The sequence below is a fragment of the Erythranthe guttata genome, chromosome 4, assembly GCF_056151865.1.
Source record: "Erythranthe guttata isolate IM_541 chromosome 4, IM_541, whole genome shotgun sequence".
Taxonomy (NCBI): Eukaryota; Viridiplantae; Streptophyta; class Magnoliopsida; order Lamiales; family Phrymaceae; genus Erythranthe; species Erythranthe guttata.
Genome location: NC_142536.1, coordinates 9,998,530 through 10,070,618, shown reverse-complemented (window position 1 = coordinate 10,070,618; position 72,089 = coordinate 9,998,530). Strand labels below are relative to the sequence as shown.

Sequence of the window (72,089 nt, the reverse complement as noted above, 5' to 3'; positions counted from 1 at the left end):
TATTGATGTTAATATTGATAATGGTACTGATACTGATACTAATACTGATAATGATACATATACTAATAATGATATTGATACTGATACAAAACTGATACCGATACTGATAGCAATAGTGATACTTATACTCATATAGATACCGATGTCGATACCGATACCGCTACCGGTACCGATACCGATATTGATACTGATACTCTGACTGGTATTGATACCAATACGGATACCCATACTCATACCGATATCGATATCGATACCGACACCAATACCGAACCGATACCAATACTAATACAATACTAATACCAATACCAATATTAGTACCAATACCATTAATAGTACCAATACCAATACCAATACTAACACTAATAATTATATTTATACTGATACTATTAATATTGATATTGATACTGATACGAATACTAATACGAATACGAATACGAATACTGATAGTGATACTAATACTACTACTAATACTAATATTAATACTAATACTAACACTAATAGTAACACTAATACTAACACTAATACTAACACTAATACTAATATTAATAATACTGATATGCTAAATCCCACACTAATTTTACCAAATCATACACACAACACAATTGAAATTTTTTTTCTCTCTAAAATCTCATCTTCTCCTTCTCCACCCTTCTTCTTTTTCCCTATTTTTTTTAATAAAATCACACACTAAAAACGTCCATATCATTCCAAGTTCGAATTTGAGAAAAATCTTCATGTGTTCAAACTAAAATAAAGTTCGAATTTGAGAAAGAAATTCGAATTGATATGAATATAAATAATTAAAAAGGCATAATGAAATTGAAAAATATTAAATAAGCCTAAACCCACTTTTTATGATTATTCACGTGAAAGATTAACGAATTTTGAGTGACTTGGAAAAAATCATCATAGAAAAAAATTAGAGAGAATATAAGTAGAGAGAGATTTTTTTTTAATTTATGTGTGAGATTTAGTAAATTTTAGTGTGGGATTTAGAGCCCGTTTGGCTAAGCTTATTTAAAACATCTTATAAGCTCCTACATCTGATAAGATGTTTTAGGAGCTGATAAGCTGTTAGATCTTATTTTAAAAATTATTTTTTAAGGTGTTTGGATATGCATCTTATAAGTTACTTTTAGTTTTTATAAGTTGTTCATGTGTTTGGAAATAAAAGGTCTGTTTATTGCTATAATGACAAAAAAGTACATGAAGCCATTATAACTGTTATCTTATATAACTCAAATAGTTTTGTTCCTAAAATATTATTATAATATTTACAAATTAATTTTTCAAATAAAAATAACAATATAGAATTATATAATAAAAAACCTAAATGATTTTTTTTATGTATGTTGATATGATATTTAACTATTTTTTAAAATATAATGAAGTGTAATAAAATAATTTAATGAAACATGTTTGTGAAAGTTTTAATTTTTTGTCGCATTAATATATTAATATAAAATAAAGGTTGTAAAAGAAATATAATTGTTTTTATAGATAAAGGAAATATAATTTAGTATCGAGATAATAAGAATATTCGGGTATTTTTATATACATATAAAATATAAATAGAGAATATATTTTTTACAATTATTACGATAATTATGATAATTATATTTTAACTTATTAATCTTGATTACAAGAATACGTTATTTTGATAAAATAGTATAAATGTTATTATTATTCATGTAATATTATAAAGTATTTGAGGGTAATTTTGTATTTTGAGTGTTTTAGTAAATAAGCAAATAAGATCTTAAAGAAAAAAGGTGGGGTGGAGGTACTTTTTAAAAAACATCTTATAAGCTCCCTAACAGCTTATTTTTGGAAAAAATAAGATCTTTTGTAATTTTTTTACCAAACACTTTTTAACAGCTTATAAGCTCTTAAACATCTTATAAGATGTTTTTAGGAGCTTATAAGCTTAGCCAAACAGGCTCTTAGCATGCCCCTTAATAATAATACTAACATTAATATAAATGATTAATACAAATACGAATACTAATGCTGATACTGATATTGATAATAATATTGATATTGATACTGATAATGATACTTTTATTGTTACTGATACTAAACTGATACCGATACCGATACCGATATCAATACCGGTACCGATGCCGATACCGATACCAATACCGATACCAGTACAGATACCAATACCGATAATTAAAAAAATGTGAATAATCCATCATATTGCAGTGATTAAAATTTTAGATAAAAAAAATGTAAATAATTCACAAAATGATATTATTTAGTATTCAAAGTGAATATTTAGTATTATTGTTAATCGGATTGCACTATGCAAATAGAATGAATCTACAAAATTTTGATATAACATTAACATACATTTCTTAGATAATTCATTTTCCTAAATAAATAATAACAATAAAATTAATGTTTTTGTTGTGATTAAAAACATGGATTAAATAAAGCTATAAATATTAGAACAATAATGTTTTTTTATATATATCAATAAAGTTATAAATATTACCGTAATATTGTTAAAAAAACTATAAGGAATAAAAGTAGCAACATATATTTTTATTTGTTCTAAACTCTATTAGAACTCATTTGAATTATATAACATATAAATAGAAAGAGAATGATATTTTTTCCTAAAATTTATTTATTTGTTCCAAACCTTATGGAACGATAATGGTGATCTCTTATTAAAATATCACATATATTATTTAGTATTTTATATTTTTATATGGTTAAGAAAAGGTCTTGTGCATATATACCAAAATAATGAATTGAAGTTTAATAATATATTACAGCTTAGTAAAAAGAACAAAAGGTAAAAATGAATAAATAATAATAATAATAATAATAATAATAATAATAATAATAATAATAATAATAATAATAATAATAATAATAATAATAATAATAATAATAATAATAATAATAATAATAATAATAATAATAATAATAATAATAATAATAATAATAATAATAATAATAATAATAATAATAATAATAATAATAATAATAATAATAATAATAATAATAATAATAATAATAATAATAATAATAATAATAATAATAATAATAATAATAATAACAATAACAATAACAATAACAATAACAAAAATAATTGCGAATGTAGAATGATGAACCTGTTGCATGTTCTATATGTTACCTAGAAGTATGGATAATTCAATTTATTCAAAAGAGTAATTGCTAGAAAAACAATATTAATGGACGAACAAATTAATATCGTTACAAAAATCTATAAATATAAAATAAAATTTATTCAAATATATGCAATGGAACATATATGAATCTCTATTACAAATCAAGAAATGTACGAATTATTTTGTTTCTATTGTATGCCCAATTTCATTAACCTCAACTTCTTCTTCATTGAAACCAAACTTACAATCATATCAAGTATAACCAAAATATGGAATAGTAGAAGTAAAAATTTGTGAAAATCAATCCATACAATAATTTTGAATCATATCGTGCATGCTACACAATATCGCATGACTTTTCACTTGCGGGTGTCGCCACATATGACACAGACGATGTTATTCATTAATCTAAAAAAACAAAAACAAAAATATAAGTTAGATTCTTATATAAATAAACAATAAACAACAAATAACATGCTTAGAAAAAAATATACAATTACAAAACATAAAGACAAAAAACCAAAATATTAGGGTGAGAACTGTGATTTTGTGTGATTATAACAAAATGTATGGAAAAAGAATGAGATGAATGAGTTGGGGTTGAAGGTATTTATACTTAACTTTTACATTGTAAATAAGTAAATAATTTTTTTTAAGGAAAACATATATTTTATGTATTAATGAGCTAAACCAAATCATGGAATTAAGGTATTGATGTTATTTACTCCTAATATCATTGACCGATTATTTAGTCCTAAATTCCTTAATAAAGTCAAACAAATCAACATTTATTAAAAATGAAATCATGAAATTTAAATTTAATCGATTTTGTAACTTATATATATAATATATTAATATATATATATATATATATGTATATATATATATATATATATATATATATATATATATATATATATATATATATATATATATATATATATATATATATATATATATATATATATACATATATATATATATATATATTAGTTTATATATATATTAAATTTATATATTCAAATGAAAAATTATGAAATATATTTTAATTTATTAATATATTCATTTTATACAGATATCCCAATTTTTTTTTATTGAATGGATATTCGAATATTCCAAAATATTGAAAATTAAAAAAAAAATAAACCGTATTCCTTTATTTTAATATTTTAATATTAAAAAAAATGTTTTTTCTGAAAGTTATTTAAATATTCGTAAAAAAATTGAGTATCATAATTTTTTTCAGTAAATATATTTTGAAATACTGAAAATGTAAATAAGATTTTTTTTTATTTCGAATTTATAAAATATTAACTTTGGAAATAATATATATATGTTGTTGGAAAATTTTTAGATATCAAGATTTAAAACGAAGATAATAAATACAATTTCAAATTTTCTCTCCCATGAGAGGCGTCTTCTCTCCTATGTGAGAGGCATTTGTTCGAGTTTATGCAATAGAGAGATTCAATCAACTTCTTCTTCTATCTTTTGAGAGTTGTTTGTTTTTTTCTTTTCTGTAGATTTATCTTGCAGATCCGATCGTAGTGCGTTATTTTTGTGGGTTATAGTTGTCAAGGTTATTAGGGTTAGGGTTAGGTTTTGCCTTACACTTAGTGCCGTCCTGCTATTATTTGTTTCATGCCCTTCCGTTTCTATTGTTTTCTCTCCTTTCGTCTATTATTATTATTTGTTCTCTTTGTACCTTCTTTGTTTTCTTTCTTCCAGATTTTTGCCTCGTCGCCGTCGAAACCCTGCTCAGTGTGCTTTTTCACCAGTCAACCTCGTCTGTGAAAGGATGGATGGTATTGTGGAGAATCTGGCTCAGAAGTTCTCTCTTACGCTTGAGGAGGAAGATGGAATTGTAGTAACTCAGACTCTCACGGACCCTAGAGCTGCGGGTCAAGGTATGTCACTGGTGGGCAGAATTGTTACAACAAAAGAAATCTCCTTCCATACAATAAAATCGAATGTTACGAGGTTGCTACAACCGGTGAAAGGCTGCTCATTCTCTCCTATCGGACCCAATCGGTTCGTTATCTACTTCGAACATCCTCTAGATCTTAAGCACGCAAAGAGTGGGTGCCCATGGATACTGGAAAAGAATGCGCTGCTCCTTCAAGAATTAGATCAGAATTCTGACCCAACAACGACTGATATTATATGGATGCCGATTGTTGTGCGACTACATCATATTCCCATTGGCCAAAGGTCAGTTCTTGTGGCAACCCTAATGGGAAATAAAATTGGCAGCACGGTGGAAGTTCTTAATGCAAATCAATTGAGGACGGCTCAATTTATAAGAGTGAAGGTTACAATCGACGTCATGAAAAGTTTGAAAAGGGGGATGTATCTCCATACAGTAGACGGATCGAAGACATGGATTTCGTTTACCTACGAACGACTTCCAAATTTTTGTTTCTTGTGTGGAGTACTAGGCCATGGAGAAAACCGGTGCCCGACACGATATGAAGAGAATTTTGTTGACCCAGGAACGGATCTACCGTATGGCACATGGTTACGGGCCTCAACACTGAGGGATGGAGAGCACACTAGGTTACCTTTACAACCTCTGCCCACCAATCGAATGGAAAGCCCAATGGGGAACAATGAAGTCTTGAGAGGAGGAAATATATTTAGTTTCTCAGGCTGCAAAGTGAATTCCAACGTGCAACCTTCGCAAAGTGATGGGAGTGAAAATATCAGGCCCGCAATTATAGATGGCTCAATGCTGGTGGATAATGTTATAGAGATCAATGCGATGCCATACGGGGCTGCGTTGCCTCGTAAACAGATAACGGTCCAGAAAAATAACCGAAAAAAGAAAGCGGATGGTCCAATGGATTCCGAGAAAGACAGATTGAACAAGAAGATGCAATTATCCCTACGTGATGAAGATGTAAACTCAACGGCGGAGACTGCGGTGCAGTCCCGCCGATCTCAATGAGTTCCCTATTTTGGAATTGTCAAGGGTTGGGGGTTCCCTTGACAATTCATACTCTCGGACACTTGCTCCGGCTACATAACCCCCAACTGGTGTTTCTCTCAGAAACGAGAGCTTCACCACAGGTGATTGAACGGTTAAAGCGAAAATGGAATTTATTTGGGATTGCAGTGGATAAAGTCGGAAAATCGGGTGGGCTAGCTCTGTTATGGGACAAACATTTATTAGTTGATCTTATTTCTTTCTCTCAGAACCATATTGATGTGGTGGTAACGGATCAGCGCTTGAATTTGAAGTGGAGATTTACAGGCATTTATGGTTTTCCTGAAAGCTCTCATCGATATTTAACGTGGCAGCTTATACGAGATATTAGAGATGCTGGAACCCTGCCATGGGTGATCGGGGGAGATTTCAATGAGATACTCTCGAATGCCGAGAAAATTGGTGGCAATACGCGAACCCCAGGTCATATTGGAGCATTTCGAGAGGTCTTAGAATGTTGCGGGCTCACAGACTTGGGCTTCGAAGGATTTCCGTACACATGGTCGAATAATCAAAAGGTGCCGAATACAGTCCGATGTAGACTTGATCGGGTTTGTGCTGATGGTCAATGGAGGGAATTCTTCCCCCACGCCAGGGTTTTGCATCTCAAATTCCAAGGGTCTGACCATTGTCCGATCATACTCAAACTGGCCCACACGCCCTCTCAACCCCAATGGAACTCAAACCGCCCCTTTCGATTTGAGGCGATGTGGATTCGAAGAGAAGAGTGTGAAGACATTATCCGAAAAGCTTGGGAAAATTCAACGGGGATCGACCCTATTCACGATGTCCTAGAGAAACGAGAGGGTTGTCGCCTAGCTTTGATGTCATGGAAGAAGACTGTGTGGAATCAGCCTAAAAAAGCTATAGAAGAGATTCAAAAAAGGTTACATGCTCTTCATACAGAGGCCCGTACTGCTGAGATCAGTGAAGAGATTCGAACTCTCCAAGAGGAATTGGAAAGGCTGTACATTGATAATGATACATATTGGCGGCAGCGTAGCAAGATTCAGTGGATTAAAGATGGGGATAAAAACACGAAATATTTCCATACTCGTGCTACAGACAGGAATCGGATTAATAAAGTCCATAAGATTCGGAATAAAGAAGGTATTTGGAAAGATAAGAAAGAAGATATTCAAGAGATTATCAGCTCATATTTTGGTCAGTTGTTCACTTCCATAAATCCGGAAACAGATGAGATAGACGAGGTTATGCAGCACATTGAGGCTAGGGTTTCGGAGGAAGCGAGACGTGATCTTTCTAAGCCTTTCACTGAAGTCGAGGTAACTCATGCTTTGTCTCAAATGGCCCCACTTAAATCTCTTGGCCCCGATGGCCTTCCAGTTATTTTCTTCACTAGATATTGGCATATCATAGGTTCTGATGTTATCTCGTGTGTTCTTGATTTTTTAAACCATAAAAAACTCCCACGTGATCTTAATTCAACTTTTATTGTTCTTATCCCTAAAATTCCCAAACCGGAAAAGATGACAGATTACCGCCCCATTAGTCTTTGTAATGTCATTTATAAACTCGGCTCTAAAACTCTAGCTAATCGGCTTAAACCTTTTTTGGATGAGATTATTTGCCCAACCCAGTCTGCTTTTGTCCCTAGGCGGCTCATAACAGATAATGTCTTAGTTGCTTATGAGTTGAATCACTTTATTAAAGCGAACTCTAATCGTAAAACTAATTACATGGCAATTAAACTTGACATCAGTAAAGCATACGATCGGATTGAATGGATGTTCTTAAGAAAAGTTCTTTGTCGATTAGGGCTTCCTCATTCTTTTGTTGAGCTAGTTATGATGTGTGTTTCTAGTGTTTCATATTCTTTTCTATTTAATGGTTCTCAATTTGGGTATTTGCAGCCAGCCCGGGGTCTTCGTCAAGGAGACCCCCTTTCTCCATATCTTTTCATTTGCTGTGCAGAAGTGTTGATCGCGATGATCCAGACCGCTAGTCGAAGTGGGGCGATTCAAGGCATTTAGGTTGCCCCATTAGCTCCAGTGGTGTCTAACCTCTGTTTTGCGGATGATACATTCGTATTTTGCCAGGCGACTGAATCCTCTGCGACCTCTTTGAAAAATATCCTGGCAAAATATGCGAGAACGTCGGGCCAGGAAATTAACCTCCAGAAATCCACGATGTACTTTTGCCCATCGACTTTACCAGACAAGAAAGAGGTACTTCATCATATTCTTGGATTTCAAGTTGTAGAACGACACGAGAAATACCTTGGGATGCCAGTGACAATGGGAAAAACGAGAAAAGAGATTTTCAGCTTCCTTAGAGATCGGATTTGGACAAAAATAAAAGGGTGGAGCGCCAAACAGCTATCCAAGGCAGGGAAAGAGGTGCTTATCAAAGCTATTCGGCAAGCTATCCCGTCCTACATTATGAGCTGCTTCATGCTACCAATTGGCCTGATTCGTGAGTTCGAGGCGGCGATTCGAAGATATTGGTGGGGGAAAGGTGACGACCGGGGAATGGCGTGGGTTAAATGGGATGTGATGTGCAGATCCAAAACTGATGGTGGGCTGGGATTTCGGGATTTGGTGTGCTTTAATAAGGCTTTAGTTGCAAAGCAAGCTTGGCGTATTTTCACTCAGCCAAACCTTTTGCTCTCGCAAATTTTTCGAGCAAGATATTTTTCGAATGGGAGTTTGTTTACGGCTGACCTTGGCAACCGACCGTCGGCAACATGGCGAAGTATTTGGATGGCTAGGGAAGCGCTGGCTTTGGGTATTCGGAAAAGAATCAGCGATGGGAAAACAACCTCCATTTGGGCAGACCCTTGGTTAGCTGAGGATGGGAGTCGTAAGATTCTCACACCTCGACCAAAGTTCTCCTCATTTCCGGATAGGGTTTCAGACCTTATTGACCAGGGTTCGAGAACGTGGGATTTGGAGTTACTCGACCAATGGTTCTGGCCTTTCGATAAAGAACGGATTTTGGCGCTTCCAATTGGTAACTTGGTAGTGGCAGACAGATGGATGTGGCATGGAACTAAAGATGGGAAGTTTTCAGTTAAATCTTGCTATCACATGCTTGTCACAAGGAAGCCGGCAATAATGGCTGGTGGCGGAGCTGCTAGTGGAACGACGAGCCAAAGGTGGAAACTTGTGTGGAATCTCCCGATACCCCCGAAAGCCAAAATTTTTCTTTGGCGATTCTGCTCAAATATATTGCCCACGAAAGTCGAACTTTTTCGTCGGAAAATTATGGCAGAACCTTTTTGTCCAGAGGGATGCGGTGTCGAGGAAACGAGCTTGCATGCCTTGATTTCTTGCTGCAGAATCAAGGCTATTTGGAGACGCCCACCTTTTGATATTATTGAAGACACTAATCCAACTACGAGCTGGCTATGGATAGAATTATTGCATAAAAAATTGGAGCCGACAGAGTTTAGCTTAGCGGTGATGGTGATGTGGAAGATTTGGGAATTACGGAATAAGAAACTTCATGGAGAGAAAGATATTTTGCTGGGTGATCTTGTGAATTGGTGCAGGACTTACCTCTCGATGTTCCAACAGATATGTACCAAGGACTTACATGGTATAATACCCTTCCACCCGGCTTCTTGGAAACCGCCTGAGTTCGGCTGTGTGAAAGTAAATTTCGACGTAGCTTTTCCACGGGGTGGAAATCACTATGTCATGGCAAATATTGCTAGAGATTACAATGGGAAATGTCTATGGTGGAGTACTAAGAAGATTCTAGGTCATCCACTACCTATCGAGGGCGAGGCACATGCTGCATTGTTTGCATTAGTGAAGGCCAAAAATATGAGTGTGGCAACGGTAGTGATCGAAGGAGATAATCTTCAAGTTATCAACACCCTGCAGGATATATCCCAATCGCATACCTCTTATGGAGCGTTTGTCGAAGAAGGCCATCGTATTGCTAGATATTTTAATTCTTGTTCATTTTCTTTTGTTAAGCGTTCGGGCAATATGCTTGCCCACGCTCTGGCAACAAACTATGACTCCAGCTGTAATGAGGGCCCTGTTTTGCCTTCGGATTTGGCTAGTATAGCCTAATAAAATCGCGTTTTTTCCTCAAAAAAAAAAAAGAAATAATATATATACACGTGGTAATTGTTTAAATGAGTGTATATATGTTAAATAGAAAATAACTTAAATACATACCAAAATAAAATTGACAACTCACCAATTGAAGAATCCACCTCATCAATTGAACTCCAACTAAGCAATTTCGATAAATGACATCATAATTTGCCACATGTCAATCATTGAAGGCATAGATCCTCTTTTTATATTATATATAGATTGTAAATTTATATGATGTATAGTAGATTAATTTATGTAATATGCACAATGTTGTATATAAAGTATTAGAGGAGTTTGATGAATAATATATTGCCTTTTTAATATCTGAAATTGAGGTTTGGAATTTTTTTATTCATCTGATGACTTGGAAATTTTTTTTTTGCATTCTAAGACTTAATTCAATCCCGGTATAATGAGAGAGAGGGGAACTTAAAGTACACACGTCACTTAGTGGTTGGAATCCGATTAACGCCAATAAACGGCTCATCCGTTTATGTTTTAATATACCGTATATATTGTCATTTGATGATTTCTGAAACAATAAAACTTGTTCAGTGAAAATGGTGTTGTGTTCTCAGTTAGTATAATTAAAATTTTCAATGTCAATTGACTCTATCACATGTTTATATAAACGAATGAGGTTATCCCTATTTATACAATTTCACATCCTCAATGGACGATGGTGATCATCTTGATCTATTCCTATGATTTTCTACCAATTATATATAAATGATGATTCTAGAAGATCTTCTATAATCCTCTAAGAATCTCTAAATTAAGATGAAGATTCTAGAAGATCTTCTACAATCAGTGGTGACGTCAGGATTATATCATTGTGGGGCCGAATATACATTAAAAGATAACGTAATTTTTTTTGATAATAGTAATGATTGTTTTAAGAGTGACGAGTCTATGATTTATTATAGGGTGAGTTTAAATTTCGGAGTGTTGGGAGACAGCGCCCCTGAAAGAAAATTTATGACTTTCATTTTTGGACAAAATAGAAGATAAGGAAAAAAAAATCTTCTAGAATTATTTTGAATTAATTTGGATTTTTATAAACTAAAAAATATATAAGTATAATATAGTAGATTATTTTTTAATTGTGAGTACCGGGTTCCAAGTCACAATTATTAACTTTCTTATCAACTTGTTAGACTCATTTCTTATTTTTCTTTGTTCTCTTTAATTAAAAATAATTGATTTTATTTTTTTATATAAAATTTATTTTCTAGAAAGTATAGGAGCACAATACACATACAAGAAAATATATATACATATAATCGAATATAGTAATAAAAAAAAAATTGAGGGGGGTCATGGCCACCCCTAGCCCTACACAGATTTTCCCACTGTCGACAATCCTCGAAGAATCTTTCAACTTGGGCTTAATTAGGTCATGTTCCATTGAGTTTGATGGATGGATCAACTTTAGGCCCTGGACTTCATTTAAAAATGGGTGACCCGTGACAATATGTTTCATTTACTATAAAAGTTATACGTAAATAATTATAAAATAGAAAATGAAATAAAACTCAGTTAAACCTCAATTGAACTGGTCTATTCATGACCCAATAACTTGTACGGATCGATATCCAGTCTGCAATTTTTTAATGGTATCAGCACAAAGTGAACAGTGTGAATTGTTTTAAGGGATTGAATTATAAACGGATGAGTCGTTTATTGGTGTTGATCGGATTCCAACCACTAAGTGACACGTGGACTTTTAGCCCCACTCTCTCATTGTACCGGGATTAAATTAAATCTTAGGATACAAAAAACATTCCAAGTCATAGGATGAATAAAAGAGACAAAAAACTTTTCGTTATTGTTCTGTTAACTGTTACAACAGTTTGTCAAAACAAAAATAAAAGAGACAAATTTTAACGTGGTTCAGATAAAATGTATCCTAATCTAGACACGGCCACGGGTTGGGTCCGGGTCCAACATTTTGGGGAATTGAAACCGACCCTTGGTGAGGCGGGTCCTGGTCCGGGCCGGTTTCGGGTCGGGTCCGGGTCAAAACCGCTTTTTAATTTTTTTTTTGTTAATAGTAAATTACAATAAAGAAAAAAAAAAAGTAAATTGAAGCTTAAAATCACTTGAGATTAACTTTAAATTCAAAATTACCAAAAAATAATATTAAATTTTATTATTATTTACGATTTGATTCAAAATTATCTATGAATTTTATTCTCACGATTTTTACAAATTGAATATTATTATTTTTGTATAATAAATTCAATTAAAAAGATATTACTTAACTTATAAATAGTTAATTTAATTAATACATCATTGTCAATAGTTGAGCTTAATCAATTTAAGTCCTTGAATAAAGCTTAGGTATTGAAAGAACTTGAGCTAAACCGATTCAAATCTTACGATTAAAAGATTTATTGTTACGATTTTTAGGAATTATATTTTACTATTTTTATGATAAAATATTCAATAATTTTAATAAGTTCGTGTTAATAATTGAGGTTAATCGATTTAAATTAATTGAAATGAGTTATAATCTATTTTTTTTTAAATAAAAATCTTATTTTCTTTTTCATTCTTATTTTTCACACTATTAATTTTTATAATATAAGCGAGTTTGTATTAAGTCTTGCATTTGTTTATATATTGAATTAATTCAATACTTTATATTTTTCAATAGTGGAGATTTATATTGAACATAGTAATTAATAATAGATGTTTGGAATTTGGAGGTATTGAATCACGATTGTTTATATTTTTTTAAAACTTATTATATTACATTTGTTAATAATTTTATTAAAATTATTTAATAATAATGCTTATGAAAATTAATAATTTATTTAATATTTATTTGGGTAAATAGCACTTTACCCCCTTGTGGTTTCAAATTGTTGCACTTTACCCCATCATATCAATATAGTTCTTCTACCTCCCCGTGGTTTGCACAATGTAGCGCCCGTCAGTATATCCGTTAAAGGTTAACGGAGAGTGCATCTCACTCGCTCGAAAATGATTTGGTTGAGTTTTTTTTTTACCATAAATTAATATTTTCACACCTTTCAACAACTTTCCATTCAGTATTTACCAGTCATTAATCTTCAATAAATACCCCACCATCTTTTCCAAATTAAACTCTAATTCCCATTTTTTTTTTGCTGCTGAACAACGCCCCCTTTTTTTTGTGATGTCTTCTTCTTCAAACAACTATGATCGATCTACGATACCACGGGAAGATATGTGTTAAGTATATATTTTTATACTTTATCGTACCTTTTTATTTGAGCTTTTGGTGTGATTTAATGATATTTGGTGCTTAAAAAGTTGATTTATTGTATTTTAGGTATAACTTGAAGAATTGGAAAAGTTTGGGGTCAAAACTGCAAATTTGGAGAAAATATGGGCCAAAAGTGAAATAATCAAAAATATGCTGAAATTGGCTGAAAACAGGCCCGCACGGCCGTGCCAAAATTAGCCTATTTTTGGCACGGCCGTGCCAAATGCTGAATTTGGGCAGAAGGTTCGGCGATTCTCGCACGGCCGTGCGAGAATTGCACTGATTTTCGCGCGGCCGTGCCAAATCACGCTGGAGACAATTTTGGACTTTTAAACACACAAAGAAATCAGAATCATCTACTAAGTTGGGACATCTATTTAAGCCCAAACCAAGCACGAATCAAAGCACTTTTGGACACAACCTTGGAGCGAGAGGAGCGAGAGAACGAAGAATCGAAGACGGAGAATTGACAACTCTTCATCATAATTCTTCTTTCACCTATCTTTTCTTAATCTATGACTTTTATTACTTTTATTATGTTTTTCGTTATGAGTAGCTAAGTTTTTAATCTAGGATTTTGTTGGAACCCTATGTGGGGATGGTGAACCCGTTTTCTTGAGATTATGCAATTATGATTTTATGATTATTTCTTCTACTTGATATGATTGTTAGTGCATGAACTTGATCAATTTATGTGCTTTATCTGTGATTATTGGGATTGACTCGACAGAGCTATTTTGATAATTAGACGGTAAGTAGAAGAACCTTCGAGTAGTTTTCACCGGATGAGTGTGTCAATTGCATGTGGTGTCGTAGACATACAGATATCACCTTAGGTAGCCATTTACGAGACTTGTTAGTTAATGCTTTATTCATAATTGGTTTGCATAGACATATAGTGAATCGTTTATGAATAATAGACTCATAATACACGCGACAACGGGTTATGAGTAAATTAGTGTCTCGGGTTAATAATCATGAATCATATATTTCATAATTGAGGGGTTTTGGGTGAGCAATTCTTGCATAGGGGGAAGATAAAATCCTAGGTCCGTTTTAATTGATATTTTCTCGTGATTCTTCGCTTTCTTAATTAGTTTAATTGTTTAATTGATTTAATTCGACAACCTTGCGTAGGCTGGATAAAAATCATAATTGTTAGAATTTGGTACTTAGGATTAGGTAATTTGCGTATTCCCTGTGGGATCGACATCCGACTCTCACGAGTCCACTTTATTACTTGTTTGCGATACGTGCACTTGCGTGTTGGTATTTAGCACCCAACAAGTTTTTGGCGCCGTTGCCGGGGAATACGACTAAATTATCTATTTATTCTAATATCAAATTTGAGCAATTTTTCTTACTTCAGCCATTTAATTTTTATTTTTTTTATTTTTTATTTTTAATTTTGATTTTTTGTTTTTTTTTACATGTCTGGTTACAATGTTGGGGCACCTCAAACGGGATATGAATGTCTTCCATCTGACGAATACCTCCAAAACACCTATGATATGCCTCCGTTTTGTTCAGCATGTGGTAGAAATCATTTTTCCGATCAATGTTGGGGATCACCAAAGGCGACAAATTTCGTCGAAATTACCAACGGGGGTTATTGGAACACTTACACCAACACATACGAGCAAAGCTTTCAAGACCAAGATTTGAACGAGTTTCAACATAGAGAGCCACAATTCGATGATTTTCAAAATTATTATCCAATGCAGCAGCAGACCAAGCAGCAGACCACTGATGAACAACTTGATTTGGTATCCGTTATTGCCGAATTCATGAAGTCCACTCAATCATCATTTCGAAACATGGAGATACAACTGGAAGAAATGACGCTCAAATTAAAATCTGAATCTCTTGAAAATATTCCAGACGAAATCGGCAATGGTTATATCAAAGAAAAATCGGGTGAAGCCTGCGGTGAGAAAAATCTTCTATATCCGGAAAATAGTGTCGATGTGATAGAAATAGAAATTACGAAGACACTTGAGCATGATGAATCTGAGAAGGCAATCGAGCTAAACCACGAAGATGCCTCAGAACAAGAGAAGAAGGAGATGGATGTAATGATTGAAGATATTCTAGTGGTGGACCCTGTCGTTGATCTAATTGTAGATTTGAAGGCATCAATAGAGGTTGACGAGAAGACGAAGGTGTTTGAAGTGGAGGTTATACGCGGACGTGAGGTTTTTGTGTACCGATTTGAGGGAGCGGGTGATGAAGATCCCATCTTAGCTTCGTACCGATTAATTACAACCAAGAAAGACTACAAGCTAAGGTGGACCCTGATATATTGCAATGCTATCCATGCATTGGTTGCAATTAAAGTGATAGAGCTCATGGATGGATGCGCAATCTACAAGGCTTTGGATTGGACATAACAATTTCAAGAAGCAAAGTCTGGCTGAAGACTTAAAATTTAGCGCTTCTCGGGAGGCAACCCGAGCTTTACTGTTTTTCCTATTTTTCTTTAATTTTATGTTTTATTTTTATTTTCATAGGCATGCATTCTAATTACTTTATTTGATTTCTTATTTTTAAGGTCGGAATTGCGATCCGGACGGTCATCCGAGAGACATAGAGGGCATCTTCGCAAGAGGAAAATCAGATTTCTTTCCACAAATTCTCACACCCCGAAGACAACGATTCCGACTAAATCAGGTGTTTTCTATCCTTAAACTTTGTGCTAATTTCGTTGAGGGCAACGAAAATTTTAAGTTTGGGGGTGAAAAAAACATGTTTTTTTTTTGTGCTTATTTGTTTTAGTTTGCATGCATTAGGTTTTATTTATTTTTATTGCTTTTATCGTTTTTTTTAGGGAAAAAAAAATTAAAAAAAAAATTAAAAAAATAAAAAATAATAATTGCTTGAGTCGAATGCTTCGATGAATCATGATGATGAAAGATGGTTGATGTTTAATGATGAAATTGCTTGCTTTATCTTGATTGTGATTGAATTTTGGCGAGCTTTTGATTCAAAGTGTCGTTGGAAGGAGTCATTGTTAGGAATCACGAATTATGCCTTGCTTTGGTTGAAAGTTTTGTGTTTTAAAACGTGGAATTAATTTATGCTATATCATATGCTATTCGGTTTTAGAACTTGCCTTAGGAATTTACAAAAGTGAAATATTAAATTGTTGAGCAATTTGGGAAGTGATTTGGGCCATCTTTGAACCGTTTGAGCCTTTCAAGCCTACCTTTAAATTTGTATCATTCGAACCTTGATTGAGCCTTGGAGAAACGGTGATCTTTCTTTTAGCCAATGTGTATAAGGTAGAATAAATGGAGATTCTTGAAAAATTACCCTTTGGAGTTCGGTTGGAAAATTTTATAAGGTCCTTCTTCTTCCTTTACAAAAAAAAAATAAAAAAATATATATATATATAATAAAAAAAAAAAAAAAAAAAAAAAAAAGAGAAAGAAAAAGAAGAAGAAGAGACTAGAAGGGGAAGTAAGGACTAGTTGTTGAGTTGTTTTGAAAGCTCGATCCATTGTCTTAAGAGCAAAAGTGGAGACTTTTGAACTCTTAAGAATCGAGTTAATTAAAGTCCTTAAAGGTGAATTCATTGTTTCAAACGCCTATCTTTCAAAATTTGGCGTAATCACCTCAATTCAAGAAGCATAGCCAACTATACCCATATCTCCTACCTCGAACCAAAAAGCCCAACATTTGAAAGCCAAAAAGTCCCAATGATCCCAATAGCTCAATTAGTTGATACTAGCCGAGTAAAGAAATTTGGTGAGTCTTTGGAGTTGAATATTATTATGTAAGTATAAATTTTCTCCATTTTTTAATGTACAAATATGGGATACTTGAAGCGATAGCATGGTTTGTGGTTTTTAGCAATGGTGAGTGAATACGTATCTTTGAATTACGAGCTTGTAAATTTTTGAGAATTGTCATGATAATTGCAAGTTCAGAAAAAATGAAAGTTGACCATTAATCTATGTGATGAGAGGCATTTGTTGAGAGTATTGCTGTGAAAGTTGCTAGTTTTTGCTTGAGGACAAACAAAAGATCAAGTTTGGGGGTGTGTTACGTATATATTTTTATACTTTATCGTACCTTTTTATTTGAGCTTTTGGTGTGATTTAATGATATTTGGTGCTTAAAAAGTTGATTTATTGTATTTTAGGTATAAATTGAAGAATTGGAAAAGTTTGGGGTCAAAACTGCAAATTTGGAGAAAATATGGGCCAAAAGTGAAATAATCAAAAATATGCTGAAATTGGCTGAAAACAGGCCCGCACGGCCGTGCCAAAATTAGCCTATTTTTGGCACGGCCGTGCCAAATGCTGAATTTGGGCAGAAGGTTCGGCGATTCTCGCACGGCCGTGCGAGAATTGCACTGATTTTCGCGTGGCCGTGCCAAATCACGCTGGAGACAATTTTGGACTTTTAAACACACAAAGAAACCTAGAATCATCTACTAAGTTGGGACATCTATTTAAGCCCAAACCAAGCACGAATCAAAGCACTTTTGGACACAACCTTGGAGCGAGAGGAGCGAGAGAACGAAGAATCGAAGACGGAGAATTGACAACTCTTCATCATAATTCTTCTTTCACCTATCTTTTCTTAATCTATGACTTTTATTACTTTTATTATGTTTTTCGTTATGAGTAGCTAAGTTTTTAATCTAGGATTTTGTTGGAACCCTATGTGGGGATGGTGAACCCGTTTTCTTGAGATTATGCAATTATGATTTTATGATTATTTCTTCTACTTGATATGATTGTTAGTGCATGAACTTGATCAATTTATGTGCTTTATCTGTGATTATTGGGATTGACTCGACAGAGCTATTTTGATAATTAGACGGTAAGTAGAAGAACCTTCGAGTAGTTTTCACCGGATGAGTGTGTCAATTGCATGTGGTGTCGTAGACATACAGATATCACCTTAGGTAGCCATTTACGAGACTTGTTAGTTAATGCTTTATTCATAATTGGTTTGCATAGACATATAGTGAATCGTTTATGAATAATAGACTCATAATACACGCGACAACGGGTTATGAGTAAATTAGTGTCTCGGGTTAATAATCATGAATCATATATTTCATAATTGAGGGGTTTTGGGTGAGCAATTCTTGCATAGGGGGAAGATAAAATCCTAGGTCCGTTTTAATTGATATTTTCTCGTGATTCTTCGCTTTCTTAATTAGTTTAATTGTTTAATTGATTTAATTCGACAACCTTGCGTAGGCTGGATAAAAATCATAATTGTTAGAATTTGGTACTTAGGATTAGGTAATTTGCGTATTCCCTGTGGGATCGACATCCGACTCTCACGAGTCCACTTTATTACTTGTTTGCGATACGTGCACTTGCATGTTGGTATTTAGCACCCAACAATATGTTCTTGTGGAAGACAAGCTGTCATAAAAATTGTTGAAACTAAGAAGCCATCAAAGGGTCGATTATATTTTGGGTGCTCCGATTCAAATTATGGCTTTCAAGGATGGTGCAATCCCTACTCAATCAAATTGCATATCAACAAGAACAACATCATCTAGAGCTGGAGAGGGAATTGAGCAAATGATTGTAGGCATAAAGACTAGGATTCAAGTTCTTGAAGCTAAACAAGAAATGGTGAAGCAAATGGTGGTTGGATGTCTTTTTTTTTTTTTTTTTTTTTTTTTCTGTATTTAATTTCAGTTGCAATCCTTGTTTGTAAGTTTTGAAATAAAAAACTATTACTAATGACTATTAATGCCTCAGTTTTCATAAACTGCATACATCAATTACAAAATACTTTGAACAAGTGAGCAAAATATAATCTGCAAAATTAACATTCACCAACAAAAAACATTTTCCAACTATTTCAACAAACAAACACATTGTTTTGCATAAGTGGCCAAAATAAATAACCAAACAAACAAGTTGTTCACTGTTCAACAGACAACAAAAGATCCACTGAGCCAACTAGCAAAAAATTGATCAGTTTGGATTAACTAACAAAAACATGGCTCTCCATGGAAAACATAAAAATAATAAAATTACTTCAACTTGGTGTGGAATCAAGGCATCCAAACTGGTTTTTTATTCCCTTTCACTTGCATTTTCACCTGCTTTTTACTACTAACTGGAGCTGTTTTTGATCTCTGGAACAATGCTCCATTAGGCCCATGCAATAATGTTGGTTGAGAAGAGGTAGTTTGGGAAAATAAATTATGAACCAAAAAACATAAAAGGTGGTTAAATATTTTCAAATCAGGTCTAATTGAAAAATGAAATAAATGTGAAATGCAAACTAACCTCAAAAGTGGACTGTGATAAAGGTGGCTGGGAGGAAAGACTTGAATGCAGTGTTGCAGGTACTTGAATTGCAGAACTTTGTGCAAATGAATTCTGCAGAAACAATAAAACTAGTTAGATATATAAATTAACAAATATTCAATGATAAAATATTGAGACAAAACAAATACTCAATGATAAAATATTGAAACAAAACAAATACCTCAAAGGGAACAGGTTGAGAAATGCCTTCACTATTTGTATGCAGGTCATTCAGTAGGAATTGTTGTCCTCTTAACTCTGGGAAGTTGGGGATTTTTTGCCTGCAATAAATGAATAGAAAAAAATAGTATTATCCAAATAATATGAAAATAAAAAGTACAAATTAAGTAAATAAATTACCATCAACAACTTAGAATTAGGATGCATTTGTCCCTTGCATCCTCTTTTATTATGTCCAGTTTGGAGGCACTTGGCACATGTCACTGCCAATTTGTTTCTTGAAACCTTAGAAGGATTTATGCTGCCTTGTTCATCAGCTGTTTTGTTTGTCTTCTTTTTAGGTCTTCCTGGTTGTTTCTTAACAATTGGAGGCAGAAGTGGTGGCAGTCCAATCCTGACATAATCATGTTCTCTTGGCACCGGACATATTTGGAAGTTATAAGTGGCCAAATAAGCTTCCCTAGTATAGCATGGATGCACATAGTCCTCTGGCTGATTCTTGTTAATATATATTGCACTGATTGCATGCTTACATGGCAGTCCACTCACATCACACGTCCTACAGGTGCAACTTCTTGTATCAAGATTGACAGAGGATTGTCTAACATGAGGCCCCTCATGGCACTCTACTTCATATATCATCCCCCCAGACCCAGTAGGAAAACAATTAGCACTGGTTTTTTTTAATTTTCTTCAGTTTCTTGAAGATATTAGGACCAAGCTCTCCCACATGCTTCAGCACATCATTTCCTTTTACTTGAACCCTTATCATTAGAGCTTTTCTAATCCATTCCAACATGGAAATGATGTGCATATCTCTGACATCTATGATGTAGTTATTCCAGCTTTCATTCATGTTGTTCACAAGTATATCACACTTAGCTCTTGGACTGAAATGTGACCTGGCCCAGTTTTGAGGAATAGCATTCATTAACCACTTAAATTCACAAGGACCTTCTTCTCCATTCTCACAAACAATTGGTGGATCAGCCTTTTTTTATCTCATTCATGTAGTACTGCCATTCATTCTTGTTTGTAGTAGATGTTGCTTTCCTGAATAGATCATTCAATTCTTTGCCTTTATACCTCAGATTGAAATTGGCATACATGTGTCTGATGCAGTATATGTGCTCCACACCTGGCATGAGTTCATTTATGGTCTCAACTAGACCTTTCTGTCTGTTAGAAATGAACACCCTCCCTCTTTCTTAACACTTCCCATATCATTGAGTAACTAGAGTAGAAACCATCACCAAGTCTGCTTGCACTCAGATTCTACAATAGGAATTGCAAGTGGGAAGAGATTGTCATTCCCATCTCTGCAAACAACACTCAAAAGCTGACCACCCACTGATCCTTTGAGGAAACATCCATCTAACCCCACTATAGGTCTACATGCTGCTAAATACCCACTTCTTTGTGCAGCGAACCTAACATATAGCCTTAAGAACCTAGGTTGAGTTGCTCTGTTATTTGCTTCTGCAATTTGAATCTTGAAACAACTCCCTGGATTGTGGTGTAGCACTGTTGCATAGTAGTCTCTCTCCAGTGCATATTGCATCTCTATGTCTCCCTCCACAAGCTTCTTTACTTTATGCTTGGCTCTATAGACTTGCCACCTACTGATATCAATATTAAGGTCTTTCCTTACCTTTCTCTTCATGGACTTTACTTTTATTTCATGGTTGTCTCTCAAATCATCTAGATATTCTTCAGCTAAGAATTTGGAATTCACATGTCCATTTTCATGTACTCTTCCACACTTGTGCTCTGATATGAAGAACTTGATCTGAAATGTTGATGTACTGCAAATATGTGATGGATGAATCCTCTAGCCACAGTCTTGCTTGCACTTGGCAGTTATTTTCTTGTTCTCATTCTTTATGTAGGTGATAGCATGACCTCTCAGTACATTCCATCAGACCATAGCTTTTCTAAACAGTTGTGGTGTGGAGAACTTCAACCCTACATACAAAACAAGATTCTTCATGCTAGTAGCCTCATTGAATTCCTCATATTTTTCACCTTTAGCATCACTGTTCAAGATGTCTTCAGCTTCCATAGGATCTTCATAATCAGACCACCGTTCTTCCACTTGCATATCAGGACCTTTACTTGCCTCTTTTCCAGTAGTTTCAGTAACAAATATTTCATCACGTGGGACCTCTAGGCCTTCCTCAAACCAGCTAGGATGACTACTCACTTCAGATGGTGGTCTATCTTCATCTTCTTCATAATCTTCATCATCACTATCATCACCTTCTTCCTCTTGCTGATTTTCTTTTTGCTGTTCTTCTTGATGGTTTGTTTCTTGCTGATTAGCTTCTGGAAACATCTCTGCAAACACTTCATTAATAGCTTCATCAATATGTTCATCTTCTGGATCAATATTTCTCCCATCTTCTTCTTCAACATTTTCCGCATACATGCAAATGACATCTAGGCCTTCATAAGCTGTAACCATCTGAATTACATCCTCATCCTCCTTCAATTTCTTCAAACCTCTATCTAAAGTTTCACCAGTCACTCTATAGTAGATCAAATATCCCTCATTGATTCGCACCTGAGAGTGATACAGCTATTCAAAGTACATATAAGACTGTGTGGCTCTATCTTTAATTTCTAACAACTCCATCATTCCTCCAACATACTCGATCATAGGTTTCCACATAAAATTTCCTCCATAATGTGATTCTATAGCCAGAGGGTTCCTATAATAAAAAAAAATTATATAATACATAAGATTCAGTACATAATTAGAGCTGAAAGAATATTATAAAAAAAAAGTTCCAGATAATGGTTAATTATGTATTGCAAGTGGATAAAATTGGTCCAAAATTGGGGACCATTCTTCCAAAGAATAAAAAAATCGAACAGGGACCACAATACACATTGAAAGCATACAAAACTGACATAAAAGGAACAATTCAAACAATATAATAAGGGCTAAATCTGAACCCAAAACATGAGACCAATAAAAAATTTCAGTATTTCACCCAGATAAATTAGGGATTCGAGCCATATCAGGAAAAAAATTTGTGGACAAAAAAATTGGGTATCTCAATTTAACGAAATAAAAACAAAAGTCAGCATAAATAATTGACGAAGAAGGAATTAAAATGAATAACTTACTTGGGAACTTCCATGACTCGTTTGCACTTCAATATATTGTCGCAAGCACCTTCTTTCACGAACCCCTAGTTCATCTATTGTCGTAATCACATTCTTTGAGCACTAACTCCCTAATCTTGCGAAGAACTGGTTGAATACGATAGAAGTTTGTGAAATCCAGAAGACTTAATTTGGGAATTTTGGGTGAGTTGTGTGAATTTGGGGGAAACGATTTACCACATGTATCAGGGTCGTGGTCTTGGCCTGTAAATTGTAAGAAATTAGAAGGGTATTTTAGACATTAACCACTCTCCGTTAACCTTTAACGGATATACTAAAGGGCGCTACATTGTGCAAACCACAGGGAGGTAAAAGACCTATATTGATATGACAGGAGGTAAAGTGCAACAAGTTGAAACCACAAGGGGGTAAAGTGCTATTTACCTTATTTATTTATACCTCAATTAAATCATTATATTATATACATTTATTGCTAGATAATTATTAAACATCTGACCCAGTGGTAAGTACTATTTAAATCCATGGAAGAGACCCGAGTTCGAGCTCCACTTGTCCGACTGGTTCAACCAACAGATGTGCAAGTTCTGATGTGCTGGTATATATTGAAAGAAAAGAGAGAATGTGTAAGTTCTCATATTTTGAGAATGGAAGGAAACCGCCGCGTGAAAGAAAAGAATGGAAGGGAATGTGACCAATTATGATTTTTTGCAACTAGAAATATTATTTATTAAATTATTGTTCTGACATATTTTAATTTATTACTCCCTCCGTTCCTAAATATGTGTCTCTTTTCACTTTTCACAAAGATTAAGAAACTCAATAAATATATCTTGATTTTAGAAAAATCATATAGAAATGACTAAAACAACCTTTAGTATTTAATGATTTATAAGAGAAAAATAATGATTAGAGTTTCATTAATAAGGTTAAAACAGGAAAAATGCATTTAATGCAGTATTGGAAATCTAAAGTGACAGATAATATGGAACAAAAATATTTTTAAAAAGAGACAGTTATTGTGGAACAGAGGGAGTATTTATGTTTAGAAAATCACTATTTTATACGGAAGTTTTTATTTTGTGAAAAATACATATTAAAAAATAATCACTCAAAATTATATATAAAAATTAGTTAAATATATAAATAAATAAGTAAAACACCCGGGTTGAATCCGGTCGAACCGATCCAACCGTAACCCGAATCCCTAGTCGGTTTTGTGTTCGGTCCGATTCTGACAACATTGATAATTCACTAATTTCAGTTTTACGAGTGTTATCCACTCTGCACGGTTAAACTTCATTCAACGCTGAAACACTTCAATCGGTGGGTTCACTTCCTCCCGAGATCTTCTAAGCCACTCTCCCGAAGAATTAATCTTCTTTTCTCACGTTTGGGGAGCAACAAAAATAAGAGTAGAAAAAAATATTTTTTCTCCCAAAGAAGGCGTAAAAAATTACAGCCGTGCTGCTCTCTTATGCATACAGTCCTAGGTTAATAAGAACCCAAAGTCGGTTAGGTCTAGGATATAGAAGATAAGTAGAAGGCATGTCTTTAAAACAATGGTCAATTTGATATACCCCTCATTGCCTAATAAACTAGAGATAAACCCAAGCGGAAATCATACTTATGGATACTCCCCTTCAAGAGGCGAAAATAATATACTGCCCTTGTAAGCAAGTTTCGCCCAAATTGCATTCAATATTTTCGGTCCTGCATTTAGTACTTTCGCTGATTTGTTTATTTATTTATTTTTTTCATAAAAAATGTTTGTATATTTTTGTTAATTTTTATATTTATATCTTTTTTATTAATTCTTTTTTTAAATTTTTTAAATTTTTTTTAATTTCAATTTCCATTTCAATTTTTTTTTCCTTTAAAAATTAATATGTTTACTGTATTGAAAATGACTACATGTAACTGTAGTAAACTATAGTCATTCGTAGTAATGTTCTTTCTTTTTACCCTAATTTTTTAGTCGACCAATTATGTACACACACGAATATAAACGCTTATACAAAAGAAATTCATAAACATCAATAACAAAAATTCACAATTTAAATATTTGTATTATAAATCAACTCATAACCAACAAATACAAGTCTAAATACAAAATTATATGCATAATTACTACATGTTACTATATTTTACTAATAATGTATAATAATGTCTAGTAATGCACACATACTGTAGAACACTGTAACTTGAAGCAGATGTCAAAATCATCAAATTTGTCTACAACTTAAAACAAAAATCTTGACATCTTCAAGGAGAGGACCAATGGATTTCATTAAGCTACAATTGCAAAACTAAAACACAAAAAAATATTTTAGTGCAAATTAACAAAAGTTGAAGAAACATCAAACACTAAAAAATCGACAAACACTTAGAGATCGAAAGATAGATAGAGATATCATAGCTGCGAAATGCTAAGAATTTTAGAACAAACTGCCAATGACTCCTCACCGCAAGTGCCTCCTACCAAAACACTAGCCATCGCTAACCACTCAAGGTTCCGCGCTTGCGATGAAAAAAATTACAGAAATGAATCTGACAATAAAAAATTGAACGAAATTGTCATCAAAATATTCATCAAAAGATAGATCTCGACGAGGGGAATCCAACGGTGGGTAGCCCGTCGAATTCTGACTGCCGGAACACAAATTACACCTTCGGCAAGACCTACCATCGTCGAAATACGCACCGACTGTAAAATGATTGCGTAATCAGATCTAGAGATCCAAAATATATGAACTCACCAATAAAAGAAAGAGTTCGACGAGATGAATCTAATAGTAGTTAAACCATCGAATTTCCACCACTGGAGAGAGAGTTATGACTCTGGGAACCAACATCGCTAGTTGGAGACCTATGGGGGTGGGATTTAGATCTGAGAGTTGAGAGAGAAAGAGACAGGTGGTTGTGTGTTGGCCGGTTGGAGACCTATGGGGGTGGGATTTAGATCTGTGAGTTGAGAGAGGAAGAGAGAGGCGGTTGTGAGTTTGGCTAGGGTTTAAAACTGATTTTAAAAGGACATTTTAAGTACTTCAAAGTGGCCAGAGGTATACCAGATTCATATCAAAATGGAGGGGGCCGGGTACGCACTACGATGTAATATCCTTGATGGTCAGTTCAAAATATTTTCCATATGAGGGGATCCATCAAATAATCGCTTAAACCCTTTTGTCTCTATTCACCGCCGACGCCGCCCAAACCCTTTTTTCTTATCTGTTTTTTGATGAAACGGAGCAGCACAAGGGGGCAAGAGAAACACGACGGCGCGCGACTGCCTCGTTGAAAATCGTGCTAGGTTTTTCGCGCGACAATACAGAAGAAGCACGACTGGATCGCAATTGGTCTGTATTCTCATTTGATATGTGCGATAAACTACAATTGATTTTGATAAAAATGTTATGGTTAGTAATTTTTTTCTTTTGAAATTTGAATTATTATGTTGTGTTATGAGAGTATTGCTTGAATTTATTTATTTTTCACATTTTGATTTCTGCCTCGTTCTCACAAGTTGAATTTAATTAACATGATACCTGTTACTAATTTAACGGCTCAGTTTTGATTTTGTAATGTTGGCAATGTTGTTTCATTTGACTGTTTTTTGGTTCAATTGTGGTCCTTGTAGTGATGATTACTCTATTCTAACTCTCTCTGTGCATTTGATATTTAGAACATTGATGCTTTAAGACTAGTGCCGAATGAAATTGTTTCAAAGGAGAAATGCTCAAAGGGAAAATTGAAATAAATTCATACTGAATAGTGAAGTCAGTCAGTCACTCACTCTCTTGTTTTTTGTAGTATCGTAATTCTTTTTGTTTTGGTGTACTCGTTTTATAGTGGATGAAGTTAATTTGGTAGTGATTTACATTAATTTTCTAGTGGTTTTCAATAATTATGTAGTGGATTTTGATGAAATTGTAGTGATTTTCAAATTCTTGCTTTTGAAAAGGAAATTTTTGAATAGTTGAACTGACACATCGTTACCTTATTTTTCTTAAGTTCATGTGAAGTGATGCCGGCGGATTGTGTGATGCCAGGGTAACTGGACATAAGAGTGAATTTAAGTTTCGAATAGTGGATCTACGTTCATTTTGTGTTTGTTATTTTTTGAGTGTTGTTAGTAGTAGATTATGTTCATTCGTAGTGGATTACGTATGTTTTTAGTGGATTTCGATAAGTTTGTTGTGGATTGCGATAATTTCACAGTGGGTTTTACGGCAATTTTACAGTAATTTTCGATAAATTTATAGTAGTTTATGATGATTATATAGTGGGTTTTAATTGTCATAACCCTGGCAGAAAAAAAAAATACTAATTAAAAAACAGAAATAAAAAAAATAATAAAAAAATTAGGGAATTAAACCCTTTTTTTTCAAAACTGGTGGGGAAAAAATAAAATATAATAATTTTTTTTTTTAAATCGAAATTACAAAAAAAAAGCCATAATATTATGAATAAATTCGAAAAAAAAAAAGAATGATAAAATAAAATAAAATTGAAACGCCGTGGAATTTATGGGGAGTCATTTTGGGGAGAGAGTATAATAGAGGCACTTTGAATAATTTGCGTCAAATGGGTTTATGTTGAATTAAAAATTGAATTTATCATAACATGGAACTTCATTCAGGGTGTTTTGTAAAATAGCCCCTAGTTTATAATAAAACTTATCTTGGCTAATTTAATGGGAACCAAAACAGACATAAATGACTGTTAAGATAAGGTAGCCCATTGATAAACATCTTGAATTAAAATTATTTAGTCATGAGTTCGAGACAGTAGGAGAGAAATTGGGGACCCAGTAACTATTCTCCATTCTCCTTTGAAAAAAAAAAGAGACAGGAGACCTAAATGAAAAGAAATTAGTTGCATCCCACTTCAACTGTTATCTTTTGGGTTATTATATGCAGATCTACGACACAATGACTTAATTCAACAAATGACATCCTATTTTTCTTTTACCAAATAAACACACCCTTAAACGTGTATTACTAATAAAAGCAGCCATAATATTTATGAAAAAAATTATCCTCAATCCGTTAAACAAACTCAATTGATGATTTTAAACCATATATTTTTAACCTCAATTTTCACCGCTTCACCAATTTTGTTATCTAACCCAAATTTGACCCCTATTAGGACCGGCATTGCCTTTTGTTTTTTATTTAAATTTTATTTTTTGGAAAAAAAACGATTGAATTTTTTTCCCAGGCGTTGACACCCAATTAATAGCGTCGAATTTTTATTTTATTTATGTTTTTCTGAATTTTTTTTCCGGCGTTGATTTGATTTTTTTTTCATTTTACCTTTTTTTCTCTTTTGACCGGTCGATACATAAATATTAATTTTTTTCCTTCAATTTTTTTAATTTATTTTTTATTGCTCATTACAGTAATATTATTTTGTAAAATAGTAATAATATAATATTATTGTATTTGACAATAATATTATTGTGCTTGATTGGTTAACTGTTGACTGTTGATCCCAGTTCTATCGGCCCGAAACGAACGGGCCAACGTGTATGATTTTTGTAACTTAAAAAATATTTGAACGGCCATGATAATATGTCTGTTACACATCAACCCTAAGATCCTTAATTTAAAAATTATTTAAAAAATAAATCTGGAACTATCGGGCGCTGCTTCCAAACTATGGTCGTATGACTCGTATCTATTCCAATTATCTCTTAAACGTTTGATCCTTATTATAGAAATTCTTAAAAGGTATTTTTGTGAGGAGATCCTTGACCAACGATTTTTATTATTTAGTTTTATTTAGGCGTTATATCTCTTTTGTAAATAAACTCATTTCTTTAATATATATTATAAATAAAGACAAACTTAATATATATGATAAAATTACTCTCAATCCTTTAAGTACAATGCCTAATTATAACCCCAATTTAACTTCAATTTCATAAATTTTTAATCAAAAAATTCAATTTTGACTTTTTCCTTTTTCAAACTTTTTTTTTTCTGCCGCCGGTTTCGGCGTTGACCTTTTTTTTCCGCCGTTTTCCAGTCAATGCCGGTCTCCAGTGTTAGACGTTATTTTTTTCTTCTTTTATCTTCCGCCCGCTGCTATCATTGACAGTAAAAGTACTGTAAAAATAATAAATTGTCAACCACATCAATATTATTATTTATTTTTAACTTTTTTATTTTGTTTGATTCGTTGACCAGTCAACGTAATAATATTACTGTCTACTATTGTAATATAATATTATTTTGGTTGACAGTAAAATTACTGTAAACACAATAATATTACAATTACTACTATTACTTTCAACCACAACAATATTTTTTTTTTTTGCTTTTTATTATGTTTGTCTTTGTTGACCTGTCAATATAATAATATTATTGTATTACAATAATTTATTATGTAACATAGTTATTTTGTTTTGTTAAAACAGGAGTAAACTGCAAAAAGTATCCTTGTGTTATCTTGAAATAGCAAAAACCCCCCTGTGATAAATAAACTAGCAAAAATCCTCCTGTAAAATTTTTTTAATAGCACACTCGATCCATTGTGATTTTAATAGTTGACCGAAGGTGAAAGGACATATATACCCTTCAATAAAAAAATATAAAACAGAGGCCAAATTGAATTCAAAAATAAAATAAAGGTAAAATTGCAATTTTATGCTAAATTTCTGAAAATTAAATTAGGGACTTGATTGCAATTTCCCCAAAAAACACGGCTCCACCACCAGCACACATCCTCCTCGGCCACCGCCTCATCCCTCTGCATCATCACAAACTCCCTTCTTTTTTTTGTTTTTTCTTTAAAAAAAAAAAAAAAAAGAAGTCATCTTCTTCCGTGTATCTCGTCCCCCACCTCAAACAACATTTCATCCACCATTTTCTCCAGCCCTCCACGCCTGCTATGCCACCTCTCCAGCCCTTCGCCTCTCCAGCCCTTCGCCTGCTTCTCCAGCCCTCGGTAGTTGCTCCGCCGCCACATTTACCAAATCAAAAAGTTTATGAGGAGAATTTGCAACCGGAGTGGAGTGAATATGATTTTCAGATTTTTGAGGTGAAGAAGAGGAGAGGAGAGGGGCTATTGGGGAGCAACACGGGGAGCAGCCCATGGTGGAGTGGGGTGGGGTGGTTGGAGGCCACTGGAATTGGGGCTGGAGAATTAGAGGGGCAATTATGTCATTTTAGGTCTCAAATCCATTTTCACTCGCATGCATCCGCGAGTGTGCCACACGCAAGTGTACTAGGGAGGTTTTTGCCCTTAACTAAATTTCATAGGGGGGTTTTTGCTAATTTATTTATCACTGGAGGTTTTCGCTATTTCAAGATAACACAGGGGTCCTTTTGCAGTTTACTCGTTAAAACAGTAATCTTTATATATAAAAGAAAATTTTTTGCCCCGAAACCTAATCCCATTTTTATCAAACATTTGTAACCCGAAGATTATTTTTCTCTGTTTATTTCAAAGTTTTTTTTTTTCCTTGACCACTACCTTCCCACCCATATTCTCTATAAACGTCTGATTACAACTTCCCACGTTTATGTTGTCAGTTTATTCATGTTCGTCATATTCATCTTAATTATTCTTCTTACAATCTTCTTTTTTTCTTCTTCTAGCTCAGAATTTATTCGCTTACATCGATATTCTTTTCAGGTTTATTCGATTCTTACTCTTCCAGCGTTCGTTGTAATCTGTGGAGAAAAAGGTATGTTTGTCAGTGCGTGTCTCTTTTCCCCGTCGAATACTATATAACTTCAAGTATAAATAAATGATTGATACTTTATTCAAATATAATTGCAGAATTGAGATTTTCTGAAATAATATAATGAAAACGGGGTGGAAGAAGAGATTGGAGGCCATAGGTTTTGATTCTTTTCACCATGCCATTAATACAATTCATTGTGGCAGTGCTCTATTTTTCTGGCGATTCCAGATTATTCACTACATTGTGTTCGCCTCTTTCCTGTAGAAGTAATTTCCTTCATAAATTCGATTGAAGAGAGAAAGAGCATATATGTTTTGAGAAAGATAGCAGCCGTGTTTAGAGAGAGTGTGGTCATAATTTGTTCATCTTGAGAAAATTGTTTGCCAATTTTTTTTCTATGCTAAGAAATATGCACAAAATACTGAAATTGTGCGATGCTTTTAAATATACCTAAATGGGCCCACTAATTATTTCACTATATCGCGTTAGAAGTTAAGGCCCAAAAGAACAAGCCCACTGGATTGAGGGCTCAAGCCATCATATTGACTAAATACCTAATTAGGGTTGTATTCTAACTAAACTAGAATTATACTCTAATTAGGATTCTACCACTAATGAATATAAATAAGACATCAGCCTTATTGTAAAAGATACGTTTTATTCTCTAGTCCTGATACCTAGAATTCTATTGTTCTACCTACCCATCTGCTTCCCTAAGCATCTATCTAACTTGAGCGTCGGAGGTGTTTACGTCAAATCAACCCCCGGCTTAGTTCACGTGTCTTAGTCTTGCAGGTTGGAGACTCAGGTGTTCATCTTTACGTGTCAGGGACTCCGACCCCAATCACCTACTCATGTGTAGTGACCTACCGTCGTGTTCCCGTCAAATCTATCAAGGTGATCTACACAAAATCATTATGGCGCCGTCTATGGGAATGCAACCTAGATTGCCAAGTAGACAAGGTGATCAGGAGAACTCCTACCTTCCGATGACGATCCCACCAAAGTGAGATCTAGATACGTTCCATCTATCAGAGTCCACCTACCTGAGTCTGACCACCAATATGAGATCTCCAATACCACAATAACATGGGTCACCCTCACCAAGACTTTTACGAGTTAGATGTGACCATTGGCTGGACATCCCATCTCAAAGGTTAGATCTCCCCTCATCTCTCCTCAAGGGTTGGACATCCCATCGCAAAGGCTAGACATCCCATTTCAAGTGTTGGACATCCCCTCATCTCTCTTCGAGGGATCGGCATCCCATCCCAAGGGCAGGACATTCCATCTCAAAGGCTGGACATCCATCACAAGGCTAGACTTCTCCTCACCTCTCCACCCCAGTCGTGGAAATAGTCAACACAACAGCTTACCGACTACAACACCCAGATGACCGCAAAGTTCAAAGGACATGGAACGTAGCCAATCTCAAACAATTCTATGCGTGAAGAATATGAAGGATCCACCAGGGACGACTTTGTTAGAGTAGGTGACCAACAAGCCAACTTGTGGCTGTGGTATTTCCATTTATTCTTGTAATAAATAATCCTTTTTCATATTAATGATAAAACACCTTGGCATTCTACATCTTTGTCCCTTGTTTCAAACATAGATATAGTCATTAGAGTTATCACAAGTACTAGTAATTGATCTTTTAGGATCGTGAGATATTTACTTAAGTATTAGAACTGTTAAACATGTTCCTAGTCGAAGGATTACACCACCAATGAGGATATCGGTCTTTCCCATTAAGAGACAAACACTTAGTGTATATGTACCGCATCTCATCAGTAAACAGTATGTGATATCGGCATGCATAAGTGGGTGCTCGTAAGTTGACGTGTTCACTGTACTCCCTCACCCTAGAAATCTCTAAGTGGTTCTCAATAATCAAGTACAGATATATGTGGTATAGTTGTACGCCATTAGTTCTTATGACCTAGACATCATCGTGACTTCACTAGAGGACCATCTGTATCGTGACCTGTCCCTGAGTTCCACCGATGACCGCCCCAAGAGCTAGTGTTCGTGCAGTCCGAAATCTAGTGGGAGGTATGTGCATTGTAGTCGGGGATTCGATCGCTAGAATAGTCTTGGATGTCATGTGTGTTCTCATAGGTTGTAATCTTTAAGTCTCTGGCCAGAGCGGACTAAGTGATGATTAGAGAATTCGATTCTCTAAGTCATGCACGTACCGATTACAACACTTAGAACGATCGCACAGTTATTGAACTACTAAGGAGGTCTCAATGAACCAATGCCTGTAGTTCAATCGGGACATATGAATCGAATGGACCGTACTGTACGTTAACTATATCAAAAGGTTCTTGCAAGCACTTCATTAGTATCTAGGGAATCATGACGCGTAGTTGCTAGACGCCAGTCTTGATTCGTTGGGTGATTGAGTTGAAACGAGCTTCATCTTAATCGTAACTCTAAAGGACGAGTTTAGACCACAAAGGGTTGTGGACCCACGGCTAGCTTACACTTGAACCATCGAGGGTCAAACTGCTCGTGCACTCGAGATCTTTGAATAAACGGTCAAAGATAAAAATGTTTGATCTTTACATGATTGGAAGTCAATGTGATTGAGTCCAACATTCGTAATTTGGAATTATGAATGAGAATAAGAAAAAGAAAAGAATAGGCGGACATCTTAGTGAACTTTCTAAATTGTGAAGTTTCCAAATTTAGAAGGTCCACTAAATTAGGGTTTCTACTTTTAGAAATTGGAAATCGAGAATTGGCACTCGTAATGACGAGGATGTTTCAATGATTCCGAAAATGTAATCTTTACAATTTTCCGATCATTGAGTTGTGAGAAACGAGCGAGTAAAGAACTAACGAACTTAAGTTGTTGGGCCCGGTCCAACTTAAGCCCGTTAGGGCTTTTATACAAGACACTATAAATACATGATTTATAGGTCTTGCATAACACACAAAACACTAGAGAAAACCCTAGCCGCTCTCTCACAACCCTCGGCCGATCTCCCCTTCTCCGTCACCGCCGTCGTCGTCGTCGCCGGAATGGGCCTCACGCGCCGATTATACTATTGGTAGTATCTTTCTTTTGCCTTTTACTTCCATTTGTTCTGAACTTTACGTGTCTAGTGCCACGTAGTTAGTAGATTTCAGTATACGAGGTGAAATCCGAGAGGAGGAAGACCAATGAGTCAAATCGTCGAGAAGCATCCGCCGAGCAGACGCCGCACGCGCCTTCAAGCGCCACTCGAAGACAGCGCGTGATCCACATGCGCCGCCGCTACCAGCGCGTCCATCGCAGCCGCTGCTCCCAACTACACGGATTGGTTTTCGTGGCAGTTTGCTTCGATCCGAGTGCTTGCCTCACACTTCAAGAGGTATTTTTCGGATCCGATATTAATTAGGTATTAATTTAATTAGATTAAATTATATGTTTATAGTCGCAGTATATTTTTCGTGAATTGCTATATGTAATCGTTTATATGAAATTCATGATTTACTGCGAGCATGCTATGTGATTTATTATCAAATTAATTATACGCATGTTGTTGTCTTTAATTTTGCTGGAAGCGCTAAGGTACGCAATTAATTGTTTAATATGAATCGAGCATGTGATTATGTGAATTAAATTGTTTATTTCATGTAAAAAATTTGTTTTCCGCTGCGTACACGTGCTCGATTCCCAACAGACTTTTCTCCAGCTAAGTTTAATTTTTATTTTTTACTTTCTATTTTTCATGTTCTGCAAGCAGCTACTTCACCACTTCGGCGCTAATAAAGCACTTTTCTATTTCCACATTAATAAAAGCATTTCGCTATTTCTACACGCATTCTCCACAAACATAGTCAAGATGCCAAAACCCATGGAGTTAGAATATGCTCGCTAAGCTTACAAAAGTCCAGCCAACTCAGCTTCAGCGAAGTAGAACACTCCATGGGTCAACGACATCTGACTATGGGTGCCTAGCCCCATAAATGAGTTAGATCACAAAAAGACTAAACTCCGAGTGCAGGTCCACCCTTACAAATAAAACCTCGAGACGCCGACTATGGGTGCCTAGCCTCATAAACGAGTTAGATCACAAAAAGACTAAACTCCGAATGCAGGTCCACCCTAACAAATCAAACCTCGATAGGCCGACTACGGGTGCCTAGACTTATAAACGAGTTAGATCACAAAAGGACTAAACTCCGAGTGCAGGTCCACCCTTACAAATCAAATCTCGAGAGGCCGACTACGGGTGCCTAGCCTCATAAACGAGTTAGATCACAAAAAGACTAAACTCCGAGTGCAGGTCCACCCAATCAAACCTCGAGAGGCCGACTACGGGTGCCTAGCCTCATAAACGAGTTAGATCACAAAAGGACTAAACTCCGAGTGCAGGTCCACCCTTACAAATCAAACCTCGAGAGGCCGACTATGGGTGCCTAGCCTCATAAACGAGTTAGATCACAAAAAGACTAAACTCCAACCTCAAACCACGAGGAGACTCGCTCGGTACTACAATCCCGCTGCGAGACAAATCCAACGAGGATACTCGCTCGGTGCTACAATCTCGGTGCGAGACAACTCCCACGAGAAGATTCGCTCGGCTTTCCGACTCCGCTGCAAGACAACTCCTTCGAGAAGATAACTCGCTCGGTGCTACCATCCCGTGGCGAGGCAATTCCCACGAGGAGACTACTCACCCCTTCCTTGCAGTAAATTACCAATTTTTGATGTGACCATGTACATAGCTACCTCGATTCGTGTTGTCGTAGGTGCGCAGCAACCCTTGCTCCGCCACTTGATCTACCTACTCTTTTCTAGTGCCACCTCATTGGTCGGGCCACCAAGAAGCATGGCGCCGCCATTCATCCTGTCACATGTATTGACTTACTAGGGTCAACCTATTAGTGTCATCTCCAAGACAACTTGCTAATCTATTAATTCAACACTTAGAAGTTTGCATCGCCAAATACGCAAATTTGGCAGCACAAGCACACTTCTAAATCAAGGCAACCCTAATCCACGCATTAATGGTGCCGCGAAACCCTTCAAATTGCGAGAGTCGCCAAATCTTGCTAACCACGCCTCATGAGTGCAACCAATCGACTAAAATGAATTTCAAGAGACCAACAATCAATTCAGTGAATCATCAACTCAGCTCAAGTTCGCCACCGAACTTAACAAATTTGCTACCCAGTCTAAGTTCGCCACCCAACTTAACAAATTTGCTACCCAATCTAAATTCGCCACCTAACTCAACAAATTTGCCAAATCAACTTAACAAATACGCCACCCAATCCGGTGCCTTTCAGTCACCCCCTGAAATCCGTCGCTAGCGCCAATCCTCAACTAGCCCCGCATCCACAAACACCATGTTTGCCAAAGGTAAATAGGTAAAAAAAATAATGAAAAAAACAAAAAGAGTTGGTCAGCTCCACTGAATGCCGCCACCAAACATGTACACCACATTTACTTTTTTATTCTTTATTTTTTGTTTTTTGTTTTCCCCCCCGCGAAAAAAAAAAGAAAAAAAAAAAACAGAAAAAGAAAATATTGCAAAGAAACAACGTCGCCAGCTCCGTTGTCCAAAATAAGCAGCTCCCCCGCTCCCGGTGGCTAACCCGATGCTACTGTTATTTGGGTGTGTGTATTTTGAAATGGGAACGAACAAAATTTGGACAGAAGTTTGACAAGAAAAATGTAGTCGAGGCAAGAACTAGGTTCTTTCTCCTTAAGACAAATTTGCCCCGTGCAGTGCTCTCGGTTTACGGCAATCGTCTCCCAAGATACAACGACTATTTCAGTTCCAACAAAGCAACACAACAATTATTGAAACACGGTGAACGAAACGACGTTTAGGACTTTATAAGACACGAAGAAATGGACTTGATAAATGCAACAATATGCAATGATATGCTATGATGAGAAGTGAATTCAATTAATGTACTGAATTCCATGTGAAAAATCAATTAATCAAATGGTGGATTTTGGAATCTATTTATAGATTTTCAAAAATTATGACCACAAGTCACAACTCTTAGAAAAATAATGTCTTGAAAAGGTATCACACGTTTTCCCATTAACCACACACCTATTCAATTTAATAGGTGCTTAAACACCTCCATCTTTTTCAATGGTGGCATTTCACTTTATTATTTTCCACACTTAAATATTTTAAAGAGTAAAAAGCAGTTTGCCCCCTAAACTAATGCCCGTTTTGCGCTTTGCCCCCCAAACAATTTTCTTTGCACATTTTTACCTAAACTCGTGCTTTTGTTGCACGTTGCCATTAAAACGGTATATTCCGGTGATTTCCGCCGGAATACTAGGCATGTGCGAATCACGTGAGTTTGGTAGGGGCAAACTTGTCCATTCACTTGCATTCCCTCTTTTTCTCCATCCTCTTTCTCTCTGTTTTTATTTTTTCACTTTCTTTTTTTTTTCTTTTTCTTTTTTTTTTCTTTTGTCATCTCCATAATCTCTCTTCTCAAATTCTCAAATACACAGAAGCAAATTCTCCATTTCTCCCCTTGATTAGTCTTCTTCTTCTTCCCCATCCTTTAATCACTTATAATGCAGAAGAAAATACATCCCTCAATTTCCTCCTTGCCACCTCCAATTTCCCCGTCCTTTTTGTACAAGAATTCTGGACATGAGAGGATTGTGAGATGGGCAGACCGAGGTTTTTGTCGAAAATGATTTCTCCGCTGCTTTTGCTTTTTTCCCCCTCATGAGAATGCTTCAGCATATCAATTTTCCATGCTCCTTGAAAAAACAATCACCAATTCAATAGTACAGCAACTAAGAGTAGAAAAAAAAACCACTTGCTTTTTAATCTTAATTAAATAAAAAAAAAAAAAAAAAAACTCCATTGTTGTTTAATGTTTTTGAAGGTTAATGTTTTTTAATGTTTGTGTGATGTTATTGTTTGGATTTTGGATTGGGGTACAATTTTTATATTCTCAGAATGTAAGAATTTCTTCGTCGGGAGTGGATTGAAATAAAATGGGAAAATTATTTTCTTCAGATTCGAGAATTGAGGATTCTTTTTGAATAATCAATTGGACTATGAAATTGAGTTTTTGCGATTCCCCCTTCATCCATCGAGTGTCATTTATCCAGAAATATTGCTGAAAAGTGGGATCTTGGAGGCAAAGTGAGATGGATTTCCAAGTTAAAAGTGAGAATTGTGTAGATCGAGAGTGGGAGAGTGCAGAAAATATCGAGAAAATTTCTCTAACAAAAATAACAATTCATCCTACTCCTTCAGTTGTGTGTGAGAAAGATGGAGTAAACTGCAAATACTACCCCTGTGTTATCTCGAAATAGCGAAAACCCCCCTGTGATAAATAAACTAGCAAAAACCCCCCTGTGAAATTTAGTCAAAGGCAGAATCCCCCCTAGCTAATTTTTTAGACTTGAAATGACAAAATTGTCCCTCAAAATGTATTTATATATATACATATTATATGTATATTTATTCTTTTTAATTTGTTTGTTTAGAAATTAAAAAAAATAGTAAACAACTAAATTGATTATTTTTTAAATAAAATAATTAAAATATTTATAAAATATAAGAATTTATTAATTGCAAGACTCCAGGGGTATTTGTGTCTTTTTATATCAAGTCAACCCTCAAATAGTTCCATAAGGGGGGTTTTGCTATTTAAATAATTTCACAGGGGAGGTTTTTGCTAGTTTATTTATGACAGGGGGGTTTTTGCTATTTCGAGATTACACAGGGGTAGTTTTTGCAGTTTACTCGAGAAAGATGAATTTTCACAGGGGAGAAAATATGCGTAAAAAATGGAGGATGAAGGATGGTGTTGGGAGAGACGAAGGGGAATGAAGAATATGAGTGAAGTGACAAGTTTGCCCCTGCCTAACTCAGGTGAGTTGCACATGTCTAGTATTCTGGCGGAAATCACCGGAAAATACCATTTTTAGGGCAACGTGCAACAAAAACACAAGTTTAGGTAAAAACGTGCAAAAAAAAATTGTTTGGGGGCCAAAGCGCAAAACGGGCATTAGTTTAGGGGGCAAACTGCTTTTTACTCTATTTTAAATGATCCATTAATTTATCATTCATCAAAAATTAATTTTGAGAATTTAAACTAAACCACTTAAATATTCAACAAAATTTGAGTCAAATACTCAAAATTTCCAACAGCCACCACCGGCGCCGCTGCCCAAGGCGGCTCGCCCAACGAAGACCACCCCACCCGAGCCGTTGCCTAACTCTCTCAAACGGCTCGCTCGCTGCCCTCCGTGCCGCCGCCGCCGCTACTACACCCACCCTCCTTCTCCGCGTCGCTAGCGGCGCAAGCAAAGCCACTAATTGCGCCGCCAGGCGCCGCACTGTTAGAGTAGGTGACCAAGAAGCCAACATGTGGTTGTGGTCTTTCGTATTTATTATGGTAATAAACGAACCTTTATTCGTATTAATGATAAAACAACTTGGCATTCTATATCTTTGTCCCTTTGTCACAAGCATAGATATAGTCCTTACAGTTATTACAAGTACTAGTAATTGATCGTTAGGATCGTGAGATATTTACTTAAGTATTATAACTGTTAAACGTGTTCCTAGTCGAAGGGTTACGCCACCAATGAGGATATCGGCCTTTCCCATTAAGAGACTAGCATTTAGTGTATGTGTACTGCATCTCATCAGTAAACGGTATTGTGATATCGGCATGCATAAGTGGGTGCTCGTAAGTAGACGAGTTCACTGAACTCCCTCACCCTAGAAATCTCTAAGTGGTTCCCAATAATCGAGTACAGATATCTATGGTATAGTTGTACACCACTAGTCCTTATGACCTAGACATCACCGTGACTTCACTAGAGGACCAGCTGTATCGTGACCTGTCCCTGAATTCCACCGAGGATCATCCCAAGGGCCAGTGTTCGTGTAGTCCGAAATCTAGTGTGAGGTATGTGCATTGTAGTCGGGGATTCGATCTCTAGAATAGTCTTGGATGTCCTGTGTGTTCTGATAGTTTGTAATCATTCTAAGTCTCTGGCCAGAGCTGATCCTAAGTGATGATTCGAGAATTCGATTCTCTAGGTCATGCACGTAACGATTACAACACTTAGAACGATCGCATTGTCATTGAACAAATAAAGAGGTCTCAACGAACCAATGCCTCTATTTCAATCGGGACATATGTATCGAAGGGACCGTACTGTACGTTAACTATATCTGAAGGTTGTTGCAGGCACTTCATTTGTATCTAGGGAATCATGACGCGTAGTTGCTAGACGCCAATCTTGATTCGTTGGGTGATTAAGGTGAAACGAGCTTCATCTTAATCGTAACTCTAAGGGACGAGTTTTGACCACAAAGGGTTGTGGGCCCACGGCTAGCTTACACCTGAACCATCGAGGGTCACACTGCTCGTGCACATGAGATCTTTGAATAAACGGTCAGAGATAAAATGGTTTATCTTTGCATGATTGGAAGTCAATATGATTGGGTCCAACATTCGTAATTTGGAATTATGAATGAGAATAAGAAAAGGAAAAGAATAGGCAAACGTATTAGTGGACTTTCTAAATCGGGAAGTTTCCAAATTTAGAAAGTGCACTGAATTAGGATTTCCACTTTTGGAAAGTTGGAAATCGAGAGTTGGCACTCGTAATGACGAGGACATTATAATGATTCCGAAAATGTAATCGTTACAATTTTCCGATCATTTAATTGAGAGAGACGAGCAAGTAAAAGAACTAACGAGCTTAAGCTGTTGGGCCCGGTCCAACTTAAGCCCGTTAGGGTTTTATGCAAGACACTATAAATACTTGATTTATAGGTCTTGCACAAAAAAACACAAGAAAACCCTAACCCTAGCCGCTCCCTCTCTCTCTCTCTCTCTCTCGGCCATCTCCCGCGGCCACCCCGCCGTCGTCGCCGGAACATTGCCGAAATCGGCCATCCGTTGGCCGATCCCTTTCGGTATTCCTTTCCTTCTTTCTTTTCTTCCGTTTTTCTAACTATTACGTGTCTAGTGCCACGTGTTTAGTAGATCGAAGTATACGAGGTGAAATCCGAGAGGAGGAAGATCGAAGATCGAAGAATCGAGGAGCAGCACACGAGCCGACGCCGCACGCATTCCCACGCGCCGCCCGAAGACCGCGCGTGAGTCACACGCGCCGCCGTGGCTCGTCTTGCCGCTGCTGCCCCGGATTGTACGGATTGGTTTCCGTAGCAATCTAGCTTTGCTTAGTGCGCCTACCTCACGCTTCAAGAGGTAAACTCACGAATTCATTGTTCTTTGATTCGTTTACGTTTAAATAGAATGTTTATGTTCGTTCTTGTATGATTTTATGTGACTACATGAAATCGTTTATTTATTGCGAGCATGATTATTTGATTTAAACGCGAGCATGCTAATTGATTTAAATTCGATTGAATAATTAAGCATGTATGTTGTTTTTAATTTCGCTGGAAGCGCAAAGGTACGCAATTAATTGTTTTCAATTATCGGGCATGTGTTTATGTGTTTTAAATTCGTTTAATTCGCATAAAATTTTTGTTTTCCGCTGCGTACATGTGTCCGATTCACAACAGTAGTATCAGAGCTCGTTGCGCAATCAATTGCGTTCGTTTTAATATGCTATGATCTTATGCATGTACGATTTATTAAAGTATATAGCGATTGTTGTATAATGTAATTGGGAGTTTTCGTAAGTTTAAAATATTTTTGAAATATTGTTTAGAATTTTTCCAGCTTTAAAATTATTTAAAATTGGAAAAACGGATCTGAAATTATTTTAAAAAAATGTCGTTTTTTAATTTGTTCGGATCGAACCGGCCGGTTCGATGGTTGTGTGCGATCCAATTGACCGAATCCACGTGGATTCGGGTCGGTCAGACCAATTCTCGGTCCGACTGACCCGGCCCACTAATTTAGGTCAAATGGACCGGGAAGAACCGGACCGCTTCGGTCCGAACCGGTCAGACCGGTTGGACCGAACCGGTTCACTGAAAAAAAAAATATTATTTCAGATTTCTAAAATTAAACTCAAAACAAATTGATTTTAATTTTTGGAAAATTATTTTCAATTAATACCAATTAGATAATCGAGTCAACAATCATCTATTTTAGTAAATAGGTGTTCGATTAATTGATTAATTTAAATTGTTAAATTGTAATTCAATTGACATACCGAATCGAAGACCTAGCCCGTCCCCCTCGCCACTCACCAGTCACCGCGACACTAGCGTCGCCATTTCTCACCTTCACGACGTCGACTGCACACTTCAGTTTCAGAAATTGAATTAGGGGTATTTGCTAATTGACTCCTTGAGTTTCTGGAAATTCTCAATTGACCCCACAAAAGAAGTTGTAAACGCCAAATGATCCATCAACTTCTCAAAATTGCATAAAAGTCACTCAACTTTATAGGACTTCTAAAAAAGTTCCTAAGTTTCCCAAATAATGGCACAAAGGGTCTCAGAAGATCAAAAATCTACAAAGAAGTCCCTAAAGATTATAAAAATCGTAAAAGGACAATAACCTTCATTTGATGCGGCAAATTCATTAAGGTTGACAGTCAAAGCAACTACTCTCGAACGACTCCCTCCCTACTCGAGACTCGACTCGAGAGTGGTGGCTTAATGATATACCTAAGTGGGCCTTTAATGAGCCCACTAATTATTTCACTATATTGGGCTAGAAGTTAAGACCCAAACGAACGAGCCCACTGGATTGAGGACTCAAGCCCATCATATTGACTGAATACCTAATTAGGGTTATATTCTAACTAAACTAGAATTATACTCTAATTAGGATTCTACCACTAATTAATATAAATAAGACCTCAGCCTTATGATAAAAGGTACATTCTATTCTCTAGTCCTGATACCCATAACTCTATTGTTCTACCTACCCATCTGCTTCCCTAAGCATCTATGTCTTAGTCTTGCAGGTTGGGACTTACGTGTTCATCTTCTGGTGGCAGGGACTCCGACCCCAATCACAAGGTGATCTACACAACATCGCTTTTCATCTTCGTTTTATCCGAAGGAATTAAGAGATGATTTTCCACCACATCTAACACTATTTCCATAAACTTTGCATAAGAGAATTTGACAAAAAAGGAGTAGATTTTCTTATTTGTTGAAATCGTATTGCGTTTCTCTATTTCTTTCTTCCTAATTGGAGGCATGTGCGTAGTTGAATTCATCCACGAAAGGTTTAAAAAATGCTTACAATCCTTGAATAGTTGAATTCATCCAGGTGGTACCAGACCTGTGAATATTTCCCCAGGAGTGAACTCCATGTGCAAAAAAATATTAGCTTCTATTTTCTTTTTTTTTTTCTTTTTTTTTTTTGTTTATAAGAAATTGCTTGAAGAATTTCTTTTTTGTTTAGTTTCACTGTGTTTTTTTCCGAATATAAAGATTATGGAGTTTCCGAAATCTGAGTTTCATTGTTTCTCTTCATAAACATTTACATGTTTTTGCCCGAAAATGTAGTACCTTTTTTTTTACTAATCAGGTTACAAAAATTTCCATATGTTTCTTTATTTTTTTAATTGCAGGTTTGAAACCACAAACATTTTTTTAGGATGACAACCCTAAATTAGACAATGGTTCTTCTCAGAATTCGAGTAAAAGAGGTATTAATCTTGTTGTTCGGGATAAGAATCGCGTGTTTATGACATAGTTTGAATGTTTGAATTATTTGATAACATAATACTTAATTTTTCCTATGTACACCTATAACCAACCTATAACCAGTAATGGAGAGGTCGATCACAAATTTTTGTAACAAACCTAACCCATGTGGTTTTTTTTCGCTTTGTATTACTCAACAACTACAATGGAAAACACATACTGGAAAAACATCCACGCAGTACATCAAAAATACATACTGAAAAAAAACACGCACCACACAAAAAACACACACTGGAAAAAATACAAACTGCACCAAAAACACATATTGAAAAATAAAATATGATGGGTTGGTTATTTTGTCATGCGTGTCTTCTTTTTGTTTTTTTTTTTTTTTTTTTTTTTCCTTTTTGCTGTAGCGGTTTTTTCAGGTAATTGTATTATTTTTTCTTAATATTTTTTTATGTTGTAGTTATTCGGTTTTGTGGAGAAGATTACGGAATGCTTTTTTACACCATGAGTCATTCTTTATCAACAATCATTTGATGTACGCATTTTGCGTTAGAAACAATCCAGTCCTACTTTGAAGCATCTTAGCATCAATTGAGAATTCGGGTCATAAAAGGTATCAATCTTGCTGTTCGAGATGCGTTTTCATTGATTCTTTTTGTTATGAAACTTCAAATAATGTTTTTCTCTTATGCTTGATAATTTCATCAATTTAATTATAAAAATTAGATAAATGGCCCTATTATACATTAATTGCAAATTTTAGACGTGTAAATAAATGGTTTTCAAATTTCACTATTTTTTGTATAAATGCCTAAAAGAAATAATTTTAAAACTAAATACAATATGAATATGTCCAGTTTTTCATTTAATGTATGTGCATTTTTATTTTTAATAGCTTATTATTTTATAAAACTAAAAAAATTGTACACATATGAATACGCGTTGTGTTCGAATTTTAGTGTTTTTTGATGAACGGTTTAAGAGAAATTAATTTTCAGTTTTAGTACATTCGGTCTATCCAAATTTTAACCAATTGAATTGAATATTTTGATTTATAACTTTATATAGACCAATTATTTTACAAATATGTTATTGCTGAATATTTTAGGAATATAAAAGAGTGTTGTTAAAATTTAAATATTTTGCGAACGACTTAAGAAAACTTAATTTTCCAAATTACTATGTTAGTTTATCTGATGCTTTACTTAATGAATTGAACAATTTTATTTATGACTAGACATACAACTGAGTTGTGTTCAAATTTGACTATTCTGAATGAACAATTTAAGAGGAGTTAAGTTTCCAAACTAATACAATTAATCTATTTGATTTTGTTAAGTTATATTTGTTTTTCTCATGTTTTATATTTTTATTTATACAACTAGTAACTCACCCGTGCAATGCACGAGTATCAATTTTAAGTACAATTTGTTAATGACTAAAACACGTCGATGAGGTAAATCAAATATCTTTATAAATGAAAAGAGAATGCTAATGCGATGCACGAGGGATATATAACATTTACTCATAGGCTATAATATATTTTGTAGGCAATAGACTCATAATTTTAATTTATTTTAACCAATGATTGTCTCGTCGAAAATGTTTATATCTACTCTGGTCAATTTAAGAACATCTTGACCAGTACTATCTTTCACATCATCGTTATAGGCCTGGCCTAACCCCCTATTTAATTTTATTATGGCCATTCAATCGACTCTTAACAAAAATGTCCATCGTTTATATGGGTATACACCCAATTAATATTATTTTAATAACTTTGAGGGGAATCACAACTTTTAGTGACTCTAGCACACCCGGAGTTATATTTACGGCTTCTATATCGGCCATTATTGTGGACTACGACGTCCACCATCTCTACGAACATTATGTTCGGAGTAATTATCATAGTCTTTAAAACGACCCTTAATTTGGACTACTATGGAGTCATTTTGATTTCTATAGCATCTAAATCAGCCCATTTTCTTTTGCTAAATTAAACAAGATTATTAAATAAATAAATCGAAACTCGAGTAAGCATCTGATAAGTTAAGAAAGTAAAATTGCACATGCCAATTACAAGTTTCTAAGTTTGCAAAATCAAGATCATGCACTGCAAGTTGAAAATTCATAGCCGAGGCGAGAGATAATAACTTTTTTTTTTCTCATGAATCAACATGTACATAATTATAGATATATATCCTTCATTTCCTCCGAAAATTGGTGGCGTATAAAATACCGTAGTATTCACTTCACCATTTGATATCGAGGATCTGGATCTTATCAAATAAAATAAAATAACATAAACAAACTTACAGAACTTATTTGATTTTTTCGAGCAGAACGTCGTGCTGATAACGTGTTGTGAAATAGATATTAGATAATGTATTAAATATTTTGCTAGAAACACTAATGGTACGACTATTATTTAAATTAATATTAACTAGTTTCTAATATTGGAACTAATATATAAATATATGTATATACAACTATAATGTAAATATAAATATAATTTGTACAGAGAGAGCGTGAGGAGAGAGTGAACGAGTGCGTGTGAGGCGAGAGAGAAAGAGAGTGTATGAGGAAAGAGAAAATATTAGTAAAAGTGGTGTATTATTCATTTACTTGTACATCTATTTATACATACAAAATGATGAGTCACCAGTAACACTTGTCCACATCTTTATATATAAAAGAAAGGTTTTGCCCGAAACCCTAATTCTATTTTTGTGAAATATTTATAACCCTAAGGGCTTTTCCGTCTGTTCATCTTGATTATTGGTTTTCGGTTTTCTGCCACGATCTAAAAACTTCTGCATGATTTTGGAGGTTTTCTGCCATGATCTGAAAAAAAAATTAACTCACCCTTTTCAATCGCAACCTTGGAAAATGAGAATTCTCCCGTCCTTTTTCCCTGCCTCTCCGCCATCTCTGTTCTAATCATTTCTCTCTCATATCCCCATTGACTTTCTTTCGCCCCCAACAAAAATTAACTTCCCTCTCAGATTTTCTTCATCACCCACAAATGAACACCTTTATGTAACTTCAAGAAAAAAAAAATATACTTCCGTTCTAATCATGTTTTTCTCTTCCTCCAATTCATCTTCAATTTTGGTTTGTAGAATGTGAAGTCAGAATCGGCAGTAATGACCTGAGCCTTAACCCTTTTCAATTTATTGTTATGACTGAAATTTAATTGTGATGATTCGGTTTCGGTGATCACCCATGAGGTATGGGACTATTGGGGTGAAGTTTTGCATGGATCCTAACAATCTCTACAACCTGCACTCATGCCCTCAGGTTGTTTTTTAATTTTATTTTTTTTGGACTGTTTTGCCTATTATTTCCACAATGTATTTTTATTGTTATATATTTTAATGAGTACCTGGAATTCACAACACTATTTGAGATGGGAGCAATAATTTTTGTTTTTTTTCAGTTTTTGGTAAATTTGGGATTTGTTTCAATATCTCAACCTGGAATTGGTTGATTTATTAGAAGGAGAAAAAAAATATCCTGATATTCTTATGGATATCATTTGCTATTAGTAATATTATTTGCTACATCTGTTGGATTGAGCCACGATCGAGCCGTCGAAGAAGAAGATCGTGGCTCACTCTTTACCGCCACTTCCTTCATATCATCCCACCCTATTCTCACAGTGACTCTATATCTTCTCCACCGAGCAATTCCACAAACTATCACCTGTAATTCTTCCAGTTAATTCCTCCTCCTCTTTTTCTATATGTTGATTTTTTGTTAATTTATAAGAATATAATTAGCAAAAGTAATTAGTGGGTTTCTCAGTTTTAGTGATTTTTTCTTTTCTTTTTGTTTGTTTGTGTGTGTTTGTGGTTTTTGCAGGGGTGGTGGCGAGTAAAACTATTGACTATAAAAAAATGGCATAATCTTGAAAGATTACATATGCAAAGAACAATCTCGGCGGAGGTATATTTCTAATCTTTTTTTTTTTGATTCAGTGTGAACAGTTATACAGTAGTTGTTCCTATTGTTGTTTACACCATAATAATATTAGGCTCCACGCAATCATAATTCATAACCCTCTCTTTGTCAATCGGATTCTTTATAGTTGAATATTTGTGATTTTCTTTTGTTGATGTTCAAGTTTTGCCGAAAAATATTGTATTGCAGTGGTGTTCGTTGGTTGCACAGGCGCCGATATTTTCTTGGTCGGAGGTAAAAGTTCCTCTTTAGATTACCTTTATGTTCTCTTTATAATAAAATGCATGGTTTTTTTTTCAGCGTATCCTTTGTCAGGGGCTCTATATCTGTCGAATGCTTTTGTAGGCTCAAGTGGTATCTCATCATCATTCGGTAAATTGATAAGTAAATAAATCTAGCTGTCTTATCTTTTGTGGAATAATAGAATTGTGCATTTTCATGTTTTGTGGTCGCAACCTGCATGCTTGATGGTTAAAGAAACAGTAAAATGATTGTGAAGTGAAAGAGGAGCACATAAGAATACCTAGCAAAGAAAAACTTATAAAATTCATCTTCTAATCTTTAAGTGACATAAATGTCCTATTGAATAAGTGAGAGTTATTGCCCATATTATTTGTTCATGAAAAAGTCTGAAAATGACTAACTTCTAGAAGAGAAATGAAATGAGTATGGCCAAATAAATATTGTATAAGAATTAGATTGAACTATCAGCTTCAATAGTTTGAATTCGATTGTTTGCCCCTTTTTTCCTATTTCTCACGGTTCTTCTACCACCCGTTTGAATAGATTGAATTCTTTTAGAAGTTCGTTTCTTCTTTGTTTTGATTTTTTCTACCCCGCCGGAATATTGCTGAAATTCAAGGTATGTTTATTGACTATAAATCTGAATTTCTTGAAGAGGCAAAAAAAATTATCAGTGTTTATATTTTACAACATGCTCAAAACACTAACTTGGATGTTAATGTTACTGCATTTTAGGAAAAAATGTCGGTGTTGATTGTGTGATGCAAAAACTGAGCTAATAAGGGTTCATAGGAAACTGAAGACTCCTTTTAATTGTTTGTAGTCGTGTTCATAATGTGATTCAGAAATTGAGATAATATGAGCTTATAGGAAAACGTATTATTACTTTTAATTATTTGAAGCCATAGTTGACGATTCTTTTTTTTTTTTTTTCCCTTCTTTTTTGTCTCTTTTAATGTGTTGTGGTGTTGGTTCTTTAGTTGAAAGCAGAGGGAATTAAGGCTTTGTAATTTTTGTTCAATTGACCTTTTGATTTCACAAATATTGTTAATGGTTGGATCGTTGAACCCTTTCTTTGTTTGACTAATTTATTGGCTTCACTATCCCAAGTTTTGCAATCAACTCATCCTCAAAGAATAAGTGCTATATTGGAATTGTGGTGATATTGGAGTTGAGGATGAGTTGATTTTTGTTTAATGCGGGAGGAAAGAATTAACTCAGACATATCGCCTTCCCGATTCTATGTTACGAGAATTGGAGGGTGCATTAATATATAAATGGATTTGCGAAGATTGTTGACATGTAATGCTAAACCAAAACATGTATCATTCTTCTTCTTCCATTTGTAATTTTGTTGTCTCATATTCTGCAAAAACAAAACTATTTGATTTGTCAATCATTTTAATACTCATGAAGCCATTGTGGCACATTTTGAGAAATCCTATGGGCATTTTGGTTGAATGTTGGTTACCCCAAAGTATTTTTATTCATTTACCTTTAAATAATCTAAATAATGAGTAATTTTATGAATGTTTTTTTTCCTAAGGTCAAGACCGTAAGAAATTATTATTTAACCAAAATTATTAATTTATTGAGTTTCTATTGTATCTAACAAAAAATATATTTTATGATTTTATTTAAGTAGATGCCCCGATGCAGCACAAAATTATATATTATGCTTTTCAATTTTTATTCTTTTATTTTAGTAGACGCCCCGTGCAGCGCACGGGGAAAAATACTAGTTTTAACTAACATTATTAGAAATGGCTACTCATGTCCTAACACTTGTCAAGGGACTAAAAACCCATGTGCTACAATCCATAATATTATAACATGTTTCCTTTTAATTATCTCTTCTCTTCTCTACACAATCATCCATACCATATAGAAAAACCTCACGGTGAATATCAAATTTCTCAAAAAAAATTCTTTCATTTTTTATATCTTACTTTTTTGTCTATTTCATTCTTTAATTGTATGTAATAATTTTGTTGAAGTATCTTCATGAGTTGTATGATTTTATACTTCAAATTTATTGAAAGGGTTTTTTCTTTTTTTTTTTTTTTTTTGTATATTTGAAATTTAATTTAAATTTGATGGTTCTAATGTTTTCGCATCGACTCAAGCGATTGAAAAATTACACAATGGATATTCACGGGAAAGTTGTTGATGTTTATAGTACATATTTAATAATAGATGAGTTTTACTCAAAGGAAAAAACGTAGAGCACAACTTAAATGGTTGTATTTTTTTTATTTTTTATTTTTTAGGATATTTGAATATCTACTTTGTTGCCAAACAATTAAACTATGGGTCAATTTGATATACACCCCTCATATGGAAAATATATAGGGATAGGCCTACCCCTAAAAATCTTCCTTTGACATACCCACCTTGAGAGGCAAAAGTACTATTGTGCCCTTATTTGCAATTTTCGCCCAACTGCATTCAACATTTTCACCAACTGTATTTATCATTTTGGACCTAAATTAAGTATTTTTGTACGGTCTATATCATGAATTTTAATTTAATATTTTTTTTTCCTGTATATATATTGTACTATTTTATTTTTATTATTATTGTATGTTTTATAAAAAAAATTAATATTTCAAAATTTTTTAATTTGTTTAATTTTTTTATTTTTTTTTTATTTTTAATTTTTTTAATTTTTTTTATTAATTCAAATTTTGGTAAAATTACTGAACTGAAAGTATACTACACATGACTACAGTGTACTACAAGATCAATAGTCATGTATAGTTATATGTGGGCATATACTGTCTTTTACCCCAAAATTCATCTACACCAACAACAAAAATCACAATTGTGGATCTTGATATTATAAATCAACTAACAAACAAAAAATAGAAAAACACAATCACATGCATATATTCTTCAAACATGAACAAGCATTATTGTACATTAAAAAACCTATAGCATACATATAACTATATGTTACAACATGAGACTATAGTTATCTACAATTATCTATAGTTATATATAGTGACATAAAATCTAGACTACTATGCATGAATCTAACTTCACAAGGCATTTTACCGCATCTTATTCTCTACATCTCATAAAATTATAATAAAAGCAAAACCTGCGACTATAAAATACGAGTTAAAGAGCATAATGAAACATGCGAGTTAGATTACATGAAAAATGCAAAAAAACATGATTTTTTGTGTTGATAAATTTATAGAGTTGAAATCGACTACAAATGACTAGAGTATACTACAAGTTCTATAGTCATGTATAGTTATATGTAGCCATGACTATACATGACTACATATGATTGTATATGACTACATATAATTGTAAATTGAGCTGACCCAAATCATCCATCTAAAGTAACCACTATTGATTAAGTTTCTACTACAGACAAACAAAGCTCTCACACTTCAGGCATTTCGGATCATCATCAAATAATATAATAAATAAATTAGGGTTTTTGGCACTTTGCACCCTTAAATTACACCCTTTTAGCACTTTGCATCCTTAAATTACAAAATTGGCAGATTGCACCCTTTAAACATAAATTGTTTGGCACTTTGCACCCCAGATCACTTTTGGCTTAGAAAACTTACCTGCAACTTGCTGGGACACCTGAAAGATGGGCAAATTCATAAATTTCTTATTATCTATCCTCTTCCTTCAATTCTTAATCACCGTTCCACAATTTTCTCTTTCGTCCCTTTAATCAAAAAATCCTAAAATATTTTTAGCCATTTCTTTCAATGGTAAATCGGTATAAACACTAAACAATAATACTAAATCATTTTTTTTCTTTTGAGTATGAAAAATAATGTAACTGAAAATTTTAGGCCGAGCCCTCAATTTTTTGTTTTTTTGAATAGTCAAATGACAAAATAAGGCTACTGAGAGGTTTATTTGGTGGTAGAAATGTGGTGCCTATAAGTTTCATGATGGAAGGATGTTTGTGCTTCCATTGAATAGTTTGGATCTACAAAATTATTAAAAAAAATAGCGTTACCATGTAATAAAACTTGATTTTCTGAAGGTGTGTTATCTGACTCTTGTCTATATATTCCGGCCATGCTTGAGTTTTAGTTCATATTTTACATATGGCAAATAGAAATGGCTAAGAAGAATTTATATTTTTTGATTAATAGGACGGAATATAAAAATTGTGGAACGATGATTAAGAACTGCGGGAAGAGGATAGATAATAAGAGAATTGCGAATTTGCCCATCTTTCAGGTTTTCAACAAGTTGCAGGTAATTTTTCTATGCCAAAAGTAATTTGGGGTGCAAAGTGCCAAACAAGTTATGTTTAAAGGGTGCAATCTGCCAATTTTACAATTTAAGGGCGCAAAGTGGCAAAAGGGTGTAATTGAAGGGTGCAAAGTGCCAAAAACCCAAATAAATTACATATGATTTATAACAAAAATGAACAAGATAATAATCAAACAAAATAAAAAATCAAATAAATCCAAAAGAAAAAGATTTTAAAAGATTTTAATATTAATTGTCCACACATCGTCAAAAACATAGTAGATATGGTTTTTTTTTTGATAAATACAGTAAATATATACAAATCAAACACACCGGTTTCACATTTGAAATTCACCATTAGATCTGACTAGACATCGTCGGATCATGATTTGAAATATTCGAATTCAGTTGGTTTTCATAAAAAAAAAAAAAAAAGGTGAAATAGTAACACAAATTCAAAACTTAAAAAAGTAAATTAAAAAATGGATGCGCATTCATAAATTAAAAAAAAAAAAAAAAACTTAAAAAGGTGCAGTAGATGGTTTAATACAGAGTTCAAGGCGGTGGGAGGAGCAACGACGGCCGGCACAAAGCCGTGGTGGAGCAGCGGTGCAAGGCAGTGGCAGAGCAGTGGAGCAAGGCGGTGGTGGAGCAGCTAGCGGCGCAAGGGGGTGGCGGAGCAGCTGAACATCGCGGTGGCGGAGCAGCGGCAGTGAGAGGTGAGAGAGAGAAGAGAACGAGAGTTTTGAGAGAAAAGAAAAAATGACGGTGGAAGAAGGGAGAGAGAAGAGAAAACAACAGTGGGAGGAGGGAGAGAGAAAAGAACGAGTGTTGAAAGAGAGAGTTAGGGTTTCAAATTATAACTAAAAGGGCAAAATAAGTACTTCAATTTGTTAGAAGGGTCTGTCAAATTAAAATTAGAATTTGAGTTTTTGACTAGGGAAGAAAAATCCATAGGACCTATTCCTATATATTTTCAAAACTATGGGTATCCCACATTTCCCCTTATAATATATATCTCTTAATTTATTTTTATGTTTTTAATATGTTTATCGTAAGCTAAGGCCCCTCCCCCACCCAAATGTCTCATGATCAGCCCTGGATAATCCCTTACGATCATTTAGATAGAATGCATCAAATAAAGTTGGATTAACAGGAAAAAATGGACATGTAAACCAAACTGTTTAGAAGTGTTACCCCAGGCACCAAACAGTTGAGTAACTCCACTACATGTAACGAAAAAGCCCCAAGTATATACATAATTTTTCTTTTGTGGTATTTGATTTTTTTAATGATATGTATTTTTGATTTATTATAGTTATTTTTTTACACTAAAATATAAAAAACAACGTAATCTAATTTAAAAAAAAAGAAAAGAAAATATTGTTACAAAAAACAAATACATAATTTATTTTAATTTCTTTGATTTATTTTTAAACTAACATATAAAAATTGTAGAAAATTACATATAAAATATATAAATAAACCAAATAACAAAATTTTTAAAGCAAAATAATAAGAATAGTATATATACATTTATATATATATATATATATATATATATATATATATATATATATATATATATATATATATATATATATAGCACTTCGGGCTTCACAACGTGCAGGGCGAGTCCTGAATTTTGTTACAGAGTAGGTTTCAATTTTCCAAAGTTCGGGACAACACCCCTTAAAGAAATGATTAGGATTTATTTTTGCATAAAGTAGGACAAGAACAAAAAATAGAAAAACAAATTACTTTAGACCTTTTGCATTAATTTGTGTTTTGGTTTTGAGTGGGTTAAATAATGAAGAGTATGTGGATAGTGGACTTAGTGTATTGAAGCACTTACTCCATACTTTCAGTGTGTGGGGTAACATCTCCACTCCGTTGGCTTCACCGTCCGAACTCCGAAGTGTTTCAAACATTGAATTGTGGAAGTGTTATTCCAAGTTGTGAAGCGGTAAGCAATTATTTGGTCGATTTTCGCCAAAAAAATAATAATAATATGTTCTTTTTAGCTTTAATAGTCCATATTGATAATAGGGCTTATGAGATTCTTCACTCGGTGAAATACATCATGTGATTTTAAATCGTAGATCAACATAAATAACTATCCACTAAGTACACATACACATGATTGTGTGCGTGTTATTATGTGTAGATCAATGATATAAAATTACAAGGTGTATTTCACCATGTGTAGGTTCTACAAAACTACGATAGTAGTTGTTTCCTTTACGATTTATTAAAAAAAATCCATAAAAGGTGCAACGTTTCTATTTTTATTTTTATTTTTTAGAGTTAACGCTTCGATTTCACCTGTACGATTAGCTTTCACTTAAATAGGGTTATTCTAAAATGGGGACATCTAAAATAAATACCGTTTCTTTTTCACTTCAATACCACCAACATAACAAATAAAAAATAAATAGGTAATGACATTAATACCCTTAATAAAATCAATGCCACATAAATTTTGGGTACCATTGATTTTCATTAAGGGTAATAAAATCATTACCTATTTATTATCTATTTATTTTTTTATTTTTTACGTTGGCGGTACGGAAGTGAGAAAAAATCAATATTTGTTTTAGCCCCTCCCTTTTGGAATTGGTAGTGCATAGGGGTGGAGATCGGGCGGATCAGATCGGAATCCACCCCTTCGGAAAATTTCCGATTTTTTCGGAAGTGAAAAATCACTTCCGATTCCGATGTCGAAAATTTCGGAATACAAAAGGTCATTCCTATTCTGATTTCGAAAAAAAAATCGGAATTTTGGAATTTTCGGAAACGTCGTTGACTATGGCAGACGATTGAAGCACGGATGAAAAGCAACGGCCACGGCGGATATTTATAGAGAGAATAACAGTAGCTTTTGGCAACAACGCCGGTTGTCTTGAGAGAAAAGGGATTGTAATATTTCGCAGCAATTCCAGCCTCTGTGTCTCGCGAAGGCAACGATTAAAGATCTAGTTAGTTAGGTGTTATGACTCATGTGGTAGAGAAGAAGAGTTGGGGTGGAAAGAAAAAAAAAATTCAGAGGAGATGTGAGCGGCACAAGAAGAACAAGAAAAAATTAGGGTTTTATTAGAAGTTTGTGGTATTTACTGGTTAGTCCCTAAACTTTTGAATATTCAATATTTGGACTCCTCAGTTTGCTAAAGTTGGCTGCCTTGGTAAAGTGGGCTTCTTAAAGCCTCACTGGAAACAATATATAGTAATGATACTAATGATGAAATATTAATCATTTTCGGAAATTTCGGAATTATTTTCGGATTGGAATTCGAAAATTCCAAATAATTCATATACAATTCCGATTTCGATCCGATTTTTTCGGAAAAAATCGGAATTCGGACTACAAAAAATTATTCGAAAATTGAAAAAAATCGGATCGGATTCGGCGGAAATCGGAAATTTCGTTCCGTGCATATATAAATTCAGAAAATAAATCTACTATAAAAAGTTAATAGGTATTTATGGTTGAAAATAAAGCGTATAGTTTGGTGGTCGTGTTTGGTCAAATGGCCTACTAACCAAGAAATGAGTCCCGATATTTGTGGTTTCAACTTTGAACATTCGATCGACCGCCGTCATTCCACATATTCTTGTTTTTCCACCCAAATAAACTAAAGAGAAAAAGTATATCACGTACCCTCATCAAATCCAATAACCTCTTACAATATTAATATTATGCAAAACAAAAACTTTTGTTTGTGATTTCAAATAGTCACATGAATTTGTCGACAACCAATGCACGGCCCGTTTTGTTGGCGTTCACAAGAAATACTCGCTTTTTCTATTTAAAACGACAAAAAAGAGTATCTTTACAGCACCACTAACCTCATCATCGTTCGATTGATTTTTCTCTCTTCTTGAAAGTTGAAAGTTGAAAGTGGGGGTTGGTGTCAAGAGAGAGAGAGAGAGGAGAGAGAGAGAGAGGAAAATGGAGAGAGGTGAAGAAGAAGATGCATCCTGTGTGAGCAGGAGGCCACTGATTGAAAACATCACAGATAAAAATAATGATAGCAAAGAGACAATATTAGCGGAACTGAGAAAACAGTTATGGCTGGCAGGGCCATTGATAACGGTGTCTCTATTGCAGTTTTGTTTGCAGCTGATATCAGTTATGTTTGTTGGTCATTTGGGGGAATTGTCTCTCTCTGGTGCTTCTATGGCTACCTCTTTTGCCTCTGTCACCGGTTTTAGCTTGATGGTATGCCTCTCTCTCTATATCTATGCTTCTTTCTATATACATGTTGTGTGTGTGTGTTTGTGCGTGTGTAATTTGGTTAAATCTTGGTAAATCAGAATGGGGGCAACTAAGTGTCTTGTGATATGCATATATGTGTACAAACACTATCTGAATATCATTTACATGTAGTGTGTCTGTCTGTTTGTATTTGTGTGTGTGTGTGTGTGCGCAATTTTGATGATAAATCAAAAGAGGGCATGAAGGAACATTGTGTGTGTGTGCAGTTCTGTTAAATCTTGAAATGTTGTACATGTAGTGTGTGTGTGTGTGTGTGTGTGTGTGTGTGTTTGTGTGCAATTTTATTAAATCTTGATATCATATACATGTAATGTGTTTGTGTTTGTGTTTGTGTGTGTGTGTGTGTATGTACAATTTTGTTAAATATTGTCAAATAATAAGAGGGCACGAAGGAACTAACATTGTGTGTGTGTGTGTGTGTGTGTGTGTGTGTGAATTTCTTTAAATCTTGATCATGTACATGTAGTGTGTTTGTGTGCAATTTTTTTAAATCTTGTTAAATCAAAAGGGGCCCACAAATGTGCTGTTTTAATTCGAATGCTTTTCAGCTATTAAATGATGTAAAAATAGTATCCTGAATATCATATACATGTGGGGTGTGTGTTTGTGTGTTTGTTTATGTGTTCAATTTTGATCGCGTGAATCAAAAGAGGGTACGAAGGATTGTGTAATATTTCGTTTTAATTTGATTTTTTTCAAAATGTTTCCTTTGCTCTTACGGTGGTATAACTAGATGGGAATGGCAAGTGCACTAGACACATTGTGTGGCCAATCATACGGAGCTAAGCAGTACCACATGCTCGGAATTCACATGCAGAGAGCAATGCTTGTTCTATTACTCGTCTGCATACCCCTTGCTATTGTCTGGGCAAACACCGCTCCCATCCTAACACTATTAGGCCAAGATCCCGATATTTCAAAAGAAGCCGGTCACTATGCTCGATTTATGATTCCTAGTATTTTCGCATACGGGATTCTACAATGCCAAGTCAAGTTCTTGCAAACCCAAAACATCGTTTTTCCTATGATGTTAAGTTCTGGCGTCACCACTTTGTTGCACTTGTTTTGGTGTTGGATTCTTGTTTTGAAGTCTGGACTCGGTAGCAGAGGAGCTGCTGTTGCGAATTCTATCTCTTATTGGACGAACGTTTCGTTGTTGTGTCTTTACATCGTGTTTTCTCCTTCTTGTTCGAAAACATGGAACGGGTTCTCACGAGAGGCACTTCGCAATGTCCTTAATTTTATTCGGCTTGCAATCCCTTCAGCCGTCATGGTCTGGTAATAATTCTCTCTCTCTCTCTGTTCTTTTTTTTTCTTTATCTTTTTTTTTTTTTTTTTTTTTTTTTTTTTTTTGTGGGGTTGTAAATTGGCGGGTTTTATTGCGGTATAATAAGGATTAATTTGTACAATTTGAACCAGCTTGGAAGCGTGGTCTTTTGAAATGATGGTTCTACTATCGGGTCTTCTTCCGAATCCTCAGTTAGAAACATCTGTTCTCTCTATCTGGTCAGACTTATGGTTTTCTATTATTTTCCTTGTCAATTTAATCTTGTTATTCATTTATTTGATTTGAGATTTTCTTTTTAATCTTCAGCCTTAATACAGCTGCAACAGTGTGGATGATACCATTCGGGCTCAGTTGTGCTGTGAGGTCAGCTTCGCTATATAACTTCTTATGTATTAATATATACATATGCGTATATATACACACATACATATACATACACGTAATTCTTGCTTCAAGATGCTTATCAAAAAAAGAATATTCTTGCTTCGAGATCATACCATATAACGTAAGATAAATCTCCAAGTATAAAATCCCAAAGCTATCTCGTCTTTCAGCAATATAGTTGTCAATGCTCTCTCTCTCTCTCTCTCTCTCTCTCTCTCTCTCTCTCTCTCTCTCTCTTGGGGTTAATGAATGTAATTTTTGTCAATGTTGTAGCACACGAGTGTCGAACGAGCTAGGGGCAGGGCATCCTCGAGCAGCACGATTAGCAGTGGGTGTGGTAATGTTCATGGCAATAAGCGAGGGAATTTTAGTAGGGGCATTTATGTTAATAATAAAGAATATATGGGGATATGCTTACAGTAACGAGATCGAAGTTGTCAAATACGTAGCAACAATGATGCCCATTCTAGCTGCATCCAACTTCATCGATGGCCTTCAGTGTGTTCTTTCAGGTACATACATAAATACTCCGAATTTAATGTAATCAGGATTTTAAATATAATTTAAATATATATATTAATATAATTTGTGCAGGAACTGTTAGAGGATGTGGGTGGCAGAAGATTGGAGCGATTATCAATCTTGGATCGTATTATCTCGTGGGCCTCCCAGTGGCTATCTTGTTAGCTTTTGTTCTGCACATAGGCGGAAAGGTACACAAAATTTTCAATATATCGTCACATTAATCCATCTAAATACTTAGCTCGTATCCGGCCGTCGGAATGCAATTTTATTTTATTTAAATATATGATAGTAAATATGAATATTTGTTGTAGGGTCTCTGGTTGGGGCTTCTGTGTGCGCTATCGGTTCAAGTTGTCTGCCTTTTTGTGATCATGTTACGAACTAACTGGGAACAGGAAGTAAGTGTTTCTATCTTAATCTATGTGATTTCAAAGTTGTTCGATAATTTTGAAGTGTTGATTATATTATTTTATTTTTGGGAATTTAGGCAAAGAAGGCCAAGGAGAGAGTCTACGAATCAACCATTCCTGTGGAGATATTATCGTGAGTACTATAGTCCGTAATTTAGTAGCCGAAGAGGCCACGAGACAACTGGATTTGCCAGATTTTGAAGACATGTTTGTTTAGGTCATTTGCTTCAACTTTAGAACAAATTGATGATCTAAGCTCATTTTTAGGTCATTTATCCAATTTTGGGTTGGAAGATTCAAATAATATTTACAGCAAAAAACTGAAAATTAAATCAAATAATATTACTAAGCATCAACACAAGCAATAGTTAAATATCAACCTCTAATTATGTGACATGCATTTGCAATGAAAAGAACCATGTTGTCCATTGTGTACCCAAAAGTAAACATAAATGGGAGCGATAAATACTTTCGAGAATTTTTTTGCAGATAAATCCATTCCCAACTAAATAAACATATGTTTTCAGATTTTAAAAACAAAACATTAAAATGGTCAGACTGCAGGCAACAACTTGATTCAACCGGAAAATATTCCTCCACCAAACTAATATGCAGTGACGCCTCTCTGCCACCGAATACCAACCACAACCACAGCCGGGCGGAATGTTTGTATAGTCGCTATTTGAAGCTCAATAGAACCACAAGAAAAAAAATAAAAATAAAAAATCGACCCTTTATAATATCACCAATCACACAAAATATTTTTGATGGAATCATTAACTTGTTGGTGACTAAATGTTTTTTTGCATTAACAGAAATTAGTTTACTTAAATAGTTATTCAAATAAAATTAGCTTTTATGTCAACAAAATAAATAATTCTAATTTTAAAATAACTAGTATTATTAATAAGTTAATTGTTGAACCAAAAACTTGCAAAAAATACTATTTGAAGAAAATATTTTCAGAGAGAGAAAATTAAGAGATTTAAAAAGAATCGAGAAAATATTAAAACTAAAAAATTCACTCAAGTTATTGGAATAGAGATTTTTTAAGAATAAATAAAAACTTTAAGCCCTAGAAATCGGATTCTATGGATTTTTTTTTCTGAGCTAAGCAGCTTGGACGCCCAAAATAGGCGTGTAAAATTCATTTTCACGGCCAAATGAATTTTACACGCCTATTTTGGGTGTGAGTTTGGTGAGTGGATCGTGGATGTAGACATCCAATTCAGGTGTGGACCAGGTGTTTACAGGCCCGATTTGGGCATGTAAAAACACCTGGTCCACGCCTTAACCACCGGTTTGGCAGCATCTTTTTTTTCTTCTTAAATAAAGTAGTTTATATCAATAACTCGTTTTTTTCATGAATTACTTAATTAATTTGTATGTTTTGATTTTTGTAGACGTCGACAAGTTTTGGCGCCAGAAAAGGGAAGGGTACCATGACTCGTGTCATTCGATCAGATGGATTTGCTAGACACGAAGGATTGGCAGTTGAGACTACTGCACAACGAGTAGGACACATAAGCGTAGAGTTACTGGATCTACACACGATGCAGCGCAATACGCTACCGGTGGAGACGAACGCACGGGCGGATGCGACGCATGATGAGGATGATGACGTACATGTAGGTTTTCAGTCTCAGTACATTTACCCGGAGCCTGATTTTAGATTAGATGGAGATGACGGTGGCGATGATGATGGCAATTCTACACCCCCGGCTGCTTTGACCGGTGCTTCTATTTTGTTCGATGTTTCTACTTCGTTCGGTACTCATGCTCGGGGTAGTACTTCCCGCCACGCTGCTACTTCTAGCCAAGATGGCACTCGTCCATGAAAGTTGACTGGTCCGGCAACCTGGTGGATGTACTGGGTTAGAATTGATATCGAGTTTTTGGATCGCACATCACCTATGACATATGGGAGGGAAAGGTAATATGTAATAATTTAATTCCCTTTGTTTTAAAATGCGTACATCAGATTGTTGTTTACTTAAAATTGGTTATATCTTGTGCATGTGCGATATATGGTGAAATTGCAGTCCCTTAACATAAATAACAAACAATCACATTTCTCTCTTGTTCTCTCTCTCTCTCTCTCTCTCTCTCTCTCTCTCTCTCTCTCTCTCTCTCTCTCTCTCTCTCTCTCTCTCTCTCTCTCTCTCTCTCTCTCTCTCTCTCTCTCTCTCTCGTTTTGCTTCCGCCCCAACCACTGGTCTAATCTCGTTTTCTTTCATTTTCTATTTCTTTAGCAGATCTAAGTTTTTCAAGTTTTAAGACGGAGAACGAATGATCTAAAACTGTCGCGAGGGGCTCATCCAAAAGTGCTTGCACGGCAGTGCTGCTGACTTGACCCGCCTTGGGTAGGGGAAGTGGCGATTGCATCAACGTTTTTTTGTGTGGTGTTAGGGTTCGTCGAGGAAATGTTGGCGAAGTATTTCGACGACGGCGGTCTAGTTATTTCATGTTTTTGGCAGCAGCTAGAGCTGGTTGAGGCAGATTCATGGTATGTTGGGCTTAGTTGCCTTCGCGGCGAGGACGACTCAATGGTGACTAAGTCGCGATCGGTCAAAGACAACTAAGCCCAACATACCATGAACAAACAAGAGCGCAAGAAATATCATAGGCTAGAAAGAGAGGCAATGAACTGGCGCATTCTTACTCATAAAGAATATTACATATTAACCGAGTCTGATATAAGTGGCACCCTGACGTCGCTGAGTGAGGCTTACACCATACACTTTAATTTTTTTATAATTGGAGCTCATACATTGGTGATAGCAAGTTCGACGCCGCCTAGGTGTTGACTTCATTGGTCGACAATTATTTATTTACCTCAAAAGTGTTGTATTGTTGGAAGAGATTCAATTTTCTATACTACTAATAAAAGTGGGAATGTTAGGGGAGGTTTCTTCCCTTTTTTGTGAGGACGAAAATGCCCCCATCAAAATTAAAATAATTAATATTAATTTATAATTAGTCGTTTAATGTATGTTTATAAAAATAATTGATATTTGTTAGACTTTAATGTACAAAGGCACTCGAAAAAAGGAACTCATGTATCTATTAAATGTTAGTCATACAAGAAATTCAAAGAAACTCAATGGTCTCGATAATTCAATATGGATTTCAATTTTGCATCAGTTACACCAAAGAAAGAAAAGAAAATGATCGTAACTTTCATTTTCAAGTTCTCTTTCATCTTTTCTTTCTCTTCTCGATTTCTTTTTCGTCGATCTTCTTCTTTTTCTTCTTTTTTTTTTGTTTTCAGTTCTATGTTTAATAGTTTGAATATTTTCTCAACTACGTCCCTCATTTTTCCTTCTCGATCTTCCATCCATCTTTGAACCCTAAATTTTGAGAAATTGATAAAGTTTTCTAGATTAATGAAGGAATAAATCCTCCATATCAAGACCGGATTGAGCATCTGTTAATAAAGTTCGTAAGTTATTTTGCATATTTTTCCCACTTATGTGTACTAAGTTAGTTTTTTTATTCATTTGGATTATTAATTAACCTAATGAAACATGTATGTGTTATATCTATCATTGACTTTGAATCTTTCTGATCAGATCTTACATGTTAAAATTATTTCTACTCAGGTAATTCAAAATACGTGTCAGTTTCATAAAATCAATGGTCAATGCATGGGGATTATTTATTTAACTTTTATCTACTAAATTTACTTGATTTACTTGCAATTACATTTTATTTTTCCGTTCAATTCTTTATTTATGTATTGGCAGGTAAGATTCATTGTAATGTAGTTTGTGACTAAGAATATTATGCGTGAAGTTTGTAAGGACTTTCGATTTCAATTGGCTTCTTCTTGTCATCAAAGTTGTTAGTCTTTCTCCTACAAGACTTAGCTATAAAGTTTCTGGAAACCATAATTTAATTTTAGTTTTCGTGGCTTTTGGTATTCCACATTTCATTCATGAAACTAGGAAATTAAACTGCCATGTTATTAATCTTTGTTAATGTTATAATTGTGAGTGGATAAATAGGAAATAATCTGTTAAATGATCTTTATATTGCTATCGGTAGTTTTGCATTAGATGGTTATATTGGCTTGTCATGTTTTAGTTACTCCGAGACTTCACTTTAGGTGACTTCACTACATCTATTGGTTAGTGATATAAATTTTAGGGGAAATTTCACTTTCCCCCTTGTACTTTGGTTCGGTATCACTTTACCCCCTTCTACTCTCGATTGCATCGATTTGGCCCCTATACTTGAAAAAGTGTCTCTCGATGTTAGTTGTCAGACATTTGACATTAACACCGTTTGATCTAAGCTATGAAATTAAAAAATCGTCAACCCCCCCCCCCCCCCCCCCCCCCAACCCCCCCCCCCCCCCCCCCGCCCATTTAAATAATTATTAAGAAAAACGAAAAAACAAAAAATAAAATAATAAAAATTCAAGACAACGAGAAAATATAGTCCACGACACCTGTCACAATTTTTTTTAATAATTACTTAAACTAGGAGGGGTGGTTTTTTTTTTATTTTCAGGCTTAGATCAAATGGTGTAAGGTCAAAGGTCTGAAAACTAACGGCGAGGGCCACATTAAGACAATTTTTCAAGTACCGAAGGGCAAATCGATGGAATTGAGAGCATAAGGGGTAACGTCATATTCAACCAAAGTATAAGGGGGTAAAGTAAAATTTACCCTAAATTTTATGCACTTGACTGATGGTTTTATGTTGTCTAATGGTAGAGAAATATAACTTGTAATTAAAAGTTATTTCTCATGTAATTTATTTCTATAAACTTGTTTCCTTGATTTTTATTTTGATGGCGAAAATTTTAATGACCCTTGTTCTTTTTATCTTCTATATTATTTGAATTTTTAATGATTTTATTTGTTCATGAACTTCTTATATTTTTCAATTCATATTTTTTCCCTCTAAATGTTAGGGTCTAGTGGCTATAGATAGTTTCCTTTTTAAGTTAATAAGTTTTGTGTTTACTCCAAATTAAAATCATGGGCTAAGCTTTAGACTCTGGTTGAATCATCCATCTCCTTCATGCAGGCAATGCCTCACACCTTATGTAAAACACTTGTAATCGCTGTCATGTTCTCATAATCTTTTTTTAAAGTTATTAGACATTAAATTCCTTTAACACAACTCTGAACTTGGCAAGCATGCTACTTTCTATAATTTCTTCGATCTTGTTCCTATTACCATTTAGGTGAGTTTCAGGGAGATATTATTATAGAAAATCTACGAGCCTTTCAAGGAGATACTGGAGTTAATTATGCCAGTATACTGTATATGCTTTATCACTGAACTATTATTATTGGAGATATTAGTATTAAATGATACACTTCACTAATAACTTAAGCTTTTGGTTGAGGTAGTCATTCAACATGGTATCAGAGTTAGACCAAATGAAAGGTCATGAGTTCGAGTCCCACCACCACCCATTTCAAATATTTCAAGTACAAGGCTTCAAATGTAATTCGCTTGAACTATAGGGGGCGAATTGGAGATATTAGTATTAAATAATCATAGCTTAAGTTTTTAGTTGAGGTGGTCATTCAACAATTATACTTGTTTTTTTCCCCCCCTTCTATAGCAAGTCGATGTGATCCGTCAAAATTACAAGCTAAAGATGTTGGATGTACACCATATTTCTTAGACATAGCAGGTAGGGGAGATACAACCATACAGATGAAGTCAACAACAAATGGGTTCTCCATGGTGTAGTCACATGATGACGAAACTCATAACTGAAGGACAAAATAAAGCCACCCAAAATGCATAAGCAGAAATTTCAGCTCAATCTTGTATTCTCGAATGCTTTTACTCAATAGTTATTTTATAGGAAGCTAAATGAAGAAATGGTTGTACATGTAGTCCGTTCTTTGTTTTGATATTCCATGACATACCAATGGCCGAAGACAAACTGTTTTAGTTTCATTAATATATTTCATTGTTTTGTTTAGAATTGTAGCAGATTTTACTGTATAAAGGTCAAGATTATGCTATTGCTATGCTCTTTTAAAATGCATTCAAATAGACAATCAACTCCGTGCTCTAGAAGAAATTTGAACTTTTGGAGAATAAGTTTCATGGAATGTTCAAGTTTAAATGTTTTATTGGCCATAATTTTTATCTCTGTGATACACTATTTTTGCTCAATATAGTTTGACTGATTGTTGGATAGTGTGGCCACTTGATTCCATTCCTGAATTTTTTTTAGTTTTTGCATTTAGAAGCTTGACATTTTACGAACATGCAAGATATTTCTTTCAATCTTTGTAGCATATAAAAGATATCATTGTATGCAAACTTATGGACAATATCTAAAGTTCTTCCATGAATTATTTATTCTTTATAATTAGACTTAGATTCATTTTGTAAAATCATTATGTCATTACTTTGACATGATGATGGCCTGGTACATAGTCTGTCAAATTCAAAATGCCCTGAGGTATGTTATTAAAATATGCAAGTCTCTTTTTTGTTTCTCTCTTCTTCTATGTTTCGAATTTATCTAAATTCTCTAACTCTTAAACGATCGAAACTATTATAGAGCTACTCCAGACTTGCGTTCATGTGGAGTGATACTTTTTGTAAAGGTTGCACGAACCTAACCTTCTCTTTATACTACTGTGAAGCATATAGACCAATTAAATTTGTGTAGAGTATGTTGGAACATAATTTACATTCATGCTCATTGCTACCTGGAAATTATGTTAATGCACCAAGCTCCTGATTTTTTTGTTTATTTTTCTGATGTATGTTAAATCGTTCAATAAGGAAAAAAATGGAATTGGTTAAAGAGCGGGTAATCCACAATAAACAGAGTCTGTTGCATAAGGACTAAGCTGTGCCATGAGGGACATTGCAATTGGATGATGCATTTTGGTTATCAGGAAAATATTTGCTGTCCCACCACAAGTTATATGAGTTGTATTAGTTTTCAATGATTTTACATAAACATCATTAACTAAACAAAATCTCGTAATTGACTGCAAATTTGATCATCAATCTCGAAAAATATGTTTTCCTAGGATTCACCTGAATTTCAATGTATATGCAATACAAAGAAGATAAAGATAAGTTTGATTTGATGTAGTTTACATTAAATTATTTTCACCATATAATAATATTACAACACGTGCAACGCACGTGCACCTTGCTAGTACATAAAAAGGTAGTAACAAATTAAATATGTTCGCAACTTCCTCATAAATATACTAGTTTGTCCTCCTATCCTTTAAACATTTCCCTAAAACGAAAACTCTTACAACATATTTGAAACCTTGGAAAATAACTTTATAATAGTGTAATTGTTCATACATTTAAATGTACTAGCAAGCACTATGTGCGTTACACTTGATTACGTATGATTTTACTTAATACATAACTTATGATTAATTAATAAAAGTTACATACTATATTTTACAGAAAATATATTTTTAAATAAAATCAAATAAGTACAAAACTTCATGTTCTACTTATGTATCAAAACGTAAGATGATAGAAAATTATTGTAAAATTGAAATCAATTAGAATATAAAATCATAAGAAAATAACTACAATAAATTGTTATGTATTAATTCATGCACTGAAAATGCTCACATTAAAATTTGTCTTATTTTATTGTGATAGTTGATAATTTTCATTATCTTAGAATTTCTCTGTTAGCTATTGTTTGAAACAAATAAGTCTTTTTTCGTGTTACTCGTATGTTACGATCGATTTGGTCAAATTTACGAACAATTTCCTTAAAGAAAGTGTAAGTTTACTACATCAGAGCCCTAATGTTTGGTGTAATCACAGTTAGACTGCCTCTAATTTGAAGAATTATGCATATCTCCCTTGAATTTGTAGTAGCTAAGACTTTATTCATTTCATCATTTACTTTTTCTAAATTAATATTTCACCCTTGACCAAACTTTGAGTGAACTATATTTACCTCCCTTCTATCTAATTATATGTATACATTCTTATATTTACATTCTTTCTTTGACCACAAAATTATAAAAAGTTTTGATCATCCACGTCTATTACTTAACTTTTTATTTATTTTCATAAACCGGTTTTTAATATTCTTTTTTTAATATTGATGTTTGAGTTACATTATAATATTTATAAAATAAATTTAAGTAAAAAATAAAATTAATTATTACATCTAAAGATTAAAAATACAATAAACAAAGAGCCCTCAATATAAAAATGGAAAGTAATTTTTATGTGATTACCTATTTAAAAACATACTTATGATATTATGATCATTGTAAAACTCCTGAAATGTAACTTTAAAGAAAAAGCATTGTTGAAATTTAATGTATAAAAATAGTTACGATAACCAAAAAAAAAAAAAAAAAAAAAAAAACAACAGCTTTTAACATATTTTCTAGTATATTAACATGTCATGGACATTAAAATTATATATTATTAAAAATAAGTAACGTACATTATCATGTATTTACTTATCATATTTTTATATCTTTTTTTTTTTTTACATAATTGGATATGGTTAAATCATGTTATCGCTTATACTAATAAAATACATAAATAACGATAGTAAATAAAATTTCAGATCTTATTTAACCTCAATAATTATAATCAATCTTAGTCTTTCACAACTATTTTTTTTTCTTATTTCTTATATGTAAGCTAATTTCAGTAAAAGTCCCCGTGCAATTACCATTTCAGTTATGAAAATATGGGTTAATGTGATGTATATGTTCAAATCCCGTCAATGTGTAATATTGATGAAGTTATAGTATAATGGATGGAATTGATAAAACTTATATTATGGAGTGCAGACGAAAGACATGAGGATGAGTTTATTTGCAAGACTGTTTTTTGTCTGGACCTATATGCATTTAAATCCCTTATCATGGACTTATTTGCCATTCGCCCTTATATATTATCTATAAAAAGAGCATTTTGGTTGTCACATAAAATAGAAGAAGCCTCTCTACTTTTATAGAGATTTTTTTTTAATAATAAATATGAATAAAATAAACAAATATAGATATATAGATAAGAGTTCTTTGAGAAAACCCCTCAAAACTTTCATTAATAGGAAGAAGTTCAAACTATTTTGCACCATTTGAGAAAAATTCACTCCTTAATTTCAGCTAACCATTTTTCCAATTATGTCTATGCCACCTCATCAGCCCTATCATGCACTATGCCGCTACCTCATCAGCCGTTTTTTATTTTTTTATTTTTTATTATTATTTTTTAAGTTTTTTATTTTTTTAACTTTTTTTTCCATATGAGGTATATTGATCGACTATGAAGCATAATTGATTAACGAACAGACTATTAAAAAAAACACAACTACATAAAAACAAAAATCAACATTTTTTTTACAAAATAAATAATATAATAAATCGTAATTGATTTATACAACTCATAATCAATACAAAAAAATCCGAAAATGAAGTAGAGTAACCTTAATCGTCTACCAAAACAGTCGATTAACACTTTAGTCGACTACCAAAGAGTAGATGATTAAGTTAAACGACTACAAAAAATGTACTCGATATAGAGTCCAACATGCGCGAATTTCTCTATCCGCGCCGTCCTCTGTCCGATCTACCAAAAAATCCTAGATCTACATCCACATCGTCACCACACAGCCGCCACACCACACCATCACCACCCCACTTCGATATTCTTATAGGTTTTTTTTATTACAAATAAAGTAAATCACAACCTACACCACCACCCATCAAAATCCGATTCCGGCAACAATCGACGAAAAAGTCATCTTCCTCTCACTCGTTCCGGCAACATGCGGCGAAAAAAGTCATCTCCAAGAGAAGGAGATGGAGGAGCGCCGTTCTAGCGGCGCCGACGACTCTTGTTGTTCGTCTCCAGATCGAGAGAGAAAAAAACAGAGGTTTGGGAGAGATTTGGCAGAAGAAGAGAAAAGAGAGGCGTGAAAAGAAGAAGAGAGAAATGATAAATGAGATTAGGGTTCTTCAAAAGTATATTACACAATTTAGATTTGTTAGGAATGATGTTTTAAAGTGAAAGATGGTTTTTCTAATTACTTATATTGAATTATCTCACAATTCTATTAGACCAATCCAAAGAGATTAACTTGTTAGAACTATATCTATGGCCTAGCGTGTAATTACACATATAAAATACTAATAGATGGATTTCATTAATACAAAATAGATTGTTTCAGACAAGTATAGTAAAGACCTGTCTTTACTATGTTTCAGACAAAATAGATTGTTTCAGACAAATAGATTTCATTAATGGATTTCATTAATATGTATATTTAGGTGTTAAAAGAATGGTTTTCAACCTATTTGGTCCTTGTAACTTATAACATTTGATGGCCATTCTTGTGATATAAATAGTACACACGGTAAAGAGTTTTAAATACAGAAGAAGAGGAGAATGCACATTTTGTTTCTCTCTAAATACATGAGAACTTTAGAGAGAAACAAAATGTGTATTCTCCTTAAATTTGAAAAAAAAAAAAAATTAGTGCATGATTTAGCATATAAAGATAAAGATAAAATATTACATGGCTAAAATATGAAAATATTTTCCTTAAATTTGAACTTCAAATTTAGTGCATGATTTAGCATTCCAGTTAGATTAAATATAATTTTTTTTAGATTTCCAGTTTAATTTGATTATTAGAAGTGCGACCCATGTTTTATCTTTTAGTCCCTATTGTAGCTCAATCGATTATCTAATGAATTGAGAAAATAGAATTCAAGCCCGCATGGGTGTAGCTCAACTGGTTCCGGGTGGTAAGTTGGTGCAAGGTCCTAGGATCGAATCCTGGCAGCCGCAGTGTGGGAATTTCAACTCCAAATGAGGGTTGGTTCCTTGTGGGCACCAGGTCCGGGTCCGCTACCTTAACGGGCCGTTGAGTTACCATGATTTACATCCTCCATCAATCCTTGTCGGGCCGAGGGATGGGGGCCCTGGGGCGAGGGATTCGCCTTTTTGGTGCAAGATAAATATACATTTATTAATAGTGATTTTTTTTTATAGGATTATTAATAGTGATTCAATCATAATAAATATACATATTCATTATTTACATTTGACTCTATGGTCAATTCTGTTACATAGTTATAATTTATTTATTCAATTAGTCTACAAATCACACCTAAGAATGTCCTTTTCTTATTCATTAATTTGTCTCTTTGAAAAAAGATAACCCACTGTCCACGAAACCATGTAGAGAATTGACTTGTTATATCCATAATAAATACTTGCCAATTAGCACAAAGCCTTCCACAAAATAAATTTTCAAAAAAATATATTCGAAAAACTAAAATGGGAGAAGTGAAGTTGATTGGCGTTGATGCAAGTTTCCCATGTGCCAGAATCATATGGGCTCTAAAACTGAAAGGCGTTGAATACGAATTCATCGAAGAAGACTTGCTCAACAAGAGCTCTCTTCTCTTGAAGACAAACCCGGTTCATAAGAAAGTCCCTGTCCTAATACACGGCACGAACCCCATAGCTGAATCATTGGTCATTCTTGAATACATCGACGAGGTGTGGAAAACGTGCCCTTTGTTGCCGGTAGATCCATACGAACGATCCGTAGCCCGTTTCTGGGCTAAGTTTGTTGATGAAAAGGTACATATTATTTGATCAAGCTACTTCCTTTTACCTAATGACTTTTTTTTTTTTTTAAGCAAAGATATAACAATTTTTGTTGACTCTCTAGAATCATTAAATCTAGTGTTCAATCTTCAACAGAATAGATCAAATCAAGACCACAAGGATAAACTTGGTATTTGACAAATAATGAGTCAACTCAGTCAAAATCTACAAAAAAATCTATAGAATTGACCCAAAAAAAAAAAAGTAAAATACCAAAATTTGATAGCATGTAGGAAAAATGTACAAAAAATAGGCTCAATTGTTGGATCCATAATAGATTGGGGACGAAAGTTCAATTGTTTTTTTTCTCTATAACTTTGAAAAATGACTATAAATAAGTAACTATTTGAACTTTTATATTTTAAATAACTATAATATCATTATTGATACTACTTAAACTTAAAAATCATTTATTGTAAGTGACTAATATATTTTTTAGGGAGGCAAATATACAATAAATATATAAATGCAAATAGAAAAAAGTATTAAGAAAAAATAAAAAATAAAAATATCTTGCAGGGGCGGCTGCCCCGCCAAGGTATGTCTTGGGTCCGACCCTGGATCCATGATCGATCGACACATGTATATATGGCCTAAATCGAACCCAGTCGATGCATTAGCCATGCACCTTTAGTATCAACAAGAATTAAGATTAAATAGCTACCAACTCTAGAAAATGTAATGTACTAAACCAACTTAGTGTATAATTTGATTACAGTGTGTTCCAAGTGTATGGGAAGCTGCGAGGTTAGAAGGAGACAAAAAGGAGGCGGCCATTGTATCTGCGAAACAAACGTTACAACTTGTGGAGAAGCAAATTGAAGGAAAAAGGTTCTTTGGTGGAGAGCAGTTAGGATATTTGGATATAGTGATGGGTTGGATGTGCTTGTGGCTTGGAGCCATGGAAGAAGCCGGTGGAATGAAGCTTCTCGACTCCGAGGAATTCCCTTCACTCTGCGAATGGATTCTCAACTTCACTATGGTCCCCACCATCCATGAAAGCCTTCCACCAAAGCAAAATGTGGTTAAATACTTCCAATTTGGACTCAACTACATGCGTTCCTTAGCTGCACCCAACGCCCAAAACTAGTTATTACGCAAGCGTTTCGTCAGTGTGTGAGTGTGTGTGCGTGTGCGTGCATGTGCATGTGCGTGTGCCTGTGCCTGTGTGTGTGGTGAAGTCAGGATTTTATGACAGCGGAAGCCAATTAATGCACCCAAAAAATCGGTAATGCTACAATATATGATAAATAATGAATGTCTATATAAAATACTAGGGATTTGAGAAAGGTTGGGTCCCCGACCTTATGCTGGCTTTCTCGTTGTGTGTGTGTGTGTGTGTGTGTGTGTGTATGTTTTGAAGGATTTGTATAACTTCTTTTTTTTAGTGTAATGTAAGATAATGTAAGAGATAAAAACAAGTATTTCTAAATTGGGTGTTTATGTGAAGTAATAAGCGATGTACGAATTGAACTCTAAAGATGATTGAAGCTATATCTCATCTCACATTAATTAATTGCAAGTGAATATGTCACAATATCTCCAATAGCTACTAGCCTCTTAATAGACTTTTGGGGTTTTGAAGTGAAGTTTTGAATAGGCCTTTTGTATAGCTTGGCCCTTCTACTTCAAATTTCAATCATAGTTATGAACTTAACATCTTTCCCCAGTACAAAATTCAATATATATATATGTATATGATATGTATATGATATGTATACCTTAGCAGGTTATATCTATCTATACATACAGGAAAAATATTGAAGTATACACAAACAAAAGTA

The 72,089-nt window shown here is 34.3% G+C and overlaps 3 protein-coding genes across 3 annotated transcripts in view; 2 read left to right on the top strand and 1 right to left on the bottom strand.

Annotated features, from left to right (window-relative positions):
• Positions 1-55,266: 55,266 nt before the first annotated feature.
• On the top strand, positions 55,267-59,044 carry LOC105954916 (protein DETOXIFICATION 16). Its single transcript, XM_012978600.2, has 8 exons — positions 55,267-56,019; positions 56,810-57,354; positions 57,496-57,582; positions 57,671-57,727; positions 58,022-58,260; positions 58,343-58,461; positions 58,585-58,671; positions 58,761-59,044. Exons 1-8 carry the CDS (start codon positions 55,750-55,752, stop codon positions 58,818-58,820), a joined length of 1,464 nt encoding a protein of 487 aa, XP_012834054.1. The 5' UTR covers positions 55,267-55,749; the 3' UTR covers positions 58,821-59,044.
• Positions 59,045-69,880: 10,836 nt separating this feature from the next.
• On the top strand, positions 69,881-71,737 carry LOC105954915 (putative glutathione S-transferase). Its single transcript, XM_012978598.2, has 2 exons — positions 69,881-70,278; positions 71,024-71,737. The coding sequence occupies exons 1-2, from the start codon at positions 69,970-69,972 to the stop codon at positions 71,393-71,395; spliced, it is 681 nt and encodes a 226-aa protein (XP_012834052.1). The 5' UTR covers positions 69,881-69,969; the 3' UTR covers positions 71,396-71,737.
• Positions 71,738-71,966: 229 nt separating this feature from the next.
• LOC105954914 (microbial collagenase) overlaps positions 71,967-72,089 on the bottom strand; it is a 2,041-nt gene continuing 1,918 nt past the window's right edge. Inside the window, exon 4 of the mRNA XM_088816831.1 lies at positions 71,967-72,089. This exon is cut by the window's right edge and continues 304 nt beyond it. The gene's annotated coding sequence lies outside the window, so the exon portion shown is untranslated.

What these genes read in the sequence shown, in the direction of transcription:
- LOC105954916 (XM_012978600.2), top strand. Translation starts at nt 55,750, where the DNA reads ATGGAGAGAGGTGAAGAAGAAGATGCATCCTGTGTGAGCAGGAGGCCA. An exon ending in TTCTGCACATAGGCGGAAAG is followed by an intron (nt 58,462 to 58,584) that starts GTACACAAAATT and finishes TATTTGTTGTAG; the next exon opens with GGTCTCTGGTTGGGGCTTCT. An exon ending in GAACTAACTGGGAACAGGAA is followed by an intron (nt 58,672 to 58,760) that starts GTAAGTGTTTCT and finishes TTGGGAATTTAG; the next exon opens with GCAAAGAAGGCCAAGGAGAG.
- LOC105954915 (XM_012978598.2), top strand. Translation starts at nt 69,970, where the DNA reads ATGGGAGAAGTGAAGTTGATTGGCGTTGATGCAAGTTTCCCATGTGCC. An exon ending in CTAAGTTTGTTGATGAAAAG is followed by an intron (nt 70,279 to 71,023) that starts GTACATATTATT and finishes ATTTGATTACAG; the next exon opens with TGTGTTCCAAGTGTATGGGA.